The sequence below is a fragment of the Ascidiella aspersa genome, chromosome 2, assembly GCF_963924565.1.
Source record: "Ascidiella aspersa chromosome 2, kaAscAspe10.2, whole genome shotgun sequence".
NCBI lineage: Eukaryota > Metazoa > Chordata > Ascidiacea > Phlebobranchia > Ascidiidae > Ascidiella > Ascidiella aspersa.
Genome location: NC_139448.1, coordinates 29,720,166 through 29,777,909, shown reverse-complemented (window position 1 = coordinate 29,777,909; position 57,744 = coordinate 29,720,166). Strand labels below are relative to the sequence as shown.

The 57,744-nt window shown below is 37.3% G+C and overlaps 4 protein-coding genes across 4 annotated transcripts; 2 read left to right on the top strand and 2 right to left on the bottom strand.

Annotated features, from left to right (window-relative positions):
* Positions 1-854: 854 nt before the first annotated feature.
* LOC146164775 (kelch-like protein 12) lies at positions 855-11,532 on the bottom strand. Its single transcript, XM_083380826.1, has 13 exons — positions 11,426-11,532; positions 9,600-9,720; positions 9,022-9,175; positions 7,236-7,453; positions 6,804-6,953; positions 6,199-6,313; positions 6,040-6,125; positions 5,773-5,941; positions 5,141-5,281; positions 4,940-4,990; positions 2,847-2,966; positions 1,638-1,788; positions 855-987 (listed from the first exon to the last, which is right to left on the bottom strand). Exons 1-13 carry the CDS (start codon positions 11,488-11,490, stop codon positions 855-857), a joined length of 1,674 nt encoding a protein of 557 aa, XP_083236952.1. The 5' UTR covers positions 11,491-11,532.
* Positions 11,533-17,170: 5,638 nt separating this feature from the next.
* Positions 17,171-27,300, top strand: LOC146164774 (kelch-like protein 7). The gene is made up of 13 exons (XM_083380824.1): positions 17,171-17,235; positions 18,085-18,205; positions 19,226-19,379; positions 20,221-20,438; positions 21,385-21,534; positions 21,991-22,105; positions 22,170-22,255; positions 23,133-23,301; positions 23,909-24,049; positions 24,448-24,498; positions 24,870-24,989; positions 26,371-26,521; positions 27,168-27,300. The coding sequence occupies exons 1-13, from the start codon at positions 17,171-17,173 to the stop codon at positions 27,298-27,300; spliced, it is 1,674 nt and encodes a 557-aa protein (XP_083236950.1).
* Positions 27,301-32,557: 5,257 nt separating this feature from the next.
* Positions 32,558-48,025, top strand: LOC146164773 (kelch-like protein 25). The gene is made up of 13 exons (XM_083381486.1): positions 32,558-32,699; positions 34,243-34,363; positions 37,249-37,396; positions 38,288-38,505; positions 39,716-39,865; positions 40,869-40,977; positions 41,531-41,613; positions 42,124-42,289; positions 43,029-43,205; positions 43,445-43,495; positions 43,665-43,784; positions 45,456-45,609; positions 46,226-48,025. Exons 1-13 carry the CDS (start codon positions 32,629-32,631, stop codon positions 46,344-46,346), a joined length of 1,689 nt encoding a protein of 562 aa, XP_083237612.1. The 5' UTR covers positions 32,558-32,628; the 3' UTR covers positions 46,347-48,025.
* Positions 48,026-51,257: 3,232 nt separating this feature from the next.
* Positions 51,258-52,721, bottom strand: LOC146164772 (choline/ethanolamine transporter flvcr2b-like). Its single transcript, XM_083380823.1, has one exon. The coding sequence runs from the start codon at positions 52,719-52,721 to the stop codon at positions 51,258-51,260; it is 1,464 nt and encodes a 487-aa protein (XP_083236949.1).
* Positions 52,722-57,744: the final 5,023 nt, after the last annotated feature.

The following is a 57,744-nucleotide window of genomic DNA, read 5'->3' as shown; positions in this document are numbered from 1 at the left end:
AATCATTGCATTTCTATGTTTTAAAATATGATTTATGACATGACAGACCTTTCTGTTTGCTTTGATGTTTTTGATAAGGACTTGAGTCAAAAAGAAGGACTTTCTTGGAATGAGGACAATATATTTTTCTAAGACATTACCTTTCAAAATAAGGACAAATCTTAGAAATAAGGACGGTATGGCAATCCTGATTATAAGTATTGGGCGATACATAGGTTACCCTAAAGAGTTAACTACTAAAGATTTGTCCTTACTTTGAAAAGAGTTAAATACTTAATACTATATGTACTTTGTCATCACATACTGGGCATCGTGAATTGTATACCTCTAACAATGAAGTCCAGAGTGGGTTTAGTAGTTAGCTTACGAAAGGGGCGCCAATGCTTCGTATATGAAAGTTCTTTGTTATAAAACACATGGGTAGGCTTACATAACCTATAAAACTGCCAAATTTGGTCCAAAAAGTTAAAAGGGAAAATCAATTGATTTGAACACACTTAAGCATAATTAGGATCGTTATTGAAGACGAAAAACTTCAGCTAATTTATTTTTTTATAGTATTAGTTCATTAAGGCTGGCCTTCTGTAAATTGCTCAGCATATTTCGCGAGTTCCCTGTGATAAAGTATTTTACCCATTGATATCTACGTACATCAACAAGAGCTGCAAACTTGTTAAATCAAAAACGCACAGTAAGTACAAACAGACAAACACTAAGACTTTTATGCAAAAGCGTCCAAAACCCAAAAGTGGTTATTTTCAAAAGCCTCAAACTACAAAAACGCCTCAAAAAAGCAAAATGTTTGATAACTTGGAACGTCCAAAATAAACAAAACGGGCCAAAAAATTGGTTCATTAAGCAGCCTCTTCTTCTTCTTGTTCGGTGCGTCGCATAGCAACCAACCGCGCCCCCTTCACAGTTGGGAGGACCTGACTCTCCACCCTCCATTTGCCGGAGCAAGGATCGAAGGACAGAAGCTTGTTCGAGCTAAAAAAGAAGACAGTGCAGTTACTCAAGTCAACGTCAAGTAATTTTCCAAATAGTTTAACAACACATTAATGGGGTGTTATTCATAGCTAAGTTCGTTTTTTATGCCTAGTGAAACTGCAAGTCGTCAGTTAACCTCAAAAGTGTGCCATTTCACCCTTTTTTCTTATTTTTATTAACTGTAACTACACATAGGAGGCACTTCTATTATAGGTATTCAATTCAAATTTAAAAAACTTAGACTCAAATAATTAGTGTTACCATGTATTTTTCTCATTTTTTTACTTTTCTACGGTTTTCAAATTCAACTAAACATTGTGGGGTATTGTTGTTAGCCATCAGCAATTTTAATAAAAAAATTACATTTCGGTCAATTTTATCACAAGGAAAAATTCCAAGATGAAGTCGTGACCTCACACCGGTGACATATTGTCTGTTTGTTTTTCATTTTATTTATACTTTTTTCTATTCACGCGCTATTTGTAAACATTTAATTCTATAGTTCAAAAAATACAAGTTCATCAGTTGATCTTACACAGGCTAGCTTTCCGTTTTTCTTTATTTATTTTTTTACTTTTCTCAATTTGCCTGGTTTTGAACACAAAGCTTAAACACTTTCCAATTAATGATCTATAAATCGCGTAGCCCACCTGCCCAACAGAGCAACCCTTCCGGCGACCAGACACGCAGAAGTGGCTCCGAGTTCTGCTGGAATCTGGGTGGTTAGGGTCGTCCAAACGTCGCTCTCCATGTCGAGAAACTCAACCGTAGAAAGCTGGACGTTATTGTTTCCCAAGCCGCCTGAAATACGCGTTACACATCTTTAAAGCAGACTTTTTTAACCTGGGGTAAATTTACCCCAGGGGTGAATTTTTTCGTGTTAGGGTAAATCCAAGGATATGTATTCAAGCTCTGAATATTCTGGTTCCGTCTTCTTCAACTAACCTATGTGAAGCGGCTTCTCTTCATTACCTACTATCTAAAGCACGAAACCGACTTAACATGTTGAATGTGATATTCGTTGCACATTATCTACTACTTTACCAGACATTGAACAACTCGTTGCCAAAAAGGGCAGCCGTCGCACTGTATCTAACTGATGTAATTTGTTAATTTCGTTTTTTAATAAATGAATCCACTTTATATATTAGGGGTAATTTTGATATTAAATTTTGTTAAGAGGTAAAACATACAAAAATGTTAAGAAACCCTGCTTTAAAATAACCGTTTTCTGTATTTTTTTGCGGTTGCGTTTTATTCTCATGGATCAGGCTTTTAAAATCTGTAAAAACGTCCCAGGATTCGTTTATGGTAGCTTACACAACGTAAAAAAACGTTGAAAACGTAAAAAAAACGAGAGCACAGTAAAAACATGCAAGGCTATTAGAGTTAGTTAGCCGATTGGAATAATATCGAATATCATTAACTTGTTGCAAAACTATTTAAAAAAAAATATTAAAAGGTTTTTCGTGCTCAAAACACGATTTTGGGGCAATTATCCCTTGGTGGTTTTATCGCAATGTAAGATGTTACTCTAGGACTATCCGAACTTTTAAGTCTTCAACCTTTTTTAAATTATCAAAACGTATCACGTCTTAAACTTAAACTGTTTAAACAAAATATTTCTCGTGGTTTGCATCGGCATGCATTTTTTGGAAGTTTTGGCATTCGCATGTCGAAACGAAGCCAAGTACACTAATACGTGAAACAATTTGTTATAAAATTGATGTAGGCTTCCTGACGACTTTTAAAACCAGTTACGTTAAGAAAAGTTAAGGAAGTCCTAAGACTGATGTCGCAAGCGCAAATAAAAACAAAATGCCGAACAGCGTAAAGAAAACAAAATCCAGTTTTCCTACCGAAGGCGTAAATCCTCCCGTTGAAATGCACTGCCCCGAAGTCAGCCCTCTCGGCGTTCATGTTCGAGCCGTGGGTCCAGGTCTTTTCGGCAACGGACAGCATCTCGACAATACAGCAAGCTGTGAGAATTTCCGCCGTTGTAGCGAATATACCAAACGCTGACTTTGCATTTTTTTAGACTTGCACCAGTTAAACCACTTATATTTTATTAGGAATCTAACCCATTTCGGTGTGTTTATAACGCTACATTGACACTAATGTGAATACGACAAATGTTGGCCACGTTACATAACTGAAAGGCTTTGCAAGGTAAAATGGGATTGATAAGAGGGACTTGGCTACAATAATAGAAAAAAAAAATTTGGAATTAAGTTGCAAAAGTAACTTATTTATTAAATAGGAACAAATAAAAAAGACGAATGTGCTGCAATTTTTGTTAAATGACCAAAAAAGCTAAATATAAATGACAAACCATTTTTATGCTCTTAAATCCATTTACCACAAACAGCCTTATATATATGAGCTACGGTATTAGAGTAATTATGACACACACTATAGCAGGGGTGGGTAACCCCTGGCACGCGAGCCACTTGTGGCACGCAAGATGATTTTGCATGGCACGCCAAATCGCACGTCATATAACCTTAAGAAAGTTCAACCATTACATCACTACCACATCATTAACATTACTATTACATCACTAACACTAGCGCTAACTAAATGGTTGCACACACTGCCAGTTCGTGTCACAAATAAGTGTCTTAACTGTGTTGTACTTAACATTATATTTTGTGGGCATTATACTTCTTGTTTACCAACCAATAACCGTTCGTATTAAGTCACAATGGCCCAAATTTGGCGTAACGTTTACTACGTTAAAGCAGGGCATTCTACATCAATGGTTCTCAACCGCCGGTTCGCGTCAACTTTCCCGCCGGTCCGCCAGATTTAGTACAAATTTATAACTCAATTGCAAAAAGCAAAATGTTGAAGGCTTGTCCATCAAATTTAGAACTTACATATAGTTCCGTAATTTGCAGCATTGTGACGTAACATAGAGTTAATGTTCTACTTTGGACTTTATCGTACGTCACAATGCTGCAAGTGTTGTGCCCAACTGCTTAAAAGTAAGCTACAACTTGTTTAAGTCTTAAACTACTTTAAGATCAGTTGTATGTGAAAAACTTCAATAGAACCACGTATAACACGTGTGATATCAATAAGACAGCTGCAAATTTCTCATTACATTAAAGTTTTCGTTATTTGCTTTTAAGTTGTATAGTTTTGTGATAATTACATTTTGGGTTGATTTTAATTTTTGAAGGTCCATCGGTCCGCAAAAATTGTTTTAATATTTTACCGATCCGCAAGCAAAAAGATTGAGGATCACTGCTCTATATTAAAAGTAAGCACGTGTGCTTTTGTGCGACTGAGAAAACAACTAAAAGCGAAACTTATAGCTAACATTTCTAGGTATCGGGCTATCGGCTTAAAAAGCATCGAAGTATATTTCAAAAAGATAGGTAAATTAGATGTCAGATCACAGCAGGGCTGCTGAGTCGAACTCGGGAGTCGAGTAAGACCAGGTAAAACTACCCGAGTCCGACGTGTGCGGCATATGCGCAGTACCAAATTTCGAAACTGATTTAGGCAGCAAACTGTACATTGTTAAGGTGGAATAGCATATGCTCGTGACATATTTTCCATGACCCTATGAGTGGATTGCGGAATATCCACCTTATTTTAGTTACGTAAATTGGTGAAATACAGAGGCTGAGTCGGACTCGGGACGCGATGAATTCTCATATTCGGCCAGAGTCGGACACGGATTGTTTTTAACCAACTCCGCAGCCCTGATTGCCAGTGCGAAACCAAACATAGAAAAATGTTGGGCACGCGAGTTGTTAACATTTTGACATTTTTTATAATCTGGCACACTGCGTACGAAAGGTTGCCGACCCCTGCACTATAGTGTAGCTAAAAGTAAGCGTGCCTTAACCCAAGGAGTATCTAAAGCTACCGGAAAACATTAACACACCCGTCAGCGTCTCTCGGTAAACTTTAGCATATACAATACCACTCGGTACCTTACCTGAGTTGCTGTTTGCGTATGCGGTGTACCCTCCAAGAACGTAAATCACATCTGCACAATTATGCATCAGCAATTTGTTATGCTAAACATTTGCATCTTGCATTATCGACACAATTTTTAAAACAAAACGAATGGCTGGCCGCATAACAATTTAAAGTTGTATTTTCAAACAAAACATCCAATAAACAAAATAGTTCTTACTGCCGAAAGCCACTACAGCTATTTGGGTTCTCGGAGTTCTCATCTTGCAGTGTTCCCTCCAAGCTTTTGTGTCAAAGTTGTATTGAAATACGTCATTTAACAGTGAGTTCGGATATCCCCCTCCGATCAAGTAGAAGTCCTCTGCACGGCAGTTAAAAAATTACCGACTTGTGTTTAACAGTTACAACTTAAAAGTGTTCCATTTTCTGGATCTTCCAAGGCTACAGAATGGTAAACGCATGCAGTCTGTCAGCAGCCTATTTCTAACAAGTTCGTATGTTTTTTGAGTGTTTTGCAATTTCTTTTCACCAAACTGCAAAATTCTTTATAAGAATATCCAAGCCCATACAGAAGTAGGTATCATTTTAAACGTTTCGAATAACTCTTTATTCATTTTTACCATAAAGAGAAGAATTCTTGTTTTGAATAAAGTTGTTTCTGACTCATTTAAACCTTTGTTGATATTTCTGCATCACGGGTTCACCTTATAGTCGTGAATTAGAAATTGAACAAAGATATTGATTCATAATACACGCGAAGAATACAATTGTTGTTATTGTATATTTTACGGTTCAATAATTAATTGTTGACAAATGTATTCAATCTTATAGTTGATTTTTTATGGATCTTACCGTCGACAAACGCAGCGCCGGCTCCACATCTTTGTCTAGGTAAATTGGTTTCATTTTTCCATTGGCCATTCGAAAACATTCTGGCAGTAAGCTGAGTAGTCGCAGAACAGACGAAAATATCACTATTTCTCACAGCTAGAGCGCTGAGGTTTGAAATACCTTGATTCCCCTATCACGCAAAACATTAAAACGAAGGTTAAGTTACCAAACGTTAGTGTTTCCCATTAGTTCTGTATATACCTTTAGAAAAAACTACAGCAAACGTACCGTAGAGACATAGGTCCATTGGCGAGAATCCAAATTGAGAATGTGGATGTCATTCGTGGCACTGAACAGTGCAATGCAGTTGGTATCTGTTAGTTTCAAATACCATTGTTAAGTATTACTAAATAACGTTTTAAACAGAAAGTAAAAATGGTGTCTTACGAAAATTTTCTCCTCTTCTTTGGCGTTTTGGTAGACTGCCCTTGTTCGGATTCAAGTGGAAACGAAAGGCTTCGTCAACCAAATCTCTACAGACTATGAATTCTCGCACCAACGGCTATGGAGGGAATGCATGTTACGCGGTAAAATATGCGACCAGAAAGGTGTAAAAAGTGTGCCTATTTTAAATAACCCTGGACGTAAACCCCTCATCATCCTCAAATATTTTGCTAGTGCTGTACATCCATAATACAAAAAGTAAGCAGTTTGTTTTGTTACTAACATAAATATGTCTTACTTTCAATGATAGATTCCTAATAGACGGCCATACTTAGACAGTGTAGAATGGGATCATGGTATAGGTACTTCTATGATATATAGTATAGGTTAATATTGCAATTTGAAATGCCGGCAATATCAGCAGGGCAATGTTTTTTACTTTTAGAAAGACCAAATATCTGAAAATACAGAAGTCACAACTGATTAACTTCAATTCCACAGTAAATTACGCCCTGCTCCACATAACCTTAGTTCCTAAAATAGTTCTGCATATATTATTAAAATGGAACACTGCCAGAACGGTAACTTAGACTTTTATTTTAAAATACCTCTCGTGACACAGTATCTGAGAGAAAATCGGCTTGAAGGAGTTGCAGACGAACGTGTTTGAATAAGCGCGGGAAGAAGTCGCGCCTTTCATTGGCTGAATGCTTAATCCACTTGACCAGAGCTTGGTACACAATGCTTTCGGAGGCTACCTATAAATTAAAAGGACCACCGTTAGCAATTTATTTTGTGATTGTCCCCGAAGTATCACCAAAAGAGAATTTACAACGCCGGTAGTGTGTAAACCTAATTTATACTTTATTGAGGAGTGACAGTTTAATCTTTTTGAATGCGTCTTTCGTTGCATTAAACAAGCCGACTGGTTTGTAAATCTGTGTTTATAATAAGACTGTTTTTAGATTTTGTCCAGGGCAAACCTTGGGGGGTTAGTAGCGTCAAGCACGGGCTAGCGAAATGTATTTTCATGCCTATACCTTCAGCTCGTCGGACCTCAACACGTCTTCCACGTCTTCGATCGACATCTCAGCGAACTCGGTTTGTTCGATCACCTTCTCGAAGTTGTCCATTACGCACTGCTGCGACTCGGCGGTGAGTTGCGGCAGCGAGTAGAAGCGGCCGAGTTCGCGCAAGCACAGGCAGTTCGGCGGCGACACGTTTTCCGTCAGAAACTCGTTGACGATCGCCATCAGGCCTGCAGGAAAAAAAAACTTTAAGCAAAAAAATAGAATTGCCTGACTATAATGCAGACCTGGGCAATATACGGCCCGCCAAGCAGTTCGATCAGGCCCGCGGTATATTTTCCTTAAAATACATAGGCTGAGCAAAAACAAAGGTTGACTGATCTAGTCAAGGCCCCACCAAATTCGATTTTTTGTTTTAAATAGTAAAACGGAAATTATTTTCGCGCTAATCTCTTATCTTTCTCGTATGTTCCACGCGATTTTTTGCGCGTCGAAAGTATTCCGTCTTTAAAATATGTACGAAATACCTACCGTTTTCTAAACTTTGAAATATAGCGATTCATATTTTGTCAACCTAATTTAGTTAATGTCCTGTTGTGTGTTTCTCCTGATTTATACCATCTTTGCAATATGGCCGTTGTACCGCAAGTAACAGATCGGTAATTAAAATGCTTTAAAAAGAACAGTTTTTTTTAAAGAACAGAACAGTTTTTTTGTACGAAATTTTTACGTATTTTATTCTTAACTTTTGGGTCAACGCGCCCCACAACTTAATAAACACCAGTATATCAAGCAATGTACATTTTTTCTGTCCTTAATGCTTCACGTCCCCCTCTAAATCTAAATTAAAATTTGCATTTTCAAACAAGCATAATCGCAATATTTTTGCACTTCGCACGGCGTTTTATAGGCTTCTTTGAATTCGACTTAAATTGTTCATTTACACACAACTCCAAACGTAATAAAAAATTAGTTAGCTTATTTTTTTATACCGTCAGAGTATGACGTCCTATTACGTGTGTTTCAGATTTTATTTTTGACCCGGCCAACCACAACATTTCAAGTTTCTCATGCGGCCTGCGGCACAAAATAATTGCCCATCCTGCTATAAAGTGTCATTTAGTGTTCGAAACTGACTTGACTCGACTTTGTTCAAATGAAAAAAGTAGGCTACCTTGACTATAGGAACAACGTGTTTTTGTTGAATGAAATGTTACCATTAAGTGCATAAACAATAGACTTTCAACAATAAAAAAAAAATAATTTAATTTAGGTTTACTTGTCTCAACAAATGGCTATAGGACCTAAAAAGGTTAGTAAAATTAGCATATTTTCTTTTAGTCAACATGTGTAAACAGTGTTCTTGCTATAAGTTTGTTTGTGAGTGTTTGAAATGCATCATATTAATTGTTTTTAAGAATTTAGCGTTACTTTTTGAGTACAATTACCTAAATGATACGACCATGACTAGACTGGGACTTGGATCGTCGCTTATCCCTTACCACACATACTTTATCCCGAAGTATAAGGTATTCGAATAAAATAACTCGACGAAAACTATTTAAATAAAACAAGTGTCGAGCATTGCAGCTAAAATGTTTCATAAAAGATTGCTTTACAATCCGTCACCTAGCCCTTCCATTTACATGATTTAATATACAGATCACGTAGTAATGCGACAAAAATATATTTTTTAATGTTTTGCTGCATTTACTTACTTAAATCCTGCAAACATACAGTCTTGTGAAGAATTATTTTTAAAGGTATGGTAATCTATTTTTTCTCAAAGTGCTTTTACTTGAAATCTGCATGACCGAGGTGGCGTGCAAAATGTCGTTGACGTTTTCGTTGGTGAGCTCGATTTGCTCGGTGTAGAAAAATTGGAAGATTTCCTCCACCGCACCAGGAGTGACGTCACGGAGCTCCACCACCCTGTCGTACTTCTCCTTCATCTGAATATTTTGACTGAATTTATCTTTGTAATAAAACGATATTCATTCAAGAAAAGGAAATGAATCAAGGTGAAGGATGCAGCTCAGTAATTTGATAAACTCAAGTCTCATTTTACTTGTTTTTTGACGTAACTGAGACGTCATAACCACTGACATCCTTCTTCATTTCACGATTACACCCCAAACTAAAAATCTCCATTAATGATTCTGATGTCTCTTGGAAGTTAGGAAATGCTTTCGAAAAAATTAAATATTTAGTGGTACTTTTATTCATCTTTACTATAACTAAATTAATATTTTTTTACTTACTCTACAAAAAAATACAAAACAAAAATACTTGACTAGGATTTATTCCACATATGACTAGACTGAAAATTAATAATTTCGAAATGACTTGTTGACAACATTGATTTTTATTGTTTACCTCCACGGTGAACATCTTCCTGAAGTAGTCACTAGATGCCGCCAGCACGTTGCGGTGAGCATTAAACTCGCGATTCTTCACCTTGATAGTGATGTCACAAAGCACGTTCGTTTCTCTCTGCCTGCGGAGTGCACACAAAGAACAATGAACGTTCACATGGTCATGTTGTTGTTATCAAAAAGCGCAAGAATTAGGCCAAAACCTTATGATGGATTTATAGCAAGTGATGCACGATAGCTTTAAGAATTTTGATTGGAGTTACTTAAAGTTCAATAACTTCAGTCTATTAAGCACGTCTTTCCTCAGTGCACACGTTATTATTTTAAGAATCTACCACATTGTTAAGCTTAGAGGTTGTTTAAAAAGCACAACAAATTATTATTTCATATTTGCCTAGTATTAATGCTAAGGTCAGTACTAGTGTAAATGCCTAGGTCACACAAAAGCTATGGTAATATTTTTGCCCAAGTCACCGTTCGGCACGACGTAACAGCAATTACGAATCACAGATTTGTTTTTTTATTTACTATGTGACATATTTATGTTTATATTTGTTGAAAAAATGTATTTATTGATAAAAATGCCCTATTTTTTGTATTTTTCTCAAAAACTTGAAAATGAGTAAGGCACGTTTGTTAAGAGCATGTCGATATAGCAAATAAAAAAAACAGCTTCTCTGGTAATTAAGACGTCGTGATTCACCCCAAACAAGGCGGCTTAAAAAGTCATGGAAACGATGAGAAGGAAATTAAATTTCCGGAGGAGCTGTTTTATTTTAATTTATATTATGCCTGGCAATAACAATTTTTACCTATACTAAAACGATAACAGCAGTCCTCCATATTTTATTTGTAAGCACATGTGTAGAAGCACTTGACAACAAAGTGTAGAACAGCGGTGCACAACCTGAGGCCGTTGACAGTAAGTTATACAGCCGTGTACGCTGCCTTTTACGCATTTAAACAAAATAAACACACTGTTTTCGCGTTTCTTTAACGTAACTTTGGTGCGCCACTTTGTTGCATAAAATTGCAAGAACGGCGCGCCTCCTAGATGATAATAATAAAAGGCTCAAAGGTGATCTTCCCGGTTATGAGGCACAAATTGCTCAGCGTTGTTAAGGTTATTTACCTACAGTTGCTAAGCTGATATATTTTTTTTTATAAATTTTTCTTTAAAATAGAAATTACTGCATTGCAACGCAACTCATTGCTTTAAAATAAAATACTATCAAGTTCCTAAAATGCAATATACCTTTAGACTTTCTTGTCTGAATCAAAATCAGTCATTTATAAGTTCTAGTTATTAATAGAGAAATATATTTCGCCCAAATGAGTAGGTACTCGCGTATTTCGTTGTGAGTAGGTAATCACGTAGTTCGTTGCTCTTGGTTCTATTATTTTCCTGTTACTTTTAATTTCTACCATCTGGTTTACGTGTTTGTATTGTTTTGTATTTTTTTCAGAGATGATGATGCCGGATTGGCGAAATATATTTCTCTATTAATAACTAGAACTTATAAATGACTGCGTTTGACTCAGACAAGGAAGTCTAAACTAAAGAATATTGCTACCATTTGAAGTCATTGTCGTCATTAACGTATATAAGGGCGAGTAGATATCTTCATTTTTAGATATTCAGTTTGCATTTCCTAAAATAATTTACAATTTGGTATCGGATCGGCACCGATGCTATCACCTGGCATCAGCCTATCAGGTTTAGCTTCCGAGGCGATATTATCGGTCATCCCTAATGGACGGTAATAAAACCACACTGTTACAGCTACAAGAAGTGTTAGAGGACAACCAGTTTGTTGAAATCCTTACTTTTTAAGTTCCTCCAAAAGGTTTCTGGAGTGTTCGGGTACTTTAACAACCTTTCTGAGATTCATTTTAAACAGAGTACAGATGTTTAATAAGCAGTAAGAACAACCTTTTTCCTAATTTCTCATACAATTATAAAATATTGTTATTGTGTTGAATGAGCTATTTACATTCCGCCTTACGTGCAAGCAAGCATGAGAAACTTGAATATACACCATTAGAAATCTGATAAAAGTGCATTTACCTATTGCCTTGCTATGTGGGCTATTAACAGCGATTGGCAAATTATGAAACTGTCGTTTAAGAAAAATGTGCCGCGAATATTATTAGACTTTTGCTCTTTAAGCTAAATGCCTTATACACATGCACAGTTGCACACGTACATCCGTGACAAAGTCAATAACTATAGGCTAGTAAGAGTTGTCAACTAATATTAAATAAATGCTACATAACCAGGAATTGACTGAATACGGCAACATAACCACGTATATGCTGCATATAAACTTTTGCTGTATAGGTTTGTCACTGTCATTTGAACTCAATTCAATATACAGTACAACGCGTTAATTCATTGTGTATTCTTGCCATACTATGTCCGCAATGACGTCAAATTTTTTTCTACCGCCACTCCGTCAGGCAACGCCGTACCCAATTTGGTTAATTTTTAACAGTTTAACTTGATTGATGCGCAGCATTGTTTTTACATTGCTAGAGTGTGCAATTAAACATAACTTTAAACATATACGAGCTTACAGTTGCTGACTTAAAAACTTTATTTTGTCAGAAATAATTCTGGTAAATCGGTTTGTGCCGTCTATCAACCACGCCATATTGCGGTTCTAAACTCTGATATTCCACCATTGCAATAAACATTACGATAAACGGCAAACTTTTGCACTTATGTTCCAAATGCAGTTGGTCTCCAGCGTGATTTGCTTTAAAGCTGCATAAACCTAAAATGAAGGCACTTATAAGTGCATATGGGTATGTCAGCCATCGAGAAACAACTTTTTCAAAGGGGGATTTCCATAGAGCCTGCTGTGCTATGCGACAGGACTACAATCATGAGACCGAATTCAAAACAATCCGACGTCACGTTAAAGCACAGTTCGGAATATAACCAAAATAGGACTAATCTCGTCGGAATAAGACCTAAATTGCCACAATAAGACCTTAACAACCTTTCACTTAACAACTCACTTCTTCCACATGCTCTATTCTCATACAAGAACTTACGAACAACAATTTACGCACGGTGCATCTAAACTAAGATCGCAAGGATCGCTAGGATCGCAAGGTACACAAGTATCGCAAGGTACACAAGTATCGCAAGGTACACAAGGATCGCAAGGTACACAATTTATCCGACCAACAGCCTCTTTAACAAACTAGACACAAGTCTATTTTTCATACTGTTTGACTATTTTAAATATATGTAAAACAATTTCGCGCTTTGCGTCAACGAGCTTTATACATCAGGTTTGTTTACGTTATGATGTTGTCATTTGAACTAGATTAGCGCTTCTTGCGCTGTGGAAGACTGACTGCCAAGCGCCAAAGTGCGTCGTGTACAAACGGAAAACGTACGGTATTCAAAAATATTGGACATACATTTTTAATTTTTATTTTTGAAATGTAATAAAAACTTACAAGAAATGCTGGTATAACCTCCAAAAAATCGCGCTCGCTTCGCTCGTCAGGTGCGCCCGGAGTTAAATAGGTTAACAAACACCGAACTAGATTAACCATTTAGGTTATCGCGTTTTCTCAAAGTGTTTTTTTACACTTTTCAATATGAATAACGACGTGTGGACTCGAATTTTAAACCAAATAAACCCTTTTTGTTCCGCTCTGCGCCAATACTTTACTGCCTCTTTAAAAGTAACTAAACACGTTTTTAAGTGCCAAAAATATCCAAGGCCCGCCTGATTTACAGTTGTTCTAACATTTTAATAACATAATTCTTAGTTAACATTTTGTGCGGCCCGCAGAGACCTTTCAGAGTTTGGTTTAAGCACGCGACTAGAAAATGGTTGCCGACCCCTGTTGTACAGTATATGTAGCCTTTCAAAGAAAATTGCCACAGTTATTCACAACTTATTGATTTCGAAACCAATTGTTTTCTGCCTTTCTATTTCTTAGCGTTTATTGTATGAAACTCATAACTTTATGTAGTGCTTGGCTGATTAACAATAATTAGCCCGTTGCACACCGTTCTATAACAATCACATCAACAGTATTCTTGTCAATTAATTTGCAATATAGTTTTCGTACAGTAAACGTGGTCGTGCCATGTCAGTAAAAAGCTAACACCAAAAAGTTAAGTTGACATAATAGCGTGTTGCTTTTAGAACCGTCCCAGTCCTGCTTTGGGATTGGCTGTTTAAGCCACACGTTTGTTAGCCTTTAACGCTTAATGCCACAATTACGCCTTAAATAGTAGGCCTAGACCAGGGATGGCGAACCACTGACCCGCGGGTCACGAAGTGATCCACCACACATTTTTAGTGATCCACTTGTCTGTCTAGAAATACCTAAATGTTACCATTCATTTTCAGCAAAGGCTAATGTAAAAAAAGAATTCTTAGTCAGATAGCGACGGCCTTATCTGTGGGTTGTGCAAAAGACTTTAACTACACTTCAACAAATGCGAGCAGAAAAGCAGACATCTAAAAGCATTTTCGCTGTAAAATGTAAAGGGTTTCGATCCTTTAGGAAAAATAAGGAGTTTGCAAATAAAAATTCTGAAAAATCTGGATGTACCATGCTGAAAAGCTTTCTGTTGAACTCCTGCAATCCTATAAAAAATACTGAAGCATTTGTTAACTATTTGGTTCTTGCTATTCGTGGGAATCCGAATTTGGAAATCGCTCAAAACCTTAAATTATTATTAGCCTTGACCAGTGGTTCCCAAACTGTGGGCAATGGCCCAGTAGTGGACCACAAAACCATGTTTAGTGGCCATAGAACTACTCAAACGAAAACGCTCAAGTTTAAACGAAACAAACGCATTTCGCCTTTACTGACTTCTTAAATATAATTAGAATCAAGTGGAAACAAAATTCTTATTGGTAAAACTGGTCTTATTCGATGTGCACTAGTCATCGCGTGTGTAGAGAAATATAGAAAAAGCTGAAAATATTTGTCACAAAATTACGAATGAAAGATACTAAATACATTGCCGCCTCGAAGAGTCAGTTGGCATCTCACTTATGTTTTTTTTGCTACGCAGTTAACACGGCAATTCACTTTTCAAATTCAGTCTATTGATAAAAGGTAAAAAGGATTATTCAGTTATTGTTAGAATTAATTTCCCTTTATATATTAACCAGGGCGATATTTCTTATTTGGAAAATGGGGTAAAGGTCGTACAAGAAAGGTTTACGACACATGGTGCTGGGCCGCGAACTGTTTTATAAACAAAATTTGGGCCACAGAATAAAAAAGTTTGGAAAACACTGGCCTAGACAATAACACTTAAAACGACGCAGCAGCAAAGTTTCGCGTAAAATTAGCATATAGTTATAAATATATGACCTGAGTGTAAATTATGAGCAAGTTCTAAAGACATGAACAACTATAGATTTTTTTGAATTAAATTAGAAGTTGGAATTATTAAAATAATGAAGACCTTAACATAAAATAAAATTTGATAATTCCAGGGATAAAGGCCAAAATACCTGCCTTAGTAAGATTTACATTTTTTAAAACTAGGCTACCCTTAAAAACGCAAGTAACACACCTCTGTGTACGTCGCGGCACACCTGACATGGTCTCGCGCAACACTAGTGTGCCGCGGTACACCAGCTGCGGAGCACTGCACTAAAGCATGTTGTATTTTAAAGCAGCGATTGTCAAAGTGCGATACACCGGTGTGCGTCGAGAAATTCCCTATATAGGATGTCGCGAAACTTTTTTGTAATTTTGGATATAATATTCGAATTACAAATAGAGAAACAACAACCATATAAGATTTGAATTGCACACTATTATAGGTAAATATTAATGTAACATTGCGGATTTACGTATTGTCTTGTCGTGTTGGAAACATTCTAATCAGTAGAAATTTTTTTTTACGTAACTTAATGTAGAAAGTGTGCCACAAACTTTTTTTGATTTTTGTTGATTGTGCCACAAGCGTAAAAGTTTGAGTACCACTGCTCTAAAGTCAAGTTTACTATGTTCAAATTTAGCGCCGTTTGAGAAAAATAAAAAAATCGTGTTTTTTTATTGTTTAGAGGTTTTAATAATGAGCTGTTTTTTATTACTATATGGAACTTAAAGTTACAATTTAATAATTAGCCTATTTAATGCATTTATTGTCCAAAGTTTCAGGTTTAATGTAACTTATATTGAACCCGAACCGGAAACCCATAAACCGGTTTTGAAATAATCATACTTTCAAACAATCATACCGAACCGAAACCGGAACTGAACCGGAAAAGTCAAACGGTTCGACTCCCTAAACTAACCATGTATTTGTTTCGTTTGCTGTCTATTTTCGAAAATTCGTATGTTTCTAGTAGCCTGTCTAAGCTTATTTTGTAAAGTGGTTTTAAAGCAACGGCGTCCTGCGTCTCATCGCATCCTCGAAAATTCACCTTTTGGCAACTCAGACGCTATAAAGGTATTTCGTCGTTTTATTCGAATCGAGAACATATTTATACTGTTGCTTGGTTTACGTTTTGATGCTGTCTTTTGAACTATAGATAACGGAAAACTTATTCAAAAATATTAGACATATATTTTTTAACATTTTTATTTTTGGCCATACAATAACAATTTGCAAAATAAATTTAAAAGAAATGCTGGTATACCCAAAAAAATCGCTTACACTTTTCATTAGTAGTATGGATGACGCGTGTGGACTCGAATTTTAAACCAAACAAACGCTTTATTTTCGCGCTTTGCGCCAACACTTCACTTCCTCCCTCGCTCCCAGAAACCTTTCCGAGTTTGGTTTTGGCCCGCGACTATAAAAAGGTTGCCGACCCCTGAAGAACCACAGTATGGTATGGTTGATAGACGACAGAAGCCGATTTACCAGGATTATTTCTGACAAAATAAACTATTCACAAACTATAAGCGCTCATGCGCTTAAAGTTATGCTTAATTGCACACTCTACCAACGTAAGAACAATTCTACATATCAATCAAACTAAACTGTTAAAAATTAACCGGATTGAGTGCTGGATGAGTAATTGGCCGACGGCAAAAGCAAACTTGCAGTCATTGTAGGCCTGTAGGCTTATCATGACAAGAATACAGAATCAATTAACGTGTTGCATATTGGATTAAGTTGAATTGACAAACTACAGAGCGACAGCTTTTAAGCAGCCTATACGTGAGAATTTAGTATAGGCATTGCCGCATTTAGTCATTTCCTTGTTGTGTAGCTTTTACTATTTATTATTGGGCAATTTTTACTAGCCTTGTTTGACCTTTGTAACAGATGTACGGTACGTGCGTATACGTCAGTAATTCGCAAACATTTTAACTTTCAGAGCAAAGTCAAACAATATTCGCGGCATATTTTCTTTAAAGAACAGTTTTATAACTTGCTAATCGACTTTAATACATGGCAAGGAAATAGATAAATGTACTTTTATCAGATTTTAATAGTGTACAACGTTACATTCAAGTCTCTCATACTTGCTTGCACGAACATTTTTTTTGTAATTCTATGACGAATTAGGAAAAAGGTTGTTCTTACTGCTTATTAAACATCTGTACTCTGTAATGTTCAAAATGAATCTCAGAAAGGTTGTTAAAGTACCCGAACACTCCAGAAACCTTTTGGAGGAACTTAAAAAGTGAGGCTTTAAAACAAAATCGTTGTCCTCTAAAACTTCTTGTAGCTCCTATTCAACACCAGGGGTACAAACCCTTTAGCTATTGACGGCCATGTAAACAGTCTGTGGGTTTATTACCGTCCATTAGGGATGACCGATAATATCGCCTCGGAGTCCATACCTAATAGGCTGATGCCAGGTGATAGCATCGGTGCCGATCCGATACCAAATTGATAAAGTATTTAAAGCCATGATTTGTGTTGCCATGCAGTGATTTCTACCTTGAAAGGCAAATTTATGAAAATATATTAGGTTAACAACTGCAGGTAACTAACCTTATCAACGTTAAAACAATTTGTGACTATTTACCTGGACAATTAACTATTTACCTAGACAATTAGACGAAAGATCTAAATCTTAGGAAAAGGATCTAAATCGTCTGAATAAGACAGAAACCTGTCGAAATAAGTCATCCATTTAGAATATGGTCTAGCTAAATGACGAAAATAACGCCTGAAGCTATAGAAAGAAGGTATGGGACAGTCGGGGGACATGGGTCTGGCATCAGTTGTCTTGGTGTCGGCGTTTGGGTTCCCTAGTTTGAACAGCGCTGTTAGGGCGCCGCTCCTTTGGCACCGGATTTTTTGGCCATGTTTTATGTTATTGGTGGGTAAAGGGGGGTATTAGAAAATGGGTTAGGGTTGAAATTATTATAATTATACCGGCCTGACACTATTTAAGTAACTTCTATAAAAATTCCTAAAGCTATCATGCATCACTTTCTATACATCATAAGGTTTTGGCCTAACTTTTGTGCTTTTCGATAACAACAATATGATCACGTGGCCGTTTACTGTTTTTGTATTACAGGCAGAGAGAAACGAACGTGCTTTGTGACATCACTATCAAGGTGAAGAATCGCGAGTTTAATGCTCACCGCAACGTGCTGGCGGCATCTAGTGACTACTTCAGGAAAATGTTCACGGTGGAGGTAACCACTAAAAACCAGTATTGTAAACGAGAAATGTTGTCATTTTTGAATTACTTGTTTTCAATTCAAAAAATGTGAAAAAACTAAAGTCCTGGTCCAAGTCTTTTACAAAACCAAAACAAGTGAAACCCTAGTTTAAGACATGAGAGCCAAATTTCAGTCAATCACTTATTCTGTTTTCTATTCGTTTCAAAATATATTTTGATTACAACAAAAATCTGTTTATATTAGTTATATGGAAGCTGAATAAAAATGCCACTCAATATTTTAATGTTTCGAAGCTATTTTTAAGTTAAAAAAAAATTAAAGAAAATCCAATCGAGACATTAATCAAGAGTTTCAGGTCAGGATAATCGTCAAAAAAAAAATAATGTCAGTGGTAGGACGTTTCAATTACGTCGAAACTCTTATGCCATTATGATCACATTTCTACCTAATATATTTCAACTAAAATGAGACTTGCGTTTATAAATTTACCAAGCTGTCTCCTTCACCCTGGTTAACTTCCTGTTTTAAATCAATATATAGTTTTATTACAAAGATTAGTTTATTTCACTGAATGATCTATCGTTTGTTGTGTGTTGTTTTTGCCTTATTTTCACTATTGCGTTCTCACTTACTTAAACTTTTATCGCCTCTTCAGTTCTGCACCTCATCTTTCACCTACCTTATCTAATCACGTTTGCTTTACACCTTTTTATCTTTCGTTACTGTAACACCATTCCAACAACTTTCTCTCATGGGCGGTGGTTATTGGAAGACTTTGTAATAGTCGACACTCGACAGTCAGGTTGGGATTACAACTAGTTTAGATCGTATTCGTTCACGCCTGGTTTTATTCGCTGGCCGCTTTATATCACTCCATTTTATTTTTTTTTATTTTATATGTCAGTTAGCCTGTAACGCCCTATATTACATACAACACTAATAAGTCTCGTGGAAAGTGCTCAGGCATCCGACAGGCCGTTAAGTAGAGAGTCCAGAAATTTTGATGTAACAAATCCAGTTATAAATATTCAGATGAAGGAGAAGTACGACAGGGTGGTGGAGCTTCGTGAGGTCACTCCTGGTGCGGTTGAGGAAATCTTCAAATTTTTCTACACAGAACAAATCGAGCTGTCCAACGAAAACGTCAACGACATTTTGCACGCCACCTCGGTCATGCAGATTTCAAGTAAAAACACTTTGAGAAAAAAAATATATTATAAGACCTTAAAAAAATATTCACGAGACTGCATGTCTGCACGATTTAAGTAAGTAAGTTCAGCAAAAGCTTTAAAAAAGATATTTTTGACGAATTAATACGTGGATTGTGTAAAACCATGTTGATTGAAGGGCTAGCTGACGCATTGTAAATCAAACTATTATAAAACATTTTAGAAGCAATGCTTGACCCTTGTTTTATTTACATAGTTTTTAGTCGAGTTATTTTATTTCAATTTCAATACCTAATTCTTCAGGATATGTGTGATAAGCGACTCTCCAACTCGTCAGTTATCTAAGTCCCATGCAGTCAAAAGTCATGGTAGTAGCATTCGAGTGATTTTCCTAAAAAAAACAACGATTAAATGCTGAAAATAGTTTACTCATTGCAGTTTAAACAGTCCACAATAAACTCATAGCAAGAGCACTCTTTACTTAAGTTGACGAGGAAGAAATATGCCAATTTACTCACATTTTTAAGTCCCATAATCAAATCATTTGTCCTTTATGACCTAAATCCATCTTAAGTCTCTTTTCCAACTTACCTATGTCTAGTGAAGTCATTTGAGACAAGTAAGTTGCACTTAAATTAAATTGTTTTTTTATCATTGTTGAATGTCCACTGTTTAGTTATTGTCAATGTTAACATTTCATTCAACAAAAAACACTTTATTTCTATAGTCAAAGGTGACTTTATACAAAAGTCAGGTCGATTTCCCACACACCAAACTCAACTCGTTTTAAAACACTTTGGCTAGTTATAGTTATTTACTTAAAGTTCGTGACATGACAATTTAACTACACACCCACAGGCCTGCTGGCGATCGTCAACGAGTTTTTAACGGAAAACGTGTCGCCGCCGAACTGCCTGTGCTTGCGCGAACTCGGCCGCTTCTACTCGCTGCCGCAACTCACCGCCGAGTCGCAGCAGTGCGTGATGGACAACTTCGAGAAGGTGATCGACCAAACCGAGTTCGCTGAGATGTCGATCGAAGACGTGGAAGACGTGTTGAGGTCCGACGAGCTGAAGGTATAGAGCAGTGCTCCGCAACCGGTGTGCACGGGTGTGCCGCGAGACCATGCCAGGTGCGCCGCGGCGTCCCCAGGGATCCACCTTTAATGATCAGTCGAATAAACGCGAAAAATATATATGTTATCAAGGCAGGTATTTGATCTTATGCAATAATCTAAGTGTAATTTTTTAAACTATCCATAATATTTTAAACTCTGCTACAACATATGTTACTTTCTATTTTTTTTTTTACTGACATAACTACCAGAAAGCACCAGGAATACATACATACAACGAATGTTTTCAAACTTTTCAAATTTAATGGGATAAAACATCGTTGTAAATATATTATTGACATTATGTGATCGTATTTATTCTTGGTAGCAAAAGCACTCTGTTATCAACTATTGCAAGGAGGCACAATTTTTGGGACGTTGACCGGCCAAAATAATTGACCGGGCTGGGCGTAATCCGGTTTGCGGGCCGTAGTTTGGTGACTTCTGGTATAGAGGCATGAAAGGTCGATTTGCAAAGAATCTTTATGTACTGTGTTCCCCATTCCTAGCCTATTGCTAAGTCAAAATTGCCACAAGCTGTGTAATTGGTGTTTTTATTAATGACTAGACCTATAGCGGGTTAGGTAAATTCAGTATAATCATCTCTAGAAACCTATTGATTACCTATTGATTACATATGCTTTTGGTTCTGATCTAGAATACATACCATTATCAAATGATGGTCGAGGCAAAGAAAAAGAAAAATACAGATATACCGACTATTTGATGTGCTTCGTGTAAAACGTCATGTAAATTTATTGGTTTAAGCTTTAATTAAGTCAAAATAGATATTCAAAATTATATACCAATATCGGCTTTTTTGAACCCAATTTTTTTGCTTTCTTCGAACCCGATTTTCGGACAAAGTGCGCCAAAAAAATACGAAGGTTATTTCTTTTAACTTGTAGGTAGCCTCTGAAAGTATCGTGTACAGCGCTTTGGTCAAGTGGATTAAGCATTCAGCCAATGAAAGGCGCGACTTTTTCCCGCGCTTATTCAAACACGTTCGTCTGCAACTCCTTCAAGCCGATTTTCTTTCGGATACTGTGTCACGAGAGGTATCTAAAAATGGAGATTTTAAAACATATTGTTACACAGCCAATGATTCATTTGATAGGAAACGCTGTAGCTGATGGTAATAAGTGACTGATTTGATAAAAAGCTTGACAAAGCTTAACCGGAAAAGTGGGATACGATGTAAAAAAATACTTTGCTTTTTTAAATTCAAAAATACGGTCATTGGTCAAGCAAATTTGTCACTTTATAAGAAATCTGTCTTGCATGATATGTCATTATCATGAATGCGTCTTGTATAGGACGTCAAAACGTCGATTGAGTATAATAAAACTGCTGGATGAGCAACACTCGGTTATACATTATGCCTGGCAGCAGCAGCAATAGCTTATTTTATTGGTCAAGTATGTTTTCGGGAAATTTTCTATTTGATTTATATTTGTTCAACACGATATCAGTATCGTTATTTAAGTACATGAAGTGTTCCTTCATTCTTGCAGCCTTTGGTGCGGGACTTTACGGTCTGCAGAGACTTAGTTGAAGAAGCTTTTCGTTTCCACTTGAACCCAAACAAGTCCTTTCTTCCGAAAAGGCAAAAACAAGCAGATAGCCTAGGTAAAACGTTTTACAATAATACGTCTAAGTATGCAGAAAAAAAGAATGTTTTTTTAACTGACAGACACCAACTGTATCGCCCTTATTAATGAAACCACTGAAATTCACATTTTCAACTTGGATTCTCGTCAATGGAATTTTGTCTCGACGGTAATTTACATTTGATAGGCCGTGTATTTTTAAATATATAATTACGTATATATATTACAAAACTTACTTAAGTTAAAGGAATTTACAGCATATTTCGGTTAAGATCTTAATATGTCCTTATCAAATAATTATCTGTCGATAAAAAATAGTTCAGGTCGAACAGTCGACTTTTATTTAAACATCGTCCGGTGAAATTACACTGCCTATTTATTTTTTGTTTGTGACGTGTTCGGCCACATTTCCAACTTTCACGCAGATCAAAAATTGATACACTAGTTGCAGTATCGTATAGTTGCATCTCTATAAGTTCCTGAGAGATATTAAATGTGAGGGAGCAATTAAACGTTAAACCGTAGAAGCGAAAATATTGAACTGCTTGACTTTTGAGTTTTTCCCGGCGGTAGAAGCTTCGATAAGGAATATTATTTCAACCACCAACTGAATACTTTTAAGTGAAGTAATCACGAAACATTTTAAAAACCATAACCGTACAGCCCAAAGTGGCAGAGTATATACGGACGGTAGCTGGCAAGTAAGGTATACGTGTATGCTTTAACAGATCTCTTTCGAACTTTTCTGGTTGTAGCCTATAGGCCGAAGCCCATTTAGTGTTTGAAGGCACGCACTTAAATCAACAAACGAAGATAAGAGTAGATTTAATCCAACAAAATCACGTATATTCACAGTGCAATGGCAGCCTAATCTTAAATTAGTTTGTGTACAGTAGCTGCCAAGAAAAGGATTTACCTGTTCATTCAACGGTTTAAAATTACTTTTTTATTTTTTTTACGCTGTTTTATTCACAAAATACAGTATTTTAACGCTCAAATATCAGGTTTTCCTTATCTAACGTTTCAAATATTTGCGCTGTGAGTAGGGAAATCAAACTATATCCCGCCTCAGCGCCATTGCATCTAGAGGTGATGACACTTTCGTTTGCGCTGCCGACGGCTACCTTACTGTCAAGATGTTTTCAAACGGCCAGTGGAAAGAGGAAACAAGTTTACCCGAATATAGGTCTGGAGCGGGGGCTGCTTTCGTAGACGGTGAGCTAAGTGTTCCAATCAGGGCTGCTGAGTCGGTTAAATACAACTCGAGGCAGACTCCGACAGACAAAATAAAGTTGAGTCCGACTCCCGAGTCCCGAGTCTGACTCCTGTTAGTATGCCGATTCTGTTGAGTCTCGCGCCGACTTTATAGCCTGTATTCCTACTATTTACGCAACTAAGATAGGGTGGTATGCAGCAATACACGCATAGGGGCGTACATCGATATTTCATTCAATTTGATCACTAAAAAGTCTATCCTTTTTGCTTTAACGCTTTTCAAGCAGACTATATCTTTATTCCATAAATGACATGTCTAATGTAAAATTTCAAACGTCACTTTTGTTGTGCTGTAGAATCCTAAATGGCTTTCAGCAGATCAGCTTTTCCCCAAGCGTTTATGTTTTTGCTCTACCCATGAATAATTATTTGAGTCTTAAATCAAAAACTATTGTTTTTAGACAGCCCAAATAGAATAAGAATAAACGTACACAAATTAATTCCGTCTTTAATTTCTAAATGACAATTTTTTAACATGATAAAAGACAAATTAAATGTATTTTATCCACTTTTGATTTAAAATACGAAAGCAAAACATGTTTTGCAGGTCAATTTTACTTAATTGGAGGAGAATATTCGTCGCTTTTGAACAGCGTGTTTACCTACGACTTCGAAACCAAAACTTGGAAGGAATACTGCAAGATGCGAACAGCAAGAAGTAAAGCGGCAGTGGTTGCTTACGGCAACAGTGAGTCTCTTGTAGTTTTCTCCTGGTTACACAAAGAAATGTCAACAGGACTATAAAAATTCATTTTTTTTAAACACTAAAAGATTGGCTAAATTTATGTCTTATCTTGTTCATAAACAACAAAGGAAAATATATCAATTAATCCTCAAGGCCACAAGTTCAATTAGCGCTATTGTCGAAATCAGTTAGCCGACGAAGATTTATGCACCAGCATCACTTAAACATTGGTTATTTAATGTTCTAATAATATGGAGCCTTTATCGCTATAGCCATGGCGACTTAAGGAGCGGTAAACATTAGATACACATGTGTTATAACTGTTATGTGTACATCTGTTTTGTTTTTCCGTAAAGTTTTAATATATTTAAAAGCTTTTATATGTAGAGATTTTTGTGCAGATGAGGTTTATGTTCTTGGCGGATACAACGCCCTCGCCAGCACAAAATCAGGTAATAAAAAAGTGGTTTTGTCTAAGTTAACTTGTGTAAAACGACCTACTTCTCTCCCTCTGCCGAAACGCGATTGTTGCATTATAAGGCACAGTATATTTTTTTATTCGACACATGCATAAAATGTGTTCTATTTGTTATTGCATTTGTTTAACGGTAATAAAAAACGAAGACCATTTTATTTGGAAGACAATTTTCTTTAGGCTGATACGCAATTTCTAAATGTTTTAAACTGTGTAGAATGTTGTCGTATTTTCCAAAATAAGTTAGAATGTTGTATTTTTCTAAAAGAGACCCAACAAACGATGCCCTATGGCCTATAGTAATTTAAGCGCAGAAAAATAACACGTCAGCTGTTAACGTTCGCACAGCCTGCTGTACAGTTGAGAGGCTGTCCGTTGCCGAAAAGACGTGGACACAAGGATCGAACATGAACGCCGAGAGGGCTGACTTCGGAGCCGTTCATTTCAATGAAAAGATTTACGCATTCGGTAGGACGACTGTTTATTAAAACAGCAAATTGTGTCGAACCGAACTATGAAGGAGTCACTGAAACCGAATATTTGGAAATAATTTTTTGCAGTAAGCTTATCTTAACCTAACCCGAACTTGTCAAAATGTGGCGAACTTCAGGACAGGCGCTACAGCTTGCATTTTGGTCAAGTTATGCAACGTTCAAACTAAGCGCCGAAATATTTAATACAAATTAAATTTGGCCGTTAACGTATTACGACTTGTACAGGGTAAAGTAGATTTCTTTATGAGAGATAATCTTGCTGCAATAGTCAAGGATTCCCAAACTGGGGTCATGACCATGTAGGGGTCGCGAGTCAGGCTACTCAATTTTACACAAAAGCTTAACCTACATATGAATTGTACTCCTGCTAACTTGTGATATGGAAATGACAAAATTAATAAAGCACAAACCTAACCAGAGTTGCGCATTAATATTAAAAAAACTGCGCGCATAAGAAGCAAACGATCTTTTGCTTTTCACTGTCAATATCAGCATTTCCTAATAATTTAACAATTAAAATACAAGAATCGTAGGGTTCCGCGGACTCCAGTTTGAGAACCACTGGACTGTTAGATAGTGCTGGATTAAATTAGGGATACGATTCCCCAGGGTTTTTTTTAGACTGGTGAATGGTTCACCCCAGGGTGAATCAAACTATTGCGGGGGTGAACCAACCAAAGGGGGTGAATATGGGTTAACCATCGGAAATCAATGATAGCTCTGAAGTAAATCGACTACTGGACTGTTGTTTTTTGGTATGTTTTTTCTTGTTGTGATAGTGAAGCTGGTTTGCACTGAGTTTATAAGTACAAAATTTTGGTGACTGTGTTTTGTGCTTTTGCAGCATTGTATTTCGAAACTCTAGAATGGTAGATATACAAAGGTAGAACTAAGCTTAAGTTGATCTTAACAAAAATCGAAACAACGCAAGCCATTTTGTGCTGATATATATAGAAGAGATAGTTTTATCATATCATGAGACAAGGGTGAATGAAATCTTGAAATAGTTGCTAGGGGTTAACGAAACTAAAAAAGTTTAAGAAGCACTGCGATACCCAATGGCGACTGTCTAAATTTAACAGCTCGGCTATATTCTGGTGGTGTCCATTGAGACATTGTAAGCTCGTCCATTTGAGAAATCTCGTCCATTAACGCATCGTAAGTCTATGAGGATTATATACCCATAAAGTAAACTACAATAAATGAATCTTGCGGCATTGACTCAAATATAGATAAAATGCCTTATCTATCTGAGTTGAAAAAACAAAACAAAGCCGCCTCGAGCACTGATTTCGATGCTCAGCCTGTCAAAGAAAAAACTAAACCTTTTTGAGGATGTAGAACGCGATTTTTAGGCGGCTTGGGAAACAATAACGTCCAGCTTTCTACGGTTGAGTTTCTCGACATGGAGAGCGGCGTTTGGACAACCCTGGCCACCCAGATTCCAGCTGAACTCGGAGCCACTTCTGCGTGTCTGGTCGCCGGAAGGGTTGCTCTGTTGGGCAGGTGGGCTACGCGATTTATAGATCATTAATTGGAAAGTGTTTTAGCTTTGCAAAACTTGGCGAATTAAAAAAAAAAGAAAAAATTATGCTGTAAGCTATGGCCTGTGTAAAATTAACTGATGACGACTAGAACTTAAATTAAATAGCACTAAAGTTGTTTTCATTTTAGAAATTTAATTATTTTATAAATGATTTTAAAATAACCTATTGGCGACTTGAAGTTATCGTTTTTACTTGGTTTAAAAATAACAGAAGAAATTGAGTTGTTTAAATTAGAATTTAATACCTATAATAAAAGTGCCCCATAATTTGTAGTTAGGTTAATAAAAATAAGAAAAAAGCAGAAAAAACCTAGAACTTAGCTATAAATAGTACTCCCATAGTCGTGTTTTGTAGAGTTTATTGTTTATAAGTGTAATATGTATTACTTATGAAGGGTATCGAATAATATTGATTTGTATATAAATTTCTACTGATATCAAATCGTATGTACATATTAATATCATAGGTACTGAAGTTAAATTAGGTGAAAAGATCCATATTGCCTTCCTGGAAGCTTTCTGCGCACGCCTCTGAGGACCCCTTAACGTGATATTTGGAAAATGACTTGACGTTGACTTGAGTAATTACACTGTGTTCTTTTTTAGCTCGAACAAGCTTCTGTCCTTCGATCCTTGCTCCGGCAAATGGAGGGTGGAGAGTCAGGTCTTCCCAACTGTGAAAGCGGCACGACTGGTTGCTATGCGACGCACCGGACAAGAAGAAGAAGGGGCTGCCTAATGAATCAGTTGTTTTTGGACCGTTTTGTTTACTTCAGACGTTCCATGTTATCGACGCTTTTGCATGAAAGTTTTAGTGTTTTCCTGTTTGTACTTTGTGTGCGGTTTTCATTTCAATTTACAGCTCTCGATGCTGTACGTAGACATCTTTCGTGGTTAGAATATGTTATGTAAAGAAATGAAAAATGTTTGCCAGAAACCTAATAGAAAGCACAAACGCGCAAAAATATGCCCAGCAATTTGCAGACTTGCCATTGAGCTGAGAACGCCAGACTTCAATGGGATAATGCTATATGAAATATAAATTAGATAAAGTTTTTTCGTCTTTAATAACGATAGGTGTGCTTAGGTATATTCAAATTGATTGATTTTCACTTTTGAGTTTGTGGTTCTACTTTAGCATTTTTATAGGTTACGTATACTCATGTATTTTTTAACGACAAAGTCGTTTCTTATAAAAAAGCATTGGCGCCCCTTTAGTACGCTAACTGCTAAACTCACTCTGTACTTCGTTGTTGGAGTTATGCAGTTCATGTAGCCCATGTATGTGGTGACAAAGTATATATAGTATTTAGTATTTAACTCTTTTAGGGTAGCCTATGGGTTGCCCAATACTTTAAGGCTAACTATTTATCTGCCAATGCTTTCAGGGTATTATTTTCCTAATTATAGAAGGAAATTTTAACTTCTCTTATTTTTTTCACGTTTATAGGTGAAGCTTGCATATTATTTTAAAGGTGCCCTATTCCCACAACAGGGGACGTGGCGTTATTTTGCACAATGTGCGCAAAAATGTCCACGCCAAAATGTGCAAAAAATATGCGCGTTAGAGTTAGAGTTAGAGTTAGAGTTAGAGTTAGAGTTAGAGTTAGAGTTAGAGTTAGAGTTAGAGTTAGAGTTAGAGTTAGAGTTAGAGTTAGAGTTAGAGTTAGAGTTAGAGTTAGAGTTAGAGTTAGAGTTAGAGTTAGAGTTAGAGTTAGAGTTAGAGTTAGAGTTAGAGTTAGAGTTAGAGTTAGAGTTAGAGTTAGAGTTAGAGTTAGAGTTAGAAAAAAATGTGCACAATTGCGAAAAAGACATTGTGAAAAAAAGTGCGCACTATTTTGAAGCTATTTTAAAATGTGCGCACATTTTTTGCACATTTTGGGTGCTCACTTTTGCGCACATTGTGCAAAAAATGTTCGCATCCCCGTCTCTATTCCCAAAACGGACATTTATTCGCATACGCAGACAGTTTTTTTTACAAATTTAACACAGTACCGCTGATTGTTGTGCTTAGCATTCGCTGATAATGAACAACTGAATTCAGTTCGGTGGGGAATAAACCTTTATTATTAGACTCTTAAACAATTTACACATTGCATTTATTAATTATCTCCTTCCATTAGTTTATAAAATATTTGAGGGGATGACTAAAAAAAATGTTACATCATATTGCTATTAATTCTAAAACACTTCACGTTCTTGAGCGAACTCGTGGGCAAATGGAATCCAATCTAATGGCGCGCAGCACGAAAAAATTGCCTTTGTTGAATAAAAATTGGCCAAGGGTTACGCGATGCTTTAGGCACATAAAAGAGATTCGCGTTTTGCTCAAAACAAAGGCATTTATAGTTTAAGAAAAAAATGCATGGCGTCTTTGGATAGATGTCCTTAAAACGGAGAAATTAATAGAAGTTCGCGCGAGACGCAAAGGTGACAGAACAATCTGTTTCTTCTTAAATACTTTAAAAGCAGAGCGCGTGTGAAATGCCCAAGGCTGCAACAAGAAGTTGTTTTAAAATTTAATGAGTTCCATGTCACAAAACATCTGGTGAAGTCATTATTTCAAGAGGGTACTGGCTTTAGAGGTCATGGCGCAAAACAAGAGAATATAATAATCAAACCATCGTAAACCAATATAAATAATCCCATGACAACAATAAAATAGTGAACACAATAACAGAAAACCCACAACAAACCTGAATGCACTACATTGCGCCCGATCGTAAAAAGCCACGTGTTGGGGCAAGCTGTTGCTCGCCCCACGCTACGAGTTTTGGAATTCACGTTACGTTTATAAAGAAGTTTCAATTGAAGATTTTTTTCAATCGGAATCAAAGGTTTTGTCGATGTTAGTTCGCACTGAGTTGTTGGCCATTCGGCGCCACATACGTAATTAGTTGCACCTGAAAATTCGAGCTTTGTTTCTTATCTTCAAGCAAGACATTTATTGACTAATGCTGCAAACCAAATTAAACAAAAAGTAACCATAAAAAATAAGATCAAATTTGAAATCAAATTTAAAGTCTCTGTCTGCCAATTTGGTTTCGTAATTTACGAACTACCCCCAAAAACAGTCAATCTTCCAGTGAATATGAAACAAGAAAACGCAGGGATCGTCAATTCTACTGAGACTGAGTTGCTGGCGTTATGATAATATTATACCGGTGACCGCAAACGCCAGTTTCAGTCTCTTCATTGGAGCAACGCTCGCCTGATTTGGCCCCTTATCAAAGAACGAAAACAAACACAATCCATAGCGCTGTGGGAAAACAAAACATGGTACAAAAGACGTTTGAAAGAGCTAAAGGCGTGTGTATCGATCGCATGGGGTTCCCCTTTTGCAAAATCGCTGTATTGTGTTGACCCGATTAGCCCGTGCCAACCAACACGAGAAAGTTTCCTCTCGCCGAGAAGCCTGAGTTTGCTCGATTGAAGTTGCTATGGACCTTGAACAATGGCGGTTTACTAATGAGATGCGAGGCGACTTTAAAGGCCAGCAACAATAAATACAGAGGTTGTTATTTTGGCTTTATCAAAACAAAGCACGTTTACAGGTCCGCGGTGAGAACTCAAAAATACACAACAACTAATACCGATGTGATGAACTCTTACTCCCCAAGGCATTTTTGCACCCTCTCAGTTTTAAATTTTACTGTTTTTTTTTATACCTGGACCAAATAAGATAGGCTTTTGCGGGACCAAAGGATGTTCGGAAACCACCAGTTCCCATAACACTTGGGTAATAAACATATACTTTCTATCGAAGTATATACGAGCCAGTATTGCAGACTGAAAAATTCTTAAAACAGAAGAGGTTCCGAAAGCATTGTTGTAATGACTTAATCCGATGACTTGACTTAAAGTCCCCTTTTTTCAAATGACTTGAATTTGATTTAAGCCTTAATTCGTTTCAAAATGACTTGTTTACAACACTGGGTTTGGTATAGGAAGCATTGTCTGTTACACGACATACTTTGGCACCAAGGTATGATCGTTTAGTCCGAATAATAATTTTATTTATAAGGTAGAACAAACCAAATGTCGACTAAACTGAAAAATACCAATTCCATGTTTAGCACGGTATTTACCCCGAATAGGCCTTAACGTTGGGAATTGAGTTGCTGTCAGTTGTAAACTTATTCTATATTTCCAATGATATGTTTTCAGAAATGCCTAGCCTTAGTTGATATCGGGCACCGATCACAATCATGGTATCGGACAGGTAGCCTCAATACGACAACGTGACATCAGGTATCGGCCTGTGATCTCTTAATATCGAACATAGATTATAATATAGAGACAAAAAAAACATCAGTAAAGCGGTGTCTCTGGTGCGATCGCTTCCCTGTTTCAAATTGTCCTTTGAAAGAAGCACCAGCTTCCGTAAAGACGAGATTTATCATGGCGCACGTTTAATGTGCGTTTTGAATAGCTTGATAGATAGATTTTGGGTACACTATGTATGCATCGGTAATGTAGCTTGATAATAAATTGCAAACCTAAAAAGGTCACTACAAGCTCGTATCGAAACGTATTAATAAAGACGATGTCGATCTACCCGGCCTTTTTTGGCTTTACGATTCATTTAAGATAGATTTTTGTTTTTGAAACCGCGACAACCAGCACACAAACAATATGAAGTTTACATGGAAAAGTGTATTTATTTGTTCCAGGGTGAAGCGAATAGTAAAGCACGTTGTTCCTTTGAGTCATCAGTCTGACGACGCTTTTGCGTTGTTTGGTATTGTGACGTAGTCAGTGTGGGCATTGTTTCGCCCACCAGAGCCAGGCCCCACGCCAAAGCTAGAGCGCGATTAATTCATGACACTTTACGGTGGCCGTTGTTCAGGACGCGGTGTGAAGTTAAAAGAACTACACAAAATAGCGGGCGATCGAGCGTGCCAACTACAAGCGGCATTTTAAAGCAAAATAAGCAGTATAAGTTAATCATTAAATGAATAGCGCGTGTAATAACAATCACTTATTAATGCCGACCGTATAGTGCAGTGGCAGGTATCAGCTCAAAGTGAAATATTATGGAGGTTAAGACTAGGGATGTCCAATAATATCGGATCTGAGCCGATACCCGATACCAGGTGGTATAGAGTGGGTACTTGTCCGATACTAGGCTATTATCGGTGCCGATCCGATATAACATAAAAGGAAAATATTGTGGAAGTTTTAACCATGATTTGCAATCTAATGAAGTGATAAATTCATTAAAACGTGGTAGGTTAATAACTGTGGGTAACTAAACTTATTACCACTAAAGCAATTTTGGCTAAACAACCTTGTAGAAAAATCTGTTAAACGTTTTTATTTTATTTGTTTTTGCTTGTTTAAACACAGTAATGACGTCATTTGGTACCAGATCGGATTGTTAAATTTTAGTCCAAAATATCGGTTATCGGTATCGGAAAAAATGCCAAGAACATTACAGCATTTATTGCAGGATAACAGGCTGTTTAATTCGCACATGGAATAATAAAAATCTAGACAGGTTTAAATTTGTGGCATCAACAATGAACCTGAATTGCGCGTTTTCGAAAACGCAATTTTTTTCGTTGTTGATTTCACTTAAGTAACCAAACATTTGCTTTCGAGTAAATATTCACCTAAGATTGAAACCTGGTTTATTTTACTTATCAATGAAACTATTTACAAGCTGTTTCAAAGTTTTAGCCCCGGCAGGGCCACTCATCTAGTTTTAGCAATAAAATTAAACAATGTTTTTCATTTTTACCCGATTCGGAAAAATATCTGAATGCCTTGGGTGTGCAAGACGATTTATTGCTCTGCTATATAACTATGGTTGAAAAAATTCGTCTCTTTTACAGTTCCCTCGATAATACCCTCGATGTCCCGCAAAGTAGTTTGTCTTTTTTCAGTAATCTGGAAATTTGTTGAGGCCGTAATTTGCCGCTCAAAAGTCCGGATACGGAGGGCTGTCCACCAGTTGGGTAATCCCGGTCTATGTCATATATTGTTTTATAGGTAAAAAAAATAGGAAAGCTGTAGAACTGAAAGTTGTACAATAATATTGAAGCAGCTTGAAAGCATCTGCGAAATGAACGGCAACGGAGGTCGAGTAGTGCACGTTCCCGAACACCCAAACAAGCTGCTATGTTTGCTGAACGAGTAAGTAAAAACCGAAAATGTTATCGCCTTTCATTTAATTGGTGCATATAAAATTTAGCGAAAAATATACTTTTCATATAAATTTAGCGAAAAATATACAGAGTGGGCTAAAAGTAGGCTTACAGTTTTTTCACAGCGTTGTATTTGAAGAAAAGATAGCATTGAATGGCCACCACGCTCACCTGACCTGACACCAATGGATTTTATTTGGGGGTGTTGTAAAGAACAAGGTGTATGGGAAGAACCCCAAAACAATAAATTTACTTTTTCACCCAAACCATACTTTTTACAACTGTAAGCCTACTTTTGGCCCACTCTGTATATATATATGAAAAACACGAAATGATGAGACGATAAAAACAAAACAAGTCCCGAGAACTATAGTTATAAAATTATAAAAAACAGTTTAATTTCGTTTGTGGAAAAACAAGAGCTTGCCTTCAAAGCAATTATTTTAGTGTTTGAGGGCAAGTGAGTTTATTGCGTTGCAACTTGCAACGTGAACGATGTCGCGGGTTTGCCGTAGGGGCGTTGATTTTACAGCCATAAGCGTAATGTTTCTTTACAATGCGAGCTACAACTAGTCTTTGTTAATATTTACCAAATACCTGTGCTTGTACGTTTGCTTTTCGCACCTATATAATTCAACAATATGGGCCGCTAAGTATATTAGTTGGAAGCAATACTAAACATTGTTATTAACAAACGCGTTACACTGAATGTGTGATATTACAAATCACCTTGACCCCTGTAATACAAATGTCGACTTCAGAAAGTTCTAGCAAGCTAGTATGACTTTTAACCGTAAAGTTGTCTGGTGGAACTTGACAAGATAATTAGTAATGTGTATTGCTTATACTAGCATTGTAGACCATTCTGTTATACATAAGCAATTTTATGCCCGAGCCCGAGGTCGACTGTTAAGAAGTAGCTTTCAAAGCTTTGAAATGACATAAATGTTGGGTAATATTTTATGTGTAGTTCTATTGCGACGTATTTGCATAAGTTTTTAATATTGGGGTCCAGTGATAAAGTAACGGTATTTCCATTGACACAATCTCAAATGACTGCAAAATATGTAACACACTTTAAATTTATGTATCATTTTTCATGCGAAAGGTATAGTGCCAGTACTTGTCCGATACCAGGGTGGTATCGTTGTCAATCCTGAACCAAACTGATATCACCATTCCAGTCCAGGTTAATCAACGCCTTTCTATCTTTCAAGGTTAATGTCTCAGAAAATTGCGACTTTTGGACATTAATGAACACACATGTACGCATGTTTTGTGCCCGAAGCATCGGGTATTGGAATAAAATACTAATCTTCGGAAAAACTGTAATAAAGATCTGAAGAATTAACGGTCAAAAGGTGACAACTGATCATGGGAAAATGCGACCGGGGCGTCCTTTCTTTTGATTTCCTTGTGCGCATTTAAACGTTTTGCTAGTCGAAACCCGATAGAGGAAAATCTGTTGCCCGTGTATTCGCTTCCCGAACGCTACATACTCGTCGACAATAAAATACTGATTTAAATTCCAGGCAGCGCGAGACCGACCAGCACTGTGACATCACAATCAAGGTGAACGACACGGAATTCACGGCACACCGGACGGTGCTGGCAGCATGCAGCAACTACTTCAAGCGGATTCTGGTGCCACAGGTAATAAACCAACGAGTTTTTACTTATATTTAGAGAAGCAAAATACTTCGTATTGGGCTAATGGCAGGTGGTGTTATAGGAAATCGTCCGATATTGGGGTGGCATCGGTACCGAAACGATAACAAATTGACTTTGGCATTTTATCCATATGTTTTCCACTTTAATTGGTAATTGTTTTAAAGAATAACATTTTAACACAAACATAATTAAGTTGCCCAGCGCTACAGCATTTTTTTCGTTCTTTTGACAAAAAAGAACAATTTTACAGTTCACAATCGCCGATAAAATAATTTTACAATAAATTACAAAGTATCGAGCATTCCTACTTATCCGATAATAAACGCTATTCCAGATAACGAAATGTATTGCCGATCAAATCGAATGCCACATGACGTCATTACAATGTCCAAATGAGCGTAATCAATAAATACAAACACAGAGAAAGCTTTTGTTAACACTTTTTCATACCAACTAAATTCCTGTAAGTTCACTTCAATTTGCGTTCGCAGCTCGCAATATTAGGAATCCCTAGCGAACGGCGCCGCTTTCATAAGTTCTGCGTACAAGAGCGTTGTTTATGCCATTTCTTGTGCTTGATGGTCTTATTATGTTTATTTCAAGTGGGGCAAAAAAATAAATAAGTGTATGTAAGATTAACCTGAGTACAGAACTTGTAGTTAACCGAAGATCAGTTTATTTGGATGTTATATATTTCGCTCCTCAAAGCATCATCAGTAATGAGTGTTGCAAACAAGTCATTTTGAAATAACTTAAGTCCCAGTCAAGTCATTTGAAAAATAACTTAAGTCCAAGTCAAGTCTTTAGCGAAAATAACAAGTCAAGTCCCAGTCCAAGTCATCGGTTGCCCAAGTCAAGTCCCAGTCAAGTCATTATGAGAGCAAGTCAATTTCAAGGCATGTCATTGACATAAAAGTAAATCGTTAAACTATTGAAATTGGTAAAATTGTCCGATCATAAGCAACAATTTAACTAAAAAACAAGTGTTTAATGTGCAAAACTTGAAATAAATTTTAATGAAAAACATTTAATTTAATCCCTAGTTATTTGACATAATGACTTAAGTCCAAGTCAAGTCATTTGTCCAAAATACTTAAGTCAAGTCAAGTCATTTTGGTCAAAAGAGTGAAGTCAAGTGAAGTCATTTGAAAACAGTGACTTAAGTGCACTTAAGTCAAGTCAAGTCAATGACTTAAGTCATTACAACACTGTCAGTAATATCTTAAAACATAACATAATATAAATCAAGATTACATCTTGCGAACATCTTGATTTATATTGTGTTATGTTTTTAGATACTGGTGATGCTTTTAGGAGCGAAGTATATTTATTATATAACATCCAAACAAACCTGATTTAGGTTTACTAAGTTCTGTACTTAGTTTAATCTTTATCATTGATGTGCAACCAGAATCGTTTATTTTCACCATTCGGATTCAGGCAGATTCTGGTATATAGAATGTATACCATGACTTCCATGTAATAGAATCTAACCCAATTAGCTGCTGAAGGTAAGATACCAGTCTTGACGCAATGTTGGTCATAATATAACCGCCTGGACCAACATGACGTTGTAATTACTCAAATTTCTATCGCAAGTAGCTTGTATACCAGCACTTTACACTTTATTATTATAGACAGCCACTCACGCCATGATTAACGTACTATAAACCCAATTAGCTTCCTTAGGTAAGACACCGGTCGTGACGCAATGTTGGTCATAACACAACCAGCCTGACCCAACATGACGTTGTAATTACTCACATTTCTCTCGCAAATAGATTGTTTACCAGCACTTCACACTTCATTATCAGACAGCCACTCGTTAATCACTCAGGCGATGATTAAAGGCGATGATTAACGTATTTGCGTAAAAGGAATGTAATCGCCTCCATATTTCCGATAAAATTGTGTTCGACGCCTCTTAACAAAAAGCGGTGGGCTTCGATTCTATCTGAAGCTTAACTGTTGCAGACATAATATAGCCAGTTTCGGAGAACTGTGGCTAATCGACATGTGTTTTGTGGCTCACTCAGTTGAAGAATATTATATAAATTTTAGTGATGCATCATTCTAAATGGCATAATGTTTTTCCATAGCCCCGTAATAACTTGGTTTACCAACGAAGATGCAATACTGCACTGTTACTGCTTCAAAAAACTAAACCACGGTTGTTTAACTGATTTTAAAGAGCACTTTTTGTGAGAAATCTGTAATAACCACTTTTTGTAAACATGTTTTAAAAAATTATCTGTGATGTAGCACTGGCAACAGCCTATACTTCCGTGTACTATGGCGTGGTTGCACTAAAGTTCACCACACGTTATGCCACCCTATGTGACTGTTTATTAAACTACTAAATTTGAAATGCGACTCGCGACATAAACAGTTTGTCCACCCCTGGATTATAGTATTGATATACAGGCGCGGATCTAGAAAATTTGTTTGGGGGCATGACACAAAGTTACGTCATAAGATGACGTCATAAGGTTACCTAAAAATGTAACGCTACAAAGTTACACCTAAACGTGACGTCACAAAAAGTAACTTTTTCAACACCACATAGTTTGTTTATTTGGTTAAAGTTTTAGATTGCACAGGTATTACTCTCATTACAAAAGCTATAACGATTGTAATCGATTCGCGCAAAGCGTAAAACGCTTTTATACTGTTTAAGTTGCCCAGAAATAAACACAGATGCCATGGGACTCTCAGAAAACCGCCAAAAGCCCCCTAAAAAACTATACACAACCACTTAAGGGAATAGTCTACAAGCAGTCCTATCTGAATTGATAGCATAATTAAATTTGTGACAACAACCCTGCCAGCTTTAGCGCAACGCCGTGATTTTCTTTCCTCCTGTTCAGATGGCCGACAAGGTGATCAACATGAACAACACACTGACGCCGTATGCGGTGGAACAAGTCCTCCAATACATTTACTCCGGCCAAGTCCAGATGTCGCCCAGCACGGTCATAGACGTTCTGCACGCCGCTTCCACGATGCAAGTTTCAGGTTAGCGTAAATTTACCATTTTGTAGGTAGTAAAATGACATAAAAGATATTTTCGTTACCTCATGTTCTAAAGCAAATTGTCGATTTGACCAACCGCTTCAATGCTTTTAGTGTTATAACAAGCCATTTCAATGCTCTCTGCCCAAGTCAATTTGTTTCAAGCCCCAGTCAAAAACAATGTCATTCCAAGTCAACCATTGACTCAAAATAAAATGGTAAACTAATAAAATAAGTATACACTCACCCGTTCGATCTTAGCAATAATTTGATACACAAACAACATAAATAAAACTAATAGCAAGTAAAACGTTTTCGACCCAAAATTTTAGGTAAATAACCTATTTTTTAATATACAATGAGAACGTTTAAGTCTAAATGTGTTAACTAAAAAATTGTCAAAAGACTCAAGTTAAACCAAGTCAATTGACTGGAAGATTTAAGTTAAGTTATGTCATGTAAAAATAGTAATCGGCTTCAGTCAATACAACACTACGTACTTTGTAACCTATATATCTATATGATTCAAAGTAAATTTTAGTGTTGGATATGGGAATATTAAAAGTTGAATTTAAAATAGTGCGACCCCCATATAAACATGCACAGGCCGTGGGTATATGGTACACTCTCCTACTCTTCTAATATATTCTCGTAAGAAACAAAAATAAAACCGTTTAATGAGAAATACATCACAAAGACTGTCATTTATAGACTTGCAAGTTCGCCGTAACTGCTGGCTTTTATTTAGGTCACAACATTTAAAAAAAATTTTAACATAGCTAACAGGTTAAGAATTGGTGAGTTTTAGTCCCATATTACGTGGGTGTCTTGGTTCAATGTAAGGGGTTTAAAATGTCTTTCTTTTCCTTTTACTAATACCAGGCTTTTTAACAGATCTGCTACAAGTAATCGAGGCGTTTCTTTGCGAAATCCTTATCCCGAAGAACTGCCTTAAAATGAGGCGCTTAGGAAGGCACTACAATCTGGACAAGGTTGCCTCCAGCGCCTACGCCTGCTTGGTGGAAAACTTCGAAGAGGTTTCCGACCAAGAAGACTTCAGGGATATTCAGCCGCAGGATCTGCAAGAACTTATGGAGTCAGACGAACTCGTGGTGAGTCGGAATACTGACTGACAGGCGGTGTTGTAAACAAGTTATTTTAAAATAAATTCCCAGTCAAGTCTTTTTGAATTAATAACCAGTTAAATCGCAGTTCAAGTCATCAGTTGGGCAAGTCAAGTCCCAGTCAAGTCATAATTAGAGCAAGTCAACTTCAAGTCATGTCCTTGACATAAAAATAAAATGCTAAACTATTAGAATTTTTAAACTCGTACGATTATGAACAATAACTAAACTAAACATTAAGAAAAACATATATCATGCAATTTGTTTGATGTCCAAAAATTTGGATAAATAGCCCAATTTTATAAAACAAATACCTAAAGAAAACACTTCATTTCAACCCAAGTCATTTGTCAAAAAAAAAAACAAGTCAAGTCAAGTCATTTGAAAACAGTGACCTAAGTGCACTTTAGTCAAGTCATTGACTTAAGTCATTACAACACTGCTCACAGGGTATAGGTAAAAAGGCAATGTATTTGCTAACAAAGTGTATAGCATAACGGAGGAACTAGTCAAACATGTGTGTAAAGTTGATTTGTTTAACGTTTGTGTACCCGAGCACAGCATATACCTTTCTAATCAATGCTCACGAAAATTTTTTGTCTGATCACAGAGGTTAATTACACGCTCTAACAGAATAAGGGTCCATAAACGTGACAGTTTACTACTCCATAAGCACCAAACTTGAACAACATTGTGTAAGGACATGGGTGCTTTAAAATGTACGCCAGTTACAACTGCGTTAACTGGGGAGTTATTTTTAATTCTTTTTAAGTGTATCAATGGTTGAGTGTATCAATGAAACACATTTTCGGTAAAATTGTCTAATTAAATTGCTTGAAATGGAATCAGATTTTAAATTTGAATAGTTATAAACTTAATTTTCCATGGCAATAATTTGACTTAGACTTCATAATGTTTGGTAATATGGACTTGTACTGACGCGACTTAACTGAGATTTAAGTTTAAAAACGTAATTTGTGTCATTTAAAAAAAACTTCTTTACAACACTCCCGAAATTAGAGTTTTGTAGTAATTTCTGTTACAAATATACACATGCTTATATTAGATCACTATATTCCTAACGGGTCTGTGCCTATTAAAATGCAAAAATAAGTATTGAAAGCATTGAGTTAAAAACGGGTTCAGGTAAAGACTAAAGATTGGAACCACAATAGTTGTAACCGACTTGTCACTTCAGATTCAGTCCGAGTATGTTGTTTACAACGCTTTGTTGAGATGGGTGAAGAAGGACGTTGTTCAGCGCAAACAGTACTTTCCCTACTTCTTCAAATACGTTCGTCTGCAGCTTGTTGAGCCTGACTGTTTGTCGGAATACATAAGAAAAGAGGTAAAACGCAACTAAGCAAATGGTCCAAGTGTAGGTTTGGCCAACAAGCGTTTAATAGAGCTTGATGGCATCATTATAAGCTTGTGGTTCGTAACAGGTATATTTCCATCATGTCTTTAAAAAAATATAAAATTATGAAGTGAAATCAATTAACACATAAACGACACGCGAGATAACCGACTAGAGAGAATTTGAACAAACTCTAAAAATTTAGACATCTAAAAAAACTTTAGACAATATCATGTAATAAAGGTTGATACTAGTTTGTGATATTAAGTACTTTAAATTCACTAATTCCTATTGCATTGTCTATATTAATCCCTAAATTCCTACAGTTTAGGACAGCAGTCGCATATTCCATGTTTACATGTAGATTAACTGGGGTTGTTTGCGCAATACCTAGGGGTTACACCAACCCGATATGACAAGTACTTTGTAAGGCGTTTAACCTGTATATTTATAAATTAAAATAAATTACCGGTTGGGTTGGTAAAGGAGTACGATACAAATATTTTATTTGCCTAACACATGGTTCTTAAAGAGAGCCACTTGGCTCTCCTATGGAGGAATTTTTTAATTTAACAAAAGAAATTTGATCCAGGGCGACTTAGGGAACTGGATTTAAAAAGTTGTTTTAACGGTTTTCTATTAAACGCTTTTATACCTGTAATGATTGGTATTTTAAAAGATAAAATTTTTACATAGGTTTAAAACTAATAACCACGTCATACGTTCATACAAACTGAACTTTGAGACAATTAGCGCAACAAGTCTTGGCTTTTGGCGCAGGTGTGTCTCTGGCAGTTTTACAATTTTTTTTAATTTAGTCGCCTCTTTTCCTGTAGGTTTGATTTTCTACCAGCAGGGTACATCGATCGAAGTAATAAATAAAAAAGGTAGAATACTTCATGGTTTGTTCTGGGGAATAATTGACAGTGTTTGGGCTTGCGAGAGAGGAACATGAACGAAACGTTGACAACCACTGGCCTAACATAATCTTTAGGTTCTGGTGAAAGAGTTCAGCACTTGCCGAGACGATCTTGAAGACGCATTGTGCTTTCACCTCAACCATGACGCTGAGCACGTTCAAACACCGAGAGGCAAAAACCCAGGTAAATTTGGGCCATGACGTTAAATTTGAAATCCAGTTGATTAAGTTCAGTGTTTCTTAAACGATGGGTCGGGACCCAAACTTTGATCGCCGTTATATTTGGTTGGACGGCCTACTGCAGTAGTTCAAATAATTAGATTTATTGAGATAGGTCCATAGGAAGATTTCTACAATATTTGTTGGTGAAATACGAAAGCATGGCTCAGAATAATTATGGTGGAAATTTATTTATGCTATTTGTCTTATGTTTTGTTTATTTATAAAAAAAATACAATTAAGAGAATTTACGCTTAGTATTTGGGCCGCCGCGAAAAAAGGTTGCGATACACTGATTTAGGTAAACAGCAGAAGTGATTTAGATATACAGCAGAATTTTTTAAGATTTTTTTTAGTCAATACGACTTGCTTTTATCGGGCCGTACATTCATTCACTATTATCCTTGTTAAGAAAATACAAGGGTTGTTACGCTAAAATAAACTTTATGACAAGAGATTTGTGAGGTATTTTATGGCGTCTTTGTCATTTAGAATTTTTTTTTATTCTCCATTTGCAGACCAAAACGCGGTGGCCATTTTTAGCTTGGCGCCCGACGTGCACCTCTATGACTGCAGAAGAGAACGCTGGACATACAAGAAGGTATTTCTTAAAAGAGCTTAATGTGCATTCCGATATGTATTTTCGATAATTTTAGATCGGTGCCGACACTCAATGATAGGTGGTGTTGTCGATACACGTCCGATTACCAAACTGGCATACATATTTCAGCCATTGGTTGTGATTCAAAGCACCGATTTTTACCTTGAACGTTTAATTTATTTTTAAATAGTTAATAAATAACTGAAGATGACAACTATTATCAAATGAACTATGCTTTCTACCGCTAACGTGTTGAGAAAAGGGGCCTTACAACATCAAAAAAATACGAACTTTTTTAAAACGTTTGCCTATTTAACCATCACATTCATTAGGCTATATCGGACGGCCGAAATATTGTCTAAATCTTGTTCACATTTCACAAAGCTGTTCGGTAATAAACTCAGGAAAATCGTCTCTCAGCGTGTAGCTGGTTAATTTTCAGTAAACCTTTTATTTAAGCACACTCAATTATGTTGGGTAACTGTTCAACTGTTTTTTTTTTTTTTATAGAACCAGTGCCCTGGCAACAACGTGGCCGTCACTATGCGTGGTGATGACGTCATCGTGTGTCAGAACGACTGCGTGTGCCAGGTTAACATCTACCGTGACGGGCAGTGGGCCAAGGAGACGGCCATGAACCGACACAGATCGGGATTTCAGATCTTCATCTATAAAGGTTGGAGTGATTTTGGGACCAGGATTCAAGCAATGTTGTGTTGACTTAGGTCAATAATCTTGACTTGACTTGACTTAAGTGCTAATAAGTCACTTTTTTAAAATTACTTGACTTAGGTATTTTGAACAACAACTTGACTGTGCACGTAAAACAATTTGCTTTCTACCTGTCGAGTTTTGTTATTTTTTAGTTGACATATTGCTCACACACGGACGAGTGTTCAATTTTAAGGTTTAAGGTTTTAGTTAATGTCAATCGCTTGACTTGAAGTTTACTTGCTCGAAATCACTTAACTGTAATTACTTAACTTGACTTTTGCAAATTGCATTAAGACAACTTACACATACTTCAAAGCCAGGAAGAAGTCGGCCAAAGCACCTTAAAAAACTCGTCTGACCTAACAAGATGGTAATCCATGCATAAAATCCTTTTCACTTTTCGGCCCCAACATTTTATGCACAAAAATGTAGGTTTATCAACGCAAAATCCTTAGATTTGACCATTATATTGTAAGGCAATTTCTCCCAAAACAAGTTTTTAAAGGTGTTGATTGTAGGATATATTCTTTTTTTGTCCCACATTGAACATCCCAAGGCATTCTCTTTTTGAAAGTTATCTATCTAAAATCTATCTATCTATTGGGTTTTGCGAGAATGGCGGTTTTAAAAGTTAGTAAAATACCAGGTTGCACTTCCTTAACTAAATACATGTTACCCTTTGTAATATTTCTCGATTTCAGACGAATTGTACGTGATCGGAGGTGTCTACACAACTGAGACTGAGCAAGAAGGCAAAAAGGACATGGTCGTCGCATTTGATCCAACAATGGAATGCTACAACTTCGAAAGCAAAAAATGGAGAACTGTGGGAAGACTACAGACGCCGCGAACGGATTTGGCTTTGGCGATTCATAAAGGTTCGCCAAAACTGTACTGCTCAAAAAAAAATAGAAAAAAAACTTCCCAAAATGTTTGAAAAATATTTTTGGGGATCTTAATTTATCAAGAAAGATCAATAACTGACAGTGTCGGGGCAGGTATAGGTTTTTGCTAGCGTTAGTTTCACTAACTATCAATTTGTGTAATGTGTCAGCGGTTGTTCAAGTTTGCAAAACGGGTAAATAATATACTAATGCCGTTTCGGTTGTTTTTACAGACAGCATGTTTCTACTTGGCGGTACTACGCATGTCGCGTCGCAAAATGGAGGTGAGTTTTTTGACCTAAGAATTTAGTATTGGTGTTTAACTAATAACATTCCACAGCGTTGTTATGACCTAAGTTAATGACTTAAGTGACTTGACTTGATTTTTACAATTACTCTGGTTTTTGTAATTGAGCAAAAACCCATTTGCTAACTGTTGTATTTAATGTACAGTTTGTTGCTTGGTGGAGTCCTACAATATGGTGACCAAGAAGTGGACTACCGGGCCTAACATGAACTCTGGAAGAGCTCTTTGCGACGCTGTGTGCTTTAATTCTTCCATATACGTGTTTGGTAAGCAACATATACATTGCAGTTATCCTGGCATGCAACCAGAAATGCGAAGTCGGTTACAAATAACCCGAGTTTGACTCCGGCCAATAAAATAAACCCCAGTTGGACTCCCGAGTCCCGAGTTCGACTCAGGTAAATGTGCGTCATCGAGTCCCGAGTCCGGCCCTGACTCTACAGCCTGCGTATTTCATCCATTTACGTAACTAATTTAAGGTGGATATTCAGAAAACAATTCATATAGAAGTGTCATATAACCCATCCATCCGCAATAAAAATATCCACCATATGTTATTCGACGTTTACAATTTGCAGTTTGCAACAATATCAGCTTTTGAATTTGGGACTGCGTATGTGCACGTCGGACTCGGGACTCGGGTAGTTTTACGTGGTCTAATTCGAGTCCAGAGTAACGAGTCCGACTCCAGCTAAACAAACCGACTCCGTCGAGTTCTGAGTCCGGCTCCAATTCCGACTCCGCAGCCATATAGAACCACAAAAAATATACACTAGAGATATTCACATATATATATAAGACGCAATATTTTGGTCAAAAAGTCAATCATCCCAAATTTAAAGAACGTGTTGTACTTCATTTTACTGATGTATGCTGGTTTTAATGGTTTTTTTTTTTTATTTTTTAATAGTGCATCACGAAACCTGTTTTACTGTTCATAAAACGGTTGGATGTCAGACAAACAGAAAAACGTTAACCTTATATAAACCCAATTATTTTTGTCTTTTAATAATGCCGCCTAACTTAAAGCTATTAGACACCTTAGAACAGGGGTTCCCAACCTTTTTTGCTGCTCGTACCTCTTTGTCATGTCAGAGCATTCTTCGTACCTCCCCAAAAAAATATTATGGATTTTTTCAGATATATATTGCTAAATTACATTGCTTTTGTACCTCTATTAAACGTTAAATCGGTATTTCGCACACAAATCGCAAAAAGAAATTAAACATCGATTATTTTGTTTGTCACTTCTCAGTGAGATATTTGTTGCGACTTCATTGATAAAATTCGCTCAAACGATGGTCGATTTTACTCAAGTAAAATTAAGATATCATATTTGAGATTTTTTGTATTCTAGGCTTCATGTCTATACTTGTTTCGTAAATTGTTCGGTCAATACCTCCGAAGGCACAGCCGATTTCTGTGCCCCTAAATACTGTATTTTACACTCTAGTTCTAGAGGTGAATAGTATAGAGTTTGTATTTTGTAGCAGATTTACAGCAACAGTATATTGAATGCCTTTATCTGTACATTTTATTCCTGACTTTGTGCTTGGTTGTTAATTGCTGACAGCAAGTAAATTTCTCAATATTTTGGAAGTCAGACGTTGCAGTTAAAAAAGCGCATTGCGATATGCCCGGTTGGGAACCCCTGCCTTAGAAGAAATACGCTCTGTCATAATATAGAAATAAGAAAAATCGAACAATACGGCTACATCAGTAAAGGCACACGTCTATAACTACAGCAAATTTTGATAAAAAATAAAAATAAAATTCCTATTTTAGCTGTAAAACATATAGAAAAGCTATTTTTTTTACTTTTAAAACATAATTCGTTAAAGGGTTAGAAACAGAATCGCTTATCAATTTTCACTTCTTTTTTTGGCTAAAAACTGGGATTTTCAAGGCTTAAATAAGCTATTTTTTCGCTCTCCTAGGTGGGATCGGAGTGGACCAACAACGCACGCCCAGCTGCGGTGAAGTTCTGGACATCGCCACCAACGTGTGGTCAAACTTGACCAGTCCAGTTCCGATGGCTCTGGGCAACACAAGCGCCTGTCTGCTCAACAACATGCTGGTTGTGCTTGGCGGGTAATTGGAAATAATAGTGTTGTAGTAACTTAAGTCAGTGTCTTAAAGTGCACATAAGTCACTGTCTTTAATGACTTGACTCGACTTAAATATTTTTTACAAATCACTTGACTTGGAGTTAACTTATTGTGTCAAAAGACATGGATTAAAATTAAGTTACTTCAAATAATAAAAAATGATTCATTAGTCACAACTTTTGCACGGAAGACATAATATGTTATGTTTTTGCTAGATGTAAGGCTTACTGTTGGCTTGACTGGAACTTGACTTGGGCAACTGGTTGCTTGGACTGGGCATCGACTTCGTGCACCATAATCAATCGTTGTGATGTTGCAAGGAAACGATTCGGTTTTTCAGGGCTCACAACGATTTAAGGCAGGGGGTTGATTTAGAAAATTTTCAACGGTACTTTTGAGATTTTATGGATTGCTTTTACAGTCGTTGCAATGCCATTTTTGACCGTTTAGTGACTGATTGCTAGTCACTACATAACAATATTTTTGGTGTCAGCTAACTGAGGGTTTTGGTTTGATTTTCTTAACTCCTAATGGGAAATAGTTTAAGAGTCCGAATACCTAATAGAAATGAGTTTGTCGACAAATCGTTTTGCTTTTAGGTCCCATCTGCTTACTTACGACCCGTACACATCGACATGGCGGGTGGCATGCCAGGTTCTGCCAGCGGTCAGAGGCGGGAAATTGGCCGCTCTAAAGTGGCCACATGAGGACGTGCTATAGCTGCAAGGAGCATGGCGCTGTAAAGCTTTTACAACGATTGTTAAGTATTACATGCTAGCTGTTGTATATTAGCATTTCCATATATATGTGTATGAATATGTACAAACTTTATCTTTTATTTTTTTACACAAAGTTTAAACAAGTGACTTCATTTCATTTTATGCAATACATTTGCATACAGAGACCCATATTAAGAGGCGCGTAAAACGTTTTTTTAATAGGATATGTCTATTTAATAGGATATGTCTATGTTAAGTTCGTAACTTTAAAGTAAATGTAGATAAGATCTCATTATGTGTTCCTCACTGCGTGAAGTATGGTGATTTTTACCCTAACAAATCAAGTTTAGCCCCCCAACGCTTAAATCGCGTAGATCAGGGGTGGGCAACCTTTTTAACACAAGGGCTAGTTAGGAAATGTAATGCTACAGAAGGGCCACACATCAAATAAACACTAATTCATATTTTCAGTTTAACTAGAAAAACTAATGAGCTACTAGGCTGCAACTACGGCAGTTTTGTCAGCTGTCAACTTATGGATTCAGAAATAACTTTTCCTACAATTGAAGCCTTTCTCGTACGGATCGGCTCAGTACAATTTAATTAACAGCGTTAATTCAAAACCAGCTGTTAAACATACCATCTCAGTCAATATGCGTGGCAAAAGTCTGTTAAACCTTGATCGTACCAGCCAAGAGTAATTGTTGCAAAACAATTCTTTATCATAGCAACGTGAGACAAGTAAAACTTGAATGAAGATTGTTTTGTAATAGATGCTTCCCATTCGAGTTCAACAGCAGTAGTGTAGCGGTGTAGCCTATGGGTTATATCGCATTTCAAACAGGAAACTGATAGAGCAAAATCCCAACATAGTGCACACTCATAGCCTTATTTAGGGAAAAATAGCTGGAAGAAGGTGAAGGGCCGCACGTTGCCCACCCCTGGCGTTGATGCAACTATGTAACCTACTGCTATTTGCTTATAGGGTAATGTTCAACACTCTTTGACTTATATATTAACGTATATATAAAAATGTAGCATTCATTTCTTAACCTTTAATAATTTGATTCATTTTTTGATATAGATTTTTATTTAGGCCACTGTAAAGGTAATCAGCTAACTTCCTGTATATTTTAATCGACAAAATATAATCGCGCAATGCTTTAGCGACAAATTATGCAACATGAATACCGTTCGCTTGTGTGTAACAAACGAGGTAACAAGAGCATCTAATGTGGGAAAAACGTATTTTTTATTCGAGCGTCTTCAGGAAAACATTAAATTATCCAAGACAAACTGAAGAGTGAATCGAAAATTTGTTGAAGTATAACCAGTCTAAACTCTATTTTGTTGAAAACAGGTAAACTTAATTAAAAGAAAAAGGCGTTTCACTTCATTAAAGAATTTAGCTTAAGTCAAATCATCGCTGCTTTATGCTTCAACTCGACATTATTATCACGGAAACGACTTGAATAAAACAGAAAATCGAAGACTTAAATTTATTTTGTGATTTATTTTATAACCTTTCGATCTTTTTACCGTAGTTAATTTCATACTCATGGACTCAATGTGCTTATAAATACTTTATTAATATCGCTGTTTATGGTTTATTGTGGTAAGTAAAAAAAAAATATACTCAAAATATAACACTAAAATTGTAATGTGTTTGTTTTGTTGCACAATCTTTAGCAAAAAGCACTAAAGACTTACGTCGAGGAAAGTACAGTGTTGTAAACAAGTCGTTTTAAAATGACTTAAGTCCCAGTCAAGTTATTTGTAAAATAACTTAAGTCCAAGTCAAGTCTTTTCGAATAAATAACAAGTCAAGTCCCAGTCCAAGTCATCAGTTGCGCAAGTCAAGTCCCAGTCAAGTCATAATTAGAGCAAGTCAACTTCAAGTCATGTCCTTGTCATAAAAATAAAACGTTAAACTATCAGAATTTTTAAATTCGCATGATTATGAACAATAACTGAACTAAAAACTAACGAAAACGGAACATATAGCAAGTAATTTGGTTTTTGTGCAAAAATTTGGACAAATAGCTCAATTTTATAAAAAAAAAATAGAAATTCTTTATTTCAACCAAAGTCATTCGTTCAAATTACTTCAGTCAAGTCAAGTCATTGGTCCGAAAGACTTAAGTCAAGTCAAGTCATTTTGCCCAAAAAACTTAAGTCAAGTCAAGTCATTTAAAATCAGTGACTTAAGTGCACTTAAGTCAAGTCGTTGACTTAAGTCATTACAACACTGGGAAAGTAATTTGAAAACCGTGACTTAAGTGCACCTAAGTCAAGTCATTTAATCAAGTCTCCGCGCCCAGCCAAGTCAAGTCATTTACTTAAGTCGTTACATAACTGGTTATTTGTCTCGATGACTGAAGTCTCAGTTATGTAACTTTGCCCGAAAGGATAAAGTCAAGTCAAATAAATTTAACCTAGATTTAATTTCGGTAAGTTATGGACTTATTTTGGCTCCAGTGTTTTAACTGTCATTTCTTTCTAAATCGCCTAACGCTAGGAGTATAGTACTCGTGTTGGTCTTGGCCACACGCGAATTAAGAATCATTTTCATGTGAGGGGCTATGATTTTTTTCTCGAAATGACGTCAAAAAGTTACGCCATATAAAAGCTACATTACAAAGAAGTTATCGATTTGCGCAAAACAATACAATGCCTTGTGTCTTTTTTTTTCAGCTCTAAGTTTTAATGTCTTCATTTTGGATATTTTCTGCGGACGTACTGGCGATGCCACTCGGCAAATTGCATCAGTAAAATAATCAACCTTGCTTATAGGTCACATCACTAATTATTTTGCATGGTCTCTGTCTAATACAGCGCTTCTTAACCCGTGCGCCATGAAAGGTTGCAGGTGCGCCGCGAGCAAAAGGAAAATATTTTATTTTTTTATTTCTCTATTCGAAAAAAATATATATATATATTTTTTTTTACTTCTCTATTCGGCTTAGCTTATTGATTCCACAGTACTTTCCAGATATGCAACTATGAAGCCTTAGTAGTATAAATAACCCTGTAATTCATAAGAAATATAGGTATACCTAAAAAATTCGCGCTCGCTTCGCTCGACAGGTGCGCGTACGCCGTCACCTTTTTAAATGTCTTAAGTTCGCCCTAACGCAAGAAAGGTTAAGAAAAACTGGCCTAATAATATATTATTTTACCAATAAACGGACTACGTAACGCCAGAATGGTAAATATGGATTAGGTTTTACTAACACCAAAAGTCGACAACAAAAAAGCATACTGCATTAACAAGACCACAGCGACACGATAGACAATATAATAATAATATACGTAATCGCATTACGAACAGGTAAACTTAGCTCAACCGTACATTAACACCAGTTTTGAGTTAAATAAAATACACATGAATGGCCTACATTAACGCTGCAAGTAATTAGCTGTATAGTTTACAGTTATATAAAAATGTTATTTAGCAAAGACAACTAAGTTGCTTTCCAAAGTTTAAAACATGGTTGGGTAAAAACTAGAAATTAAATCAATTCTGATTACAAGCCGCTCAAGTGAAAATAAGACGAGCATCTAATGTAAATTTAATACTACACAATTAACATACTGTTAAATACGGACGCTTTTAAATTAACGCAAAAGCATGATGGTTTTCATATCGAATCGAAAAGTCAATCCGTAGCTGCTAACTGAAGACATTCGGCAAACACACATAAATCAAGCAAGAATTACGCTGCTGAATTTAAATGGCAATAGAAATTATTTTCAATTCTTTCTTATCAGTTTTCCACTGTGTACATAGAGAGTTGTGAACAATTTAGCAAGGATCTGGGTAACGCTAGCAAACACCCAAGTGTTATATTGGTTTTCATAATGCCAAAACGCAGATAAGTTCATGTGAAGTGCTGAGTTGGTAATAAAGAATGGGAAAATAAATACGAAAGCACAAGAAAAAAAAGAAACTTCCAACCAAGAATTTTTATGGAATGTGATATTAGCCTGCGACTAAAAAAGTTTGCCGTATCTTAGACTACACAGGACTTTATCTGAAGAGTGAATAAAACCAGCAGGATGAACTATGGCCCCAGGTTGCCTTTCGGACGAGTTCGATTTTCACTACAGGCCTTTTTTGGCTTATACAGTATACACAGTATACAGCAGTGGTTCCCAAACTTTTTGGCGCGCGGCACACTAAACAAATTTTAACTTTTCGCGGCACACTTTTGACAGAACAATAGAGAAATTTTACAGTCGCCCTTAACGCCCGACAAACTATATTTGAATGTCTCTAAATTGAAAATTCGTAATGAATAATGCGTAATTAGTTAGAAAATGCTTGTGTGTATGCCTATTGGGAATACAAACACTATCTTTTCCAAAATTACAAAAAAAATTTCGCGGCACACTTGACAATCTCTCGTGGCACACTAGTGTTTGGGAATCACTGGTATACAGGCTTATTTAACTGGTTTTAAGGCCACAGTTAGTATACACACGTTTATATCATTTAACTAATAATTAAAAAACATAAACATTAATTTTCACCAAAAAACAAAAATTACTCAAATAGTGCGCCGATTAATAGCAATTCACAAAGCGGCTTAGGAACAGAAAGCGTTTTTTTTAGCTCCCGCAACACTTCAAAACGGCGTTTAAGTAAAAGCTGTGGGTTGGCTCGACCACCCCTTTAGAACAGCTGGAAACGTCAACCACAAAGCACCCTTGTCTGTTACGCCTGTGGGTTGAAGCATCAGTATCGCAATAAAATGTCAAGTATCGGAAATACTTATTTAGGACTCAAGTTGCTAGCGCTAACAGGAGTTTGCTAAGCTCGAATATACTGGAACGATGAACTAAGACTTATTTTAAGGTCCCACTTGGGCTTAAAAACAACCTATCGTATAGGCGGCGGCAGATGCAAAACTCAGCTTCCCGAATCTAGAAGCGTCCGACTTTCTTCGCTGTCGTTGCTAGGGATGCGCACAAGCCCACTGCGCAACGTTTCCTCGGCTTTGTGACGCTTGTACTTGGTCGAGACGAAAGCCGACGTGATAAGTGCAAGAAGCAGGCCGCCGCAAAGCGTCACTCCTAGGGTCTTGTCGCCGCCGTATTTGCGCAGCACGAGCCGGTCAAGAAGAGTCATGGGCGCCACTATTAAACCAAGAAGAGAGAGCGTAACACAAACAACGTAGTCCTCGGAAGCAGGGTAAGCGAGTTGGGCCAAGGCGTCGCCGCCGACTAGCAGCGCCGCGCCCGCGAATAGTCCTAACGCGAAGTTGGCGGCGCACATGCCGGGTACGTTCACGTAGAAGAAGGTAACAAAGACGAAGACCGACGCCATGAAGGAGCCTACGCAGGCGAGGCGTGCTAGCAGCAAGTAGCGGCGCACGCAGTCCATCACCAGCCCGCACACATAGCTTCCCAGCATCGCGCCTAGGCAGTACAGCGTTGTGAGAAGGCCACCGGTCCTCACCGGGTCCATTTCCGCGCCGAAGCGGCTCCGCTCCGAACGGAAGATTCCGGCCATCAGGAGCAGTTCGATTCCGATGGTTTGCGCGTGTAAGGATAGGAAGAGAATCCACAGAAGGAAGCTCTTGTCCTTGCAGAGGGCGTAGAGCCCGGCGAAACAGTCGCACAGGCCGGTTCTAGTGCAGCAGTCCGTCGACGCGGCGCTTGCGTGCTCGATTCGGCGCCTAAGCTGGACGCGCGACGGCGGGGAAGGCGGAAGGTCGGCGCATAAGAAGACTCCTGCCGCCATGCTGAGGAAAGAAACCGAAAGCAGCGCGACCCTGCTGTCCAGCAGCTTGTAGCTATTTGTGCGCGCCGCCAACGCTTCGCCACAGTCGCTGCAATCGGCCGGGAAGAGCGACTCGAGGTAGAGTCGCGGCACAGAGCTGCCCAACGCCGCGCCCAGCCAGAAACCGGCATGCTGTGCGCCCATTGAGATACCAACCTGGGCGTCGCTGAACCACGCATATGTGATCAGCGCCTGCGTGGCAAACAGCAGTGCACCGGAGACGCCCAGCATAGCCTGGCCTACGTAGGTAACGGAGGCCAGTTGACGGTTTCCCATCGCTAAAGACAAGGCGAAAAACGCGGCTACCTGAAAAGCAGCGGCCAGGGTGATAGTGCCGCGCAGCCGGAGCGTTTTTGAGGCGGCCAGCCAAGCCAACACCGGCATAATGGCAGCAAAGGCAAAAGCAACAACGTCCTCCAGCCAGAAGATCTCGTAGCCCCCAAGCTCGAATACTAACTCGATGGTTCGAGTTGACTGGTGCAGGTCGAGCGTCCCATAGGCCCACAGCGACTGAAGAAGGCAGCACAGCAAGAGGTTCTGCCACCTTTCTGGGTAAGTTTTTAGCTCCATCGCCGCGAACGGTTCGTCCATTATTTCTGCTCTATGTCGACTTGAAGTTAACGCGCGTTTCCCTTTCAATGACAAACTGACTGTGAAGCAAATCGGAGCTTCTAATTTGTCACGGAGAGTTCGCGGTGCTGTGGTGAGCTTTTACTGTGAGGCCCATTACCAGCAACAGTAACACGGAAGTCTACAGAAGCTAGAGTAGTTTCTCGTTAGCTTGTTTGTCATGCCACAATCGTCTCCCATTAATACAGCTTTAAAAAAAACAGTAGATTACGCTTCAGTTTTTGTTGCATCAATGATTAACGCTGGTATTTGATGGTATGTGTATTTTACCTTTACTATATGCCTAAAGTCTTGCACGTCTGGAGAATGAGGAAAACATTTAGTGGTTAATTAGAACAGTCTAGGTTTAGTACAGTTGGTATAAAATCGAATTTAAAGGCAACCTCAAACTACACATTTTTACAACCTTAGAAAATGCTGCATTTAACAAGAAAATGATTTCATGCTAAAGCCATTAAGAACATCGGCATGTCCATGCCAGGATACGCAAACGACTCAACATTAAGGATGTGTTATTTTATGTGTTATTTTAAGGCTCTTTGTTTTTGAAGACAATAGTTCGTAACAAAAACATATATTTGTAAACTTAATATCTAGTTCCAATTACATACAAAAGCAAATAGAAACTTTGGTAAATTAACAAAATTAAAAGTTCGGAACCAGTAGATTGTTCCAGTGTTTGGCCTTTTCTGACGAGATTTTTGCGGACTTTTTTGCCACGTAATCCTCGGTCAAATCGTTGCGTAACAACGAACAAGTGCCCCAAACTGCAACACACAACTGGGACAAATTGGCAAACATAAATCGCGGATGAAACCTGTCTTGGTAATTGCTGCACAGTAATACTCAGGCTGCCTATTAAAATAGCTGGTTTAGGGCGTGCGCGCAAATCTATTTGGAATCAAACCGGTTTGGACTCCCTAAAACAGCATGGCCGCATCAGTCATTTTCAAAACTCGAAAAATCGACCCCTGGCATCAGAACAGACAAATGCGCAGCGGCAGCAAACCCGTTTTAACGACAGCAATCGGAAAAAGAAGAGGGCGCTGTAGTAGTGACAAATCGCTTTTCTGACAAGCGCTTAGCTCATGGCTTCCGGCGCAAACGTGTGAACTGACTTTGCTTGCGCCAAAACGAGGCAAAGCGTGAAAAGTACCCTGCGTCCTTGGTACATACAGCAGTTAACACAAGCTTTTTTTATCACAGAGTACCATGAATGCCAATCGAAACAAAACAGGTAATAAGAGCAGTTTAAATGTTTATTGGCCTTTTCAGTTTACGGTTTTATTTTACCCCATTACCTTATTGTTACCTTCCTGTGTTCACACCACATTTGAGCCTTCCTCTGAGCAACAAAGGATGTCTGTTAAAGTTGCAGGTCTCATCAAAACAAGGTTGTGACAACATTAAATTACCAAGTCAAGCGTGAAACCATGCAAGTTAATAATAACACAGACAAACACAAATCCCGCATTATCCTGGAAACCGTATTTTTAACACGAAAAGCTACATTTCCTACGTATTTTGACTGGCATTCTAGAAAACAACGTCTTTATCGCCGCTTACAAATAAAATCGAAAACATTTCTCCATTGTATTCGACTGGAAACCACATATACAGGACTTTTTGCTCTTAAAACGTAGCTCGTTTTAACTTAGCCCTTGCTATACATGCAAAAAACTAAACAAGTTTATGGATAAACTTATAAAAACTATTTAGCCTTATTGAGGATTTTTGATCCTGCCTGCCTTTGCACGCCTAAAGCGCCATCAGCTGACAACACAATAGCTGAATATTCACAGTGTATGAACGCTGTATGGCAAGCTTCGCCCTTTAATAAACGTTATGTCGTGCAGTGCAGCAAATGGCGCCGTTACTGCCAAACTGAAAGCAGTTTTTCACAGAAAGAGGGAAATCTATGTGTCCTTGAAAAATCCGGCTTTGGGCTTATAACGGCGACGACAAACAGTTTGGTTTGTAGTAAATTCAACGGACTTGTCAATTGTCATGTGAAGGAATGGCCGAAGGTTGTGAGTTCGAACTTCATCGCAGGTAGTTGTTTTCTAGCCTGCCTTGCTTGCATCTTGATCGACTGATTTCTTGATCTGTCGAAGGCTTGCGGTGTGTACTTGTCATATGTTAGTATAATGTTAGTAAAAATTAAGGGACCGATAATATAGGATATTAGCCGATACCCGATGCCGAGTGGTAGATCGGTAGTTGTTCGATACTAGAGTGGTATCGGTGCCGATTCGATCCACTGCCAAATTAAAAAAGGTATTTTAGCCATGGTTTGCCATGCAATATAGTAATTTGTACCTTGTAATGTAAATTTATAAAAAAAAAATAGTAAACTACATAACGTTAAAGCAAATTTTGGCCTATCCGCTTTCTCAAAATGTTAGCAGTGAACTAAGCTTGTTTAGGCGTAACATCGGCCAAAACAAAGACATATAACTGAAAAAATCATTAAATCCTAGTTAGATCTAGATTCTAGAACTGCGGTTCTCAACCAGTGGGCCATGGCTCACTGGTGGGCCCTAAGAACATTTGAGGTGGGCCACAGATCAATTTAAAAAGCTAGATTTAGGTTCATTTGTGTATACAAAATTAATGGCTTGGGGGGGAATTAAAAAGGAAAGCTGCAAGTATCTCACTAATGCACGGTTGAATAAATAATCTGTTGTGAAATATGTTCTGCTGTGTTTTGTTCTAAACCTATTTTACAGTTTTTTCTTTCATAAAAATTTATTGGGCCACAGATTTTTTTGGCAACGTAAATGGACCACGAAAGAAAAAAGGTTGAAAACCACTGTTCTAGAATATATGATACTAGACGAGATACCCGGCGTTGCCCAGGTTAAATAGAATATTTACCATCATAATGTGCGAAGTCTACCTGAATTTATCTGGTTAAACAAAATGAAACAATCCATCATACTGTGGCTCTTTATTACTACTGCACATTACGTTGTAACATGTTAAACCAGGGGTCGGCAACCTTTTTGTAGTCGCGGGCCAAAACCAACCTCAGAAAGGTCTCTGCGGGCCGCACAAAATGTTAACTAAGAATTATGTTATTAAAATGTTAAAACTACCGTGAATCAGGCGGACCTCGGATCTTTTTTGCGCCTGAAAACGTGTTTAATTACATTTAAGGTGGCAGTAATAAAGTATGGCGCAAAGCGCGAATAAAAAGCGTTTGTTTGGTTTAAAATCCGAGTCCACACATCGTCATCCATACTCCTAATGAAAAAAGTGTAATAAAATTACTTTGAAGAAACGCAATAACATTAGTTAATCTAGTTGAGTGTTTGTCAACCTTTTGAAGTCCGGGCACACCTGGCGAGCGAAGCGAGCGCGATTTTATTTTGATATAACGCCATTTCTTGCAAGTTTTCATTAACCTACATTGCCAACAATAAAAAATAAAAAAATGCTAAAAAATATATGTCCAATATTTGTGTCCGGGACGCACTTGTCAGCCTTCCACGGCACAACGGTAAAGAAGCGCTGATCTATATTTCAAAAGACAGCGTCAAAACGTAAACAAACCCAATGGAGAAGGATCATTCGTGCGAAGCGCGAAAATTGTTCGCACTTTCGTAGATAAAATAGTTAAAAAGTATTTGAAATGGAATCGTGCCTAGTTTGTCAAAGAGGCGGCGGGCCGGATGAATTTCATCGGCGGGCCTGATCCGGCCCGCGGGCCATAGGTTGCCGACCCCTGTGTTAAACTAATAGCCTCATGTTATAGCCCATAATTATGGAAGCTAAGTTGGGTAATCAGCATATAACCCGAAAGTAATGTTACGGATAGCGTTAGATCTTCGTAAGTGGCATAAATATCGTAAAAATATTTTTTTAAATGTCATAACAAATTTGCTTATGCCTAAACGTTTCTACTGTGTGTCACTAAATAAAAATATCAAATTATGTCATATCGTGGGTCTAAAATCGGTTAACTTATGCTTCCCCACAATCAGAGTAACACTCACAGCCTGTGGGAAAGCGGTATTAATGTGAAAGCGGTATTAATGTAAAAGTGGAATGACGTGTTTGATTTTTTGACTTATCTGTGTGGCTCTAAAGATTTAATTATTTGTCTCCGTAATTTCCCAGTACTTTTTTCATTTGGTTAAACCAATCTAAAGATAAAAAATTAACGTATAACCAAAGCAGTTTTATGTCTGAAACAGGTCACTAAAGGAAAGACGCGAACGCGCTGTGACCATTTAATTACTAATTCACGTGCTACCAGCATTGTATAAGCTCGCTGAAGCCGCATGATATAGCCGATGATTTTAATAAAACAAGGGGTATTTAACATCAAATCGAATTGCAACGTTGTGTGCTTTTTTAAAATGGAGCAACTAAACACATAAGCTTGGCTAAAGACATCTCACATAATTTACGTAACGTAAACCCGTGACATATGTCGATCAAAAATTACTAACAAACATAAAAAAGTCGTAGCAGCAATTGTTCAAATTCCGCGAAATTCGAGCAAATAAGTCATCACGGTAAGAAAAAAAATCCCGTTTGAAAAGTAAATTTGCTTAGTGTTAAAACCGCTGCAATAAACGAGATGTTTTGTTAACTCAGTCCAAACGTTGCGTTTTAAACTCGTTAGGGTTGTTGTAAGTTGTTTGTGTAAGTGTCTTAATGCCTCATAAAAGAATGTTAAGGAAAACGCTCCAATTAACGCAATATTTTGCGAACTTATACTATCTTTTACGTGGTTAAACAAACTGCAAAAAGCTATGAAACATAAAAGTATAAACTTTGCCACAGGAAACTTTATTTTTACCAAGGCAACGCACTTTACGCAGGTTATTGGCTTATAAATGTGTGAAAACGCTTTACGCTTTTCGTCAAGAGGTTTTGCGAGAAGTCGCACGCCCGCCCTTTCGAGTTAACATGCAACCACTGTTGTGTGATGTTTTTGAATGGTACGACTAAATAATCGACTATAGCACACAAC

Coding starts and splice junctions, on each gene's coding strand:
- LOC146164775 (XM_083380826.1), bottom strand. CDS start 11,490: ATGAATCTCAGAAAGGTTGTTAAAGTACCCGAACACTCCAGAAACCTT. Junction 6,314..6,803: donor CAGATACTGTGTCACGAGAG/GTATTTTAAAAT, acceptor TTCCCTCCATAG/CCGTTGGTGCGAGAATTCAT. Junction 6,126..6,198: donor AAGAAGAGGAGAAAATTTTC/GTAAGACACCAT, acceptor TGAAACTAACAG/ATACCAACTGCATTGCACTG.
- LOC146164774 (XM_083380824.1), top strand. CDS start 17,171: ATGAATCTCAGAAAGGTTGTTAAAGTACCCGAACACTCCAGAAACCTT. Junction 18,206..19,225: donor GGAAAATGTTCACGGTGGAG/GTAACCACTAAA, acceptor ATAAATATTCAG/ATGAAGGAGAAGTACGACAG. Junction 21,535..21,990: donor CGGATACTGTGTCACGAGAG/GTATCTAAAAAT, acceptor TCATTCTTGCAG/CCTTTGGTGCGGGACTTTAC.
- LOC146164773 (XM_083381486.1), top strand. CDS start 32,629: ATGAACGGCAACGGAGGTCGAGTAGTGCACGTTCCCGAACACCCAAAC. Junction 37,397..38,287: donor TTCCACGATGCAAGTTTCAG/GTTAGCGTAAAT, acceptor GCTTTTTAACAG/ATCTGCTACAAGTAATCGAG. Junction 42,290..43,028: donor TCAGATCTTCATCTATAAAG/GTTGGAGTGATT, acceptor TCTCGATTTCAG/ACGAATTGTACGTGATCGGA.
- LOC146164772 (XM_083380823.1), bottom strand. CDS start 52,721: ATGGACGAACCGTTCGCGGCGATGGAGCTAAAAACTTACCCAGAAAGG.